This window comes from Esox lucius, chromosome 10 (genome assembly GCF_011004845.1).
Source record: "Esox lucius isolate fEsoLuc1 chromosome 10, fEsoLuc1.pri, whole genome shotgun sequence".
NCBI lineage: Eukaryota > Metazoa > Chordata > Actinopteri > Esociformes > Esocidae > Esox > Esox lucius.
In genome coordinates this window covers 5598116-5659063 of record NC_047578.1, presented here as the reverse complement: position 1 = coordinate 5659063, position 60948 = coordinate 5598116, and the positions used below count along the sequence as shown (strand labels likewise).

Sequence of the window (60948 nt, the reverse complement as noted above, 5' to 3'; positions counted from 1 at the left end):
AGACTCCCGAATATCAGCTCTGCAAGTACTGATAACCGATCCCGGCACAATGCGAGGGTCTGATGCTTATTAAGCAGCTTGCTGGCGTAGGTGTGATCCGCGGGGACTACCTTTCCCACCTGATTGGCTGTCACCTGGATATGTTCGGATACTGTACAGTACGTCGCGTACACACTCAGGCTGACACATCCCTGTTTAATGGAGATTCGTGGGATGGCCTGAGGACATCCCTCAACCGGCACTCTGACAACGCACCGCCAAACACACACTGAATGTTAAATGTCAGGTATCCCAACATGGATGAGGCGTGTTTTTTTTAAATATTTCAGATGGGCGCAGTTCACAATCAGCCGCCCGGCTCTCTCCACTGCGCCGGCTCTCTGTTTGAGGATCTGCTGATTACTGAACTGCCCTGACAGTTAATCATCTTCCCTTTCATTCTTTTCATTGAACGGTATTCTGCCACGCTAAATCACATCGTTTCTGACACAAAATGCACACAGTAGAGCTTGGATTTAGATAACAATACAGGGCCGAAAATAAGCAAAAGAATTTCAGGCGTTTATCGGTGAAGGCATTGAGACAAGGGTGTGTGGGAGATAAAGAGACAAGCAAGACAGAATATCTTATTTTACTCAAGTTAACGGTTACATTATTGCCTAGACAGGATGGCATGTTTTTGAATTGCCAAGCTTCAGAGTCACGGATCTTTTGAACTGCCCAGTACTTTCAGTCAAATGTGTTTTCAGCTGAGGTGTATTCTAGGCCTAATTGAACCTAGCTTGTTGCCCCTTGGGACAGTTAAAAAAGACACAGTATATCACGCCTCTGTTTCAAGAGATTGTATATTGTAAAAAGTCCCAAATTCTTGTTACTGCACAATAAAAAAAAATAGTTTTAATATTTGATTTTAATGTACAGTACCAGTCAAAAGTTTGGACACACTCAGTACCTTTGACTTGTACTGTATACCTAAATCATTTTGGGGGTTTTTCCTATACTTAAGCTTAAATAGAACATAAATTACTTGAAATGAAAACCACAACAAAATGTCTCCTCTAGTGGTTTGACTACATTCTGAACGAACTGCAAATAATTAGAAGGAAGCTAACTGATCTCATATTGGAAGTACATGAAAGTATACATAGCTCATTATTCCATAAACATCTGGAAAAACTGGGCAGTTGCTAAAACATAAAAGAAATAACATTCAAAATAAGAAATTAGTGGCACTGACCCAGAAAGATACCCAGGGAATAAATTCCATCCATTAGAAACTTATTTCGGTTGGGTATAAGTGAGTGGGCACAGAATGGAAAGATTTGGGCTGGCAGAGCAGAGAATATTTCCCATAATTCTCGCTGGTGGAGATGTTGCATTTTCATAGGTGGTGTGCTAAAAACTAATTTAGGTGTTAAATTAAATACTAAATGTAATTTATAAGCCCACATTTCATCAGAAATATTCATAAAAATAACTATTTTGCAGAGGGGTCAGACTGACCGGGCCAGCCAAACACTCACTTTTGTTTTCTCGTTACTGCTTTCTGCTTTCTCCCAAGAAATTCTGATCAAAGAGATATATTTTTTCATCATGCTACAATATCAAAAAAGGTAGAGTATTTGGAGATAATACAGTTTATATTACTTATTTCAGTCAAATATCTTACATATTACTGTAATACAATTATTAGAATACTACACCCTGCAGTAGAATGTTACTGTAATACTATTATTAGAATAACACACCCTGCAGTAGTATATTACTGCAATACTACTACTAGAATACAACACACTGCAGTTGTCTATTACTGTAATACTATTATTAGAATACCACTCACTGCAGTAGAATGTTACTGTAATACTATTATTAGAATACCATACACTGCAGTAGGATATTACTGTAATACAATTATTAGAATACCACACTCTGCAGTAGTATATTACTGTAATACTACTACTAGAATAACATACACTGCAGTAATATATTACTGTAAAACTTCTACCAGAATACCACACATTGCAGCTGTATATTACTGTAATACTACTAGTAAAATACCCCACACTGCAATAGTATATTACTGTAATGGTACTACCAGGATACCACACAGAACAGTAGTTGCGTGACTGTTTAACCGCTGTCATTTTATTATGAATCAATGAGTCTCCTATTCCTCTTGTTCCTGGACACGCCCAGGCTGCACGTCGGAGAAGATGTTTGAATAATTGTTTTCCGAGTCAGGAGTCACAGTCCCAGGAATCCCATGCATACCAAGAAGTCCTCAGAGTGATTCTGACTGCAGCGGCTTTGCAGGCGTCGCAGGGAAAATGCATGTTTTATGAGCTCTGGAACATGAAAACACTGCAGATTGCTCCCGTATCGTTCCAAAGACAGGAGAGGGAAGGACACATTTGGTTGCCCTCGGAGTAGCAGAGTAGCGCTAAAAAGAAAAACAGCGTCATGATGAAAATTTTGTTTTTGTTATCAACCACACTTTATTTCCTTTATTAAGAGATGTCAGTGGGCACCGTATTAAACCCCTAGAGATGAGTCGTCTCGTTATAGAGAGGGCTGGGAAATGGCAACAGATGCATTACACAGTATATACCAGCCAGACAAACAATAACAGGGCAATCTATACAATGGAAATGGAGATGAATGGATGCACTGGAATGAAGCAGAAATGCATCTAGTGAAACAGGCTGTGTACTTTACTGGAAATGGGTGTGTTTACTGCTGTTTCACATAAAGATCACCCATTTCAAGCTATGGGCGGAAAAGTCTTGAGAGACAGAATTATAGTCCCGTCGATTTGTTATAGTAACGTTGTAGTTGTCAAAGTTGTATCATATCTTCACTGGGGGTTTTCAGGGTTCAGGTATCAGATGGAGAGGACTGACAGAGGTTTAAACAGTGGGTAGGATTATGGCAATTCAGCATCCAGTATCTGGAATCAAAGTTAAAGTCCTGCAGTAATCACACAAGACGGTAGACCCAGTATGGCTCCAATCCATCAAGCTGACCTTATTTTTAAAACTTTTATTTTATAACATCTAAGACATTGTGCCCAGGCATTGTAGGCAGAAAAGAGATTACTGAACATGAATGTGTGATTCATATAATTCCAAATCCTGGGTAAAATGTAAAGCAAACCGCTATCAGGTAATACAGGAAACCCTCCCTACTATGGTAGTCTGTTTCAACACGGCGTGCCGGGCAATCCAGAGACACGTTCCCGTAACCCAATATAAATAGTCCCCGGCCAGGCTAATGTCACTTCTGCCTACCCACCTTATCTCTGGCCAAAGGTTAAGACCAGATCACTCAGGTAATAATGGTTAAAAATAAATGGCAAAAAATAGGTCACGGCCTCTGCTTTTGGCTGTACGCTGCTCATTAGAAGTGTCATCAAAACAGGGACACCTTTTGTGCCGTTCCAAATTGACGTTACACAGCGTCACGCGTCACCTCTGCTGTGCACACTGTCATCCTGGCAGATTGAAAAGAAGGAAGCTATTCTTCATTTATTGGTGATGAAGGAAACATTTACTGTGTAGCAGCTGTTGTTGGTCTTTGTCACACAGCTACGCCTGTCAACACAGACTGTTCCACAAGTTGTGTGTGTGTGTGTGTGTGGGTGTTTGTGTGTGTATGTATGCGCCTGCTTTGGTTTGTGGGTCTGGGTGTGTGTGTGTAAGTGTGCATGTGTGTGTGTGCTTGTGTGAACAGGAAATGATTTCCACTGCCAGGCAATGTTGATAAAAAGAGGAGTGAAGCTGTGGTTCCCTCCGACCCATTCCCATCTTGGAGGGGCCAAAGATCTCAGGTTTTCATCCTGTCCTTCCCAGAGAGTGTCAACAGGTCGAAACAAAACCAGAGGTCCATCAGTCTGTAGGAAGGCATTTGGGCGGTGCTGCTTTAGAGATGGTGGGGTTACAGGACAACAGGATGTCAATGGGTCAGCCCTGTTTTGCATGCAGCGCACTAGCTCTGGGCACTGGCTGAAAAGTAGTTAGGAAATTGGGTACCATTTAGGGTGCAAGACCGTACTAACAGTGCGGTTGACTGCTGTGGCGTGACCGCTTGTGAACAAGGCTGTTCATTAGAATATGATGTTGGGGGGGGGGTATGGCTGGCTCCCACACCAGATGAATGATTTACTGCTCCGTTCCACTAGCCACCAAGGGCTGTCCGGGTCTGACCCAGCCGCCACGCTCTCCCAGAACCATTCATATCGGTGTGGGGAAACAGTGGATACATGACACAACGTCCGAATTCGCTGGAGAATACGAATTAAATCCTTAGGTCGGGGCCAATACCACTCCGTGATGCTGCTTTGCCACTTTTGTACTCGTTATTAGGCCGGACAATGAAGCTGCTAGTCTGAGTGTCCTGCCTGTTCAGTTGCCATGACGTCACATGAGCACAGGTTCCTGGGTCAGTGTCCATACATGGCGTATCCAAGGTTACATTTCAGAAGGCAGCCTATGGACTACAGTGCACTCTTCTCTACTAGTCTGAGGAACTACACTGTAGAAGGCTGGACACTAACCTCATGCACTGACTCCCGGTCTTGCCAGTTTGACTATTCAGCGGGTTGCCTTGGGGAGCTTGGACAGTTCATTTTTGAGTGAGTTGTATTAAAAGTGTCAGGTCTAAGGGACTTTTGCCATTTGTTCCAGTCAATAGTGGTGAAGAGGTGCAATGAACAACGGCCAAAGGAAAAGGCCCACTGTGAGAGCTCTACCAGAAAGGACCACTGTGAGAGCTCTACCAGAAAGGACCACTGTGAGAGCTCTACCAGAAAGGACCACTGTGAGAGCTCTACTAGAAAGGACCACTGTGAGAGCTCTACCAGAAAGGACCACTGTGAGAGCTCTACCAGAAAGGACCACTGTGAGAGCTCTACCAGAAAGGACCACTGTGAGAGCTCTACCAGAAAGGACCACTGTGAGAGCTCTACCAGAAAGGACCACTGTGAGAGCTCTACCAGAAAGGACCACTGTGAGAGCTCTACTAGAAAGGACCACTGTGAGAGCTCTACCAGAAGGACCACTGTGAGAGCTCTACTAGAAAGGACCACTGTGAGAGCTCTACCAGAAAGGACCATTGTGAGAGCTCTACCAGAAAGGACCACTGTGAGAGCTTTACCAGAAAGGACCACTGTGAGAGCTCTAGCAGAAAGGAGCACTGTGAGAGCTTTACCAGAAAGGACCACTGTGAGAGCTCTACCAGAAAGGAGCACTGTGAGAGCTCTACAAGAAAGGACCACTGTGAGAGCTCTACAAGAAAGGACAACTGTGAGAGCTCTACAAGAAAGCAGGTTTCTACTGGAATAGAACGGCCACAGCTGCAAATCAAGTCTGCAGTAATTGCGCACACACACGTGCACACACACACACACACACACACACAGGTACATGCGTGCAAACTCTATCGGAATCTGTTTAATTCCCCATCACCTTTTCGACAGCATAGTTCATACCTCCAATCACGGTAAACAATCTGACCCTCCTTCCCATGTCCTTCTTGACAGGAGCAGAGGGAGCAGCCTCTACATAGCCACCCTACATTGACAAGACTTCAGCCCCAGCAGGGATTTTCCTCCTCCATCAGAACACCCGGTCATCCAAGTCCCAAACAGCACCTTGTTACCAAGTGCACTGCTTTTGACCATCAGCCATTCGATAGGTTATAGGATGTGGTTTGGGACACGCCCTCTGTCTCTCTCCACTAATGAGAGCCATCCATCCAGCCAGCCATCCATTCATCCAGCCATCCATTCATCCATCCAGCCATCCATTCATCCAGCCAGCCAGCCAGCTTAGCAGGGAGGGATGGAGGCCTTGCCGGACAGCACATGTGCCTCACTGATCTCCCTTTCAGAGGGGGGCTGGCACTCCAGGACTCCAGTCCAGCACCATTCATTATGGAGGAAACCCAATCCATCTGAGGCAAATAAGAGTTTGCGCCTGAAAGGTTAAGAGCCAGTCAATGATTTATGTGTGTGTGTGTGTTTGTGTATATGTGGTGTGGGTCTGTCGGGCCCATGGAAAGGATGAGAAGTGAGAAAGAGCGAGGGAGGGAGAAAGGATGAGAAAGGGAAGGAGGGGGGAGAGAGAGGGTGAGAGAGAGAGGAAGGCTAAGTGATAGCAGCAGAGAGCGAGAAGGCAAAGGAATGAGGGACAGAGAAGGTGAGCGAGAGGGAGACAGAGACTGATAGAGAAAGACAGAGGGGGAGACAGAGAGTGATAGAGAAAGACAGAGGGGGAGACAGAGAGTGATAGAGAAAGACAGTTGGGGAGACAGAGAGTGATAGAAAAAGACAGAGGGGTAGACAGAGAGTGATAGAGAAAGACAGAGGGGGAGACAGAGAGTGAGAGAGAAAGACAGAGGGGGAGACAGAGAGTGATAGAGAAAGACAGAGGGGAGACAGAGAGTGATAGAAAAAGACAGAGGGGGAGACAGAGAGTGATAGAGAAAGACAGAGGGGGAGACAGAGAGTGATAGAGAAAGACAGAGGGGGAGACAGAGAGTGATAGAGAAAGACAGAGGGGGAGACAGAGAGTGATACAGAAAGACAGAGGGGGAGACAGAGAGTGACACTGATAGAGAGGGAGAGGGTGAGACAGACTGTGATAGAGAGGGAGAGGGTGAGACAGGAACAGGGAGAAAAACAGTGATAGAGAGGGAGAGGGTGAGACAGACGGTGATAGAGAGGGACAGGGTGAGACAGGAACAAGGAGAGAGACACTGATAGAGAGGTAGAGAGTGAGACAGACTATGATAGAGAGGGAGAGGGTGAGACAGGAACAGGGAGACAGACACTGATAGAGAGGGAGAGGGTGAGACAGGAACAGGGAGACAGACACTGATAGAGAGGGAGAGGGTGAGACAGGAACAGGGAGAAAAACAGTGATAGAGAGGGAGAGGGTGAGATAGGAACAGGGAGACAGACACTGATAGAGAGGGAGAGGGTGAGACAGACCGTGATAGAGAGAGAGAGGGTGAGACAGATGGTGATAGAGAGGGAGATGGTGAGACAGGAACAGGGAGACAGACTGTGATAGAGAGGGAGAGGGTGAGACAGGAACAGGGAGACAGACACTGATAGAGAGGGAGAGGGTGAGACAGGAACAGGGAAATGCCGCGAGGCTCCCAGTGTCTCTCATTATGGGTTTTTTCCTGCCCATCCTGGACTAGACTAATGGTGGATTTAAATGTTCTCTTCCACTCAAGGCGATCAGCCGCATCGATCTCAAATGGGACGGCTTAGAGATGCTGTCTTCTAGCGGGGAGGCCTAACGAGCTTCCTCTCGCCCAGACGTCCGTCTGAGGGGTCGGGAGTCACGTCCGCATGCACTCACACAGTGTCCCAAATGGCATCCTTCTCTCCCATACATCTCTGGTGAAAAGCAGAGCACAATGCAGGGAATAGTGTACCATTTCTTATTCATCCATCAATGACACCAATGCGTTCATAATGTAACCCCCCCACCACCCCCCACGGCAAGATGACTAGCGTTGCCTGACACCCCAAGACTCACGTTAGCTTCCCTAAGCAATGCCTGGGCTTCAGGTGTGCGGGCTAACGACGTTTTCCATTGATCACCGCTAACCAAGGTTCAACGTGGTCAGCCTTACGTACACACCCAGGGCCTAGCTAACCCGTGGGGCCACCTGGACGTCGTGAAAGCCACACCGGGGGGGGCCGAGATATGCGGCCTAATGTACAGCACCGATCAAACGCTACGCTAATTTGGTATCCTTATGTGCCGACGGAATAGCGACCTACGCCGACTGCTGGCTAGGACCACCACAAAGCCTCACTGTGACACATACACACAAAGGCTCTTAGATACCCACATTCAGGCATGACGTGTGGGTCACATGACGAGAGCCCGGGATGAGCCTATCATGTTCCATTAAAAGAAACACCGTTTCTGCTCAAAGGCTTGGGAAGAGAGTGCCACAGCGGTGGGCAAAAAAAAAAAACAACTCTCACAAGTGAACTCAATTTTCGGCGGGCCAGAAAAGGCGTGCCGCGAGACAACGCTAATGTGAAAATGGGGGAAGTAACATTCAACACAGTATTTGTGGAGGCAAATGGCTTAACAGAACCAGTTGTCCGTACGTGTTTGATGGGCTGTCTTGGGATCCATTACCAAGCAAGAAACTATTGGGATGCGTTCTGCGGGGGCGCCTGTCATGTGCTACTAAAGCAGTGCTAACACAGTGGCCAATGAGGCCCCATCGAATCTCTGCACTCTAACAACAAGTCAAAACAGTCTCTTCTCCTACACGAGGTGATCCACTAATCTACAGATCCACTGTCATAACGTGACTCACACACACATTGTCCTCCACAGTACCCTCTGACCGGGTCAAATGATGAAACACACTCTTCATTAGGAGACCCACAGCTAAGACCCCTAGCCGCCATTTTGTGGCACTGGTATGGAGATTTTTCACCCATTCTCTTCTACCGCTCTCTCTCTCTCTCTCTCTGTTGCTCTGTTTCTCTTTCCTATCTCTCTCTCTCTTTGTTTCATGTCCCTCTTTCTCTATCTCTCTCAAATACACACACACACACTTAGGTACATACACAAACTCTCTGCAAGACTTATCAAGTTGGACAGACAGGTACAGAAAGAGCGGTGGAGCAAGTGAAATCGTAAGAAGAAAAACTAAGCAAGAGAAAAACTTGAGGAGTGAAGCCACAATAAGATTACTGTTGCTAAAAGAGAAATAGATGTGATCCAACAGAAAACAACACATTATATCACATCTGTCTGGTGGTGGTGAATAAGACCTGTCTGGCGAACATAAGTCAGTTCACTGACAATGGAGCAGTTCATAATTCAATCCATTAAAGATGTTAATTCAGTCGAGGGGTAAGGAAAACTGGTGCAAGGTGCATCCATTTCCAGATTTGTTAATTAATCTGTTCTCTTAAAAAAAAAAAAAAAACAAGTACAGGTCTTTGGAACACGATAATGGCTTTTCAGGCTGATGAAAGAAGAATATATAACAGCTGCCAGTTTCTCAAATATCCCAAGTAAAATGTTCTTCTAAGCTGGCTCTGCATGTATAATTTCCAAAGCAATACCCACTGAGTGCTTTGAGCTTTGAAGTTTCTTTCAACACGGCATTACATCATGTGACATGATAACAAGTGACAGTTTACTTTGCATCGTGGGTACAGGAGTATTTTTAGAAGATAGATAGTGTTATATGGCAGGCTATAAATAAACCTCTGTGTGTGACAACGTTGGACATTCAGCCGTTATCGCCTCATTTGGCGCCAAAATCGGTTTCACAGACGTTGGTTCATGTTGCTATGCTTTACTTTGGATGTTTCATTGAGCTATTACCTTGACATATTGTTATAGCCTAAACAGCTGGCAGAAGCACATCCGAATGATAAAACGGACAGACTTAGAGGACATTGGAAGGCACAGCCAGCAATATGCCACACTCTACCCAACCGCTGGTTCACCGGGCCGATGCTAAGCAAGGTCATTCCTGGTCAGTTTCCGGATGGTTGACCAGATGCTGATAAAATAGGTGTCGCGGTGCCAGCAGGGGGCACTCTATCTCTCTGGCATAAAATAACACAATTGTGATTGGGGCACTTATGCTTTTGGATTGGACGTTAAAACGGTTAGCACGATTAGCACAATCGGCAGGTAACCTAGGTGGGTCCAGTGATTTAAGTCCCTGCCTCCAGCACACAACCACTGTGGCAGCAAAGGGTTTGATTTCGGCACGCTGCTCTTTCCCTATAACCCCGTCACAATAAGCATGAGAATGCCTGAAGCACATTTTTTTTCCATCAGACCCGATCCAACTGTCTAGACAACCCTGAGAACCGTTAAGAAACGTATAGAGAAGATGAGCTCACCGTAATTGTGTTATGTTAGCATTTCACCGCGTAATACTCAAGGTAGGCCTTCGAGCCCTCATATCAACCAACCCCCCCCCCCCCCCCCCCCCCCCCCCCGATGCCCCGGGTCAAACCACCTTGACGAGGCCAGCGGGGAAACCTCCTCAGCACCCACAGGCAATTAACGCTCCCTCGTCTCTGACCGACTGTGTGAGCTTCCTGCATTCTTCCTGATACCACCCCCACCCCCCCCTACCCCCTCGCCATCACACCTTCGGCTGAGAATGTTCCAGCGGCCCCCCAGCGATGAGCCCTATCGATCACTACCCTTAGAAAAGGTCAATGCCATAGCTACTGGCTTGGTGCCGGTGGCCCCCTGCCCATGGCAGCCTCATCAAAATCCACCACCTACTGCACGAGGGAGGTGCTCTTTGTGTCCTTCTGTGTCCCTCGCTGTTTCCATTTGCCTAAATCTGTTTCCGTTTCCCTGAATCTATGTTAGTCTCTCTACCCTTCTTCCTCTCTCCTTCTCTCTCCCTCTGACAGGAAGCGACCCTCGGATATGGTCCGTGACCACAGGAACCCAGGGGATGTCTCCGCGGTGCCACATGCTCCATTTCCCAGGATGCTGTGCAGGCTCAGATGCAGGCTTGGTGCAGCAGATTTTTCTAGGTGACCAGAGCATGATGTGGGTAATCTGACCATGAAACATGATAGCAACATTGCCTTTCAACGCCCAGTAAAAAGTAAGATATCATCCCCAGTGTCTTGGCACTGTTTTGGAAATGAGCATTAGAGCTCATAATCGCGTATATGTGAGCATTAGAGCTCATAATCATGTATATGGATGTTTGTAAATGGATAAATCTTTAAAGGAACATTAGCTGTAACCACTCCACTCAGCGGCACGTGTTTGAGCTTGGTTGATTCCACAGTTCCTTTTCCTTGTTAATATTAATAGACTAGAATAATGAATTCTACAGTAGGCACATACATTTCTTAACAAATCCTATAAAACCTGAACAACTTAATGTCGCTCAATTAAGCAACTCATACTCTCAATCTATCAGAATGAGTAACAGATCGGGGGGGAAATTAACATACTGGTCTGGGTCTGAGACCCAGGCGGTTACATGCTCAGAACGTGTGGGAAGAAAAATACCTGCACAACTGAACTAATTTGAGCAGTTATGGAATTTTAAATCACACAAGCGCAAAAAGAGACCATTGCACTGCTCCTAAAAAATCTGTATCATCCAATCCTCCAAGGACAATTAGGCTTTACTTCTAGACTGAGAAATCCAAGGCCAAAAGTCTTTCTCATTCAGCGGGAAAAAAAATATTGATGTATTTATGCAGTCTCTGGTGACAGAGTGGGGTGATATTCAATCTCAGTCAGCCACTTGTAAACAGCTGTGTTCTTTCTTATTATCTCCACCGAGTCCAGAGTTAAAATCTGTCTAGGCATTCTCTTGTCCTTGCCTCTCCCAACTCCAAGAGTGGGCCTCTGCTCCAGACCCGTTGTTCCATTCCGGCCCCCTCTAGCCAGGCCCAATGTGGACCCATACCTGGGAGGGCTCAGCTGCACCTCCGCCACTCTGCTCGTTTTGTGTGAAAAATGTGTGTTAAGCTCAGTAAAATGGATCATTGGATTTATTAGGTATAGAGTGAAATCTAGTTAGTGGGCCACGACCTCTCGTGAAGGTCTCCCTGAATTATCTGAAGGCCTGTCCTTTTGGCAATTCCGGCTTGACATTTGCACATATTTCTTAGTTAAAAAAAACAGGGATGTTGTGTAAAAGTAGATGAGGAAGTTGAAATGAAGACCAGTATAGAAAATGTTATATCAAGTTCAAAATAATTCACAGTCAGGTCATCATTTACAGTTAGCCTAATAACGTGAGTCTTTCTTAGCTAAGAAGAATGGTTCAGTTCGACCTCATTGGGTGCACTGTTCAAAATGAAAAACAATTCCAGCTACAGTAGTTCATTGGCTCATAGCGTCCATGAGTTTGAAGATGTGAGAGATTTAAAAGTTTAATATTCTTGTTTTGAATACTCACATTTGTCAGAGGTGTGAATAAAATCATGCGGCACTGCTTGTAACGCTAACAGAGTAATCTTATTTGAGCGTCTCCTAGTTATCTTCCTGAAATGGAAATCTACTACATAGGCTCGTCACTGTGTCATCTACACTGACAAGCAAACATACTTCAATTGAAAGGCTCTGCCATGTCCATTCGTTTTGGGGTAAAAGAAGAGCTGCCGACTCCAAAGTTTGCCCAATAGGTGGGATATGTGCTCTAACTGTTCTTGTCTTTTTATCACCATGGAGATGCTTCTCAGAATAAATACCAATGGGAAATCGACATCACATAGTGCCTTCTACATGGAGAACAAGAATGCGAGGAGATCTGTACGGTATTGAATGAAAACCTATTTTCATCTCTAAATCTTCCGTGGGTGGTTTCGGCATGAACCAAATTACGTGAGATCTTAGCTACTTCATTGTTTCAGAGGGAAACTGTAAGTGACCGAATAAAGTTCCCGTAGCTTTCATTTCTTATATCCTGAGTACAACACATAGAAAAGAAGAAACATACATTATGGTTGCATATTCATTTATTCAAATCTTTGGGAGGAGTAAACAAATAAAATAGAGGCTTAGACAACCCTGGAACAACACCTGAACAAATTCTCCAACCACCTCTTATTCAGTAAAGCGACATGGTCATTTCCGTGTTCTGCAGCCACACATGGATCATGGCATCCTTCTTGTCTCGGGTGCCCTCCCTTCCATTACAGTCCACGGGCCGGGGTGCCGAGGCCTGTGAGGCGGACATTGAGCTGGAGAGCTTAGGGCAGTTCAACGAGACAACAGACCTGTGCTCTCGCATGCTCTTCAGCTTCCGGTAGAACAGCCTGCAGCTGAATCCCTCCCTCCGGCCGTGGTCGATGTGGGCCAGCAGAGCCCCCATGTTGTCGTAGAACCGCAGGCAGCCGGAGCACCTGTACCTCATCTGCCCACCGACGAGTTCCGTGGCCGTAACCGCGCCGATGAAGACAGGGTCCGCCTCGCTGCGCGGCGAACCCCGGAAGCCGGAGATCTGGGGTCTGAGCAGAGTCCGCGGCAACAGTGGGTCGGTGCCGGTCAAGTTGAACTCTGCGAGGGGCCCGGATTCCGGGTTCAGGGAGTAGCTGCCACCGACCGCGATGTAATGGCGCTCCGGTGCTCTGCAGCCGGGCCTGGCGGTGTCAGAACTGAACAGGAGGTCTGAGAAGTCGGGGTTTGGTTAAATGCTGGTTAAATGCTAAGTGAATTTCGTTGTACTGTTCAATTACAATAAAGTTTAATCGAATCAGCTGCCCGTCAGAAATGTCCTCATATCACGCCGTCCGCTCGCTCAACTCGCAAGGCGCTCAGTCTCTGGCAAGCTGTCGCTGAGCCGAACCTAGCATGCACACAGCCCGCATCTTCCTAATTCATGCCAGCGACAACCAGTCAACCAGTATAGGGAAAACATCTGTCTCTGCATATATTATTAAGTATTTAGTATTTGTGCGACTCCACTACTAAAAACGCATTACAACGATGCAAAGTAAATTTGTCAATGTTCAAATAGCAGTTACTTCGTTTTACGTTATGCATGTATCACTCACCCGTGATCCCAACGATCTCTGAAACATTCCACGCATAAACATTTTTGAATTATATCTCTATGAAGCCAAAGAAGCATCATAAATAATGCCATTGGAGTCCTCTTCCATTGGTCGCCGAACTCCGTCACTGCCCGCTCGCTGGAAATTAGCATGAAGTTTAGCATTTCTCCACTCAACTGAAAACACAGACTCCAACCCCGCACCGGTCTACGGTAATCACTTCCATGGGTCTCCAACCGTCTTCCTGGAGCGCTACTGTCCTGGTTCTCTTCCCTGTAACCCCACGTATATGCAACCTCGTTCAGTTATTATTTTTGTAATCAGGTGCGCTAAATTAGGATCGGAGTGAAAAAAATCTGGACAGTGTATCAAGGAGCAACGTTTTGACGAACTAGTTGAAATGGGATCAATTTCTAGTGTGTCGTTCTCTTCTGCAAGAGGCAACAGAAGTATTGGAACCTTGGCAACTTGTTTTATGGACTCTTTCACAACGGTATATCTTATAATAACTAACGTAGCTACTATTTATATGCTCCAGCTTTGGGGCTACAATGAAAGCAAGAAGTACATGTACCTTTGTCTGCCTCCCTAATGTTGTCATCAGGATCCATTTTTGGCGATCCAAGCTTCCTATAATGTCCATTTGTATTATAACTGGAGATATCGAATTCTGGTCAGAAAGACAAGAATGCAGACACGTTGCTGAAACATACTGCTAAATAATACAGTGGGGTTAAAATATTTTACAAACATATTGAGAGATGTGAGTTTTTCTGCATTTGAGAGCATGGTGCGTGTATATTTAGAAACAGGTGAAGCAAGATAACATTAGCTGAGATATTAATTTGATATTATCAGTATTTGTCAATTCTACCCACAAACGTTAACATAAAATACCTCTCAACTAGCAGATTTATTGCTTGGCTATAAGTACCTTTAATCTTCTTCATGACTAAATCAACTGGATTTTCCCTGTCTACAGGTCTGCGCTATGATCTCTTGAAATGCTAAAATGTTGCATGCTTCAAATACTTGTTTCCTCGTTCCCCCGGAAACCACAATTATGTGAGATCAGAGGGTTCTATTCAGAGAAGAGATCAAATGATGTAACAATGTCACAACGCTGGAGCCGTTTTTTCTCAAACGTTGAGTGCATCTGCGTGCAGTGATTACGTTTGATACATCAGTTGTTTGGTTCACTCTCCAAGTCCGCAACGTGCAGTATAACCGCACGCTACGTCAATCTTCTCCACTGCCTCTACATTCACCAAAACGGATTCGAAGGGAAGTTCAAGGCTCCTGTCCCGAGTACTGCGAAGTATAACACATCTTTATTGCGTCTCCTGACAAGCCTCCTGAAATGAAAATGTGTCCTCTAACGTATTCCGCTCGATTCAGCTGTAGCAGCCGCTCACACAGCTACGGAGCTCAGTGGGTATTGGGGATTACGCAAAGCAAGGTGACGAGCACTGAGAGGAGAAATAGGGTGTGTAGGTTATGTCTCACACTCAATCCTCCCATGATTTCTCCCCTCACTGACAACCAAAGAGCCTTAGCTTCTCGAAGGAATTGTGCTGTAGCGAGTAATTAAGAAATCTGATTTACATGATCAAAGGAGACATTGGATTTGGGTTACTATGAAAGGATTGCGGCCTCTATGCACATCGCTACTATAGGCCTACTAAAGGATAGGCTATACGTATTTTCCTGGAGAAGGTTATTCATGTTTTTTAAAGTTTACAGCAATGGTTTCCTGATATTTTGATTCCGCTGTCTCATTAATTCATATTTTTGTTTTTGTAAATACAGTGGGAAAATCGTTGAGAACTGAGTGAAGTGACATAATAGCAAATAACATTCTGGTTTGGAGTGATTTTTTTCTCTAATAAAATATCAAATGTAATTTGAAGGTTAATCACCTAAAACCAGAAAAGAAAAGAAGTAAAATATACCTAAACATTAGACATTTCAAAAAATGTAAAAAGCTATTAGGCCTATGCAAAAAAGAATTCCCAAAGTATACAGAGATTGCTTAACCACGCCTATCACTGACAACATTATTACCATTCCGCCTAGTATAATATTGTTCACAATGGTAAAAGATGTGTGAAGAAAGTGGTGTTCAGGCTACTATTCTATTATTCTACTGATCTGTAGCGTAGGCAGATTGACGTCTCGGTGGCATTAGCGCCTGTCAGAATGTGAAGGGTTCCAGCTAGTTCTTCTGAAAGCGTGTCATTCCGTGTGAGAGCCAACAGCTTGACTTCAGGGTTGCATTCAGCAGACTGAAACGTTCAGAAAAGTTGCAAATAGATATCTTGAATCTGACCTACTGATAGACCACAGGTCTTTTACTCCACAACTTGGAAAATCACAGGTTTGTCAGAAAGCATAAATGGTACATATCACAACAGCTTAAGACTATTTAACCTTCTTCAACAAGCGCAAGATGGTTTCATTCAGTGTTGCAGTTTTGAGGAGAGGCGGGAGCGCATCTCTAAACACAAGGTGGTAACCTCTTCTCGCCCCAGAGAGCCTGGCTAGGCAGATGACACCACACACAAAGGAGGCCCACGCAGGCACCCCATGAAATATCAAACAGAGGAGCATCATGAATGAGTAATTGAGGAAGACTGCAGGGCAGAGCTGGGGCACCGAGGGAACAGTGCGACGGCGTGAGCTCAACATTTCGCCATCTCACATAGCAGCTGGTGTTAAAACCAATCAGATATGGTTGGAACAGAAGGAACAGAACTCACTCTTCCTCTCTCTGTCTCTTTATCTCGGAAAGTGGATGACAGGAATGGATTCACCACCGTCTGTCAATAATTCTATCACCGGGGTGCATGAGTCATAGGCTATACAGAAAAAGGGAACGAACATGAACAATTTAAAAGCGCAGCTACCTAAAATAAAATGTTTTTGGAGAGCATGTTTGAAAGGTAAGTACTTAAAAATACCTACAGGTCAGACAGCCCACAGCACAGTATAGAGATACAGTACATATGCCTGTTAAATTACCGTGTAGTGTCCTGGGATTTATTTATGGTATGGAGAATGGAATAATGGGAAATGCCAGTGTTTGATGTATGTGCTTTGAAGATAAAACAAACAGGATAACATTACTTTAACGTTTTACTTAGGATTATTATTGACAAAAATAAGCAATGCTTGCAGTATCTAACAGAAGTTAGTACACCCCTCACATTTTTGTAAATATTTGAGTATATCTTTTCATGTGACAACACTGAAGAAATTACACTTTGCTACAATGTAACGTAGTGAGTGTACAGCTTGTATAACAGTGTAAATTTGCTGTCCCCTCAAAATAACTCAACACATAGCCATTAAATGTTTAAACCGCTGGCAACAAAAAAGTGAGTACACCCCTAAGTGAAAATGTCCAAATTGGGCCCAATTAGCCATTTTCCCTCCCCGGTGTCATGTGACTCGTTTGTGTTACTAGGTCTCAGGTGTGAATGGGGAGCAGGTGTGTTAAATTTGGTGTTATCGCTCTGACACTCCCTCATACTGGTCACTGGAAGTTCAACATGGCACCTATTGGCAAAGAACTGGCTGAGGATCTGAAAAAAAGAATTGTTGCTCAACATAAAGATGGACTAGGCTATAAGAAGAGCTGCAGCACAGTGCCCAAGACCATACAGCGGTTTACCAGGACAGGTTCCACTCAGAACAGGCCTTGCCATGGTCGACCAAAGAAGTTGAGTGCACATGCTCAGCGTCATATCCAGAGGTTGTCTTTGGGAAATAGACGTATGAGTGCTACCAGCATTGCTGCAGAGGTTGAAGGGGTGGGGGGTCAGCCTGTCAGTGTTCAGACCATACGCCGCACACTGCATCAAATTGGTCTGCATGACTGTCGTCCCAGAAGGAAGCCTCTTCTAATGATGATGCACAAAAAAGCCTGCAAACAGTTTGCTGAAGACAAGCAGACTAAGGACATGGATTACTGGAACCAAGATAAACGTATTTGGTTCAGATGGTGTCAAGCGTGTGTGGTGGCAACCAGGTGAGGAGTGCAAAGACAAGTGTGTCTTACCTACAGTCAAGCATGATGGTGGGAGTGTCATGGTCTGGGACTGCATGAGTGCTGCCGGCACTGGGGAGCTACAGTTCATTGAGAGAACCATGAATGCCAATATGTACTGTGACATACTGAAGCAGAGCATGATCCCCTCCCTTCGGAGACTGGGCCGCAGGGCAGTATTCCAACATGATAACGACCCCAAACACACCTCCAAGACGACCACTGCCTTGCTAAAGAAGCTGAGGGTAAAGGTGATGGACTGGCCAAGCAAGTCTCCAGACCTAAACCCTATTGAGCATCTGTGGGGCATCCTCAAATGGAAGGTGGAGGAGCGTCAAGTCTCTAACATCCACCAGCTCTGTGATGTCGTCAAGGAGGATTGGAAGAGGACTCCAGTGGCAACTTGTGAAGCTCTGGTGAACTCCATGCCCACGAGGGTTACGGCAGTGCTGGAAAATGATGGTGGCCACACAATACTTACACTTTGGGCCCAATTTGGACATTTTCACTTAGGGGTGTACTCACTTTTGTTGCCAGCAGTTTAGACATTAATGGCTGTATGTTGTGTTATTTTGAGGGGACAGCAAATGTACTGTTATACAAGCTGTACACTCACTAATTTACATTTTAGCAAAGTGTCATTTCTTCAGTTGTCACATGAACAATAATAATCAAATATTTACACAAAATGTGAGGGGTGTACTCACTTTTGTGAGATACTGCATTTACAGAATTTTCACCTTTAAGATTAGATAATTGTACATAAATAAATACCAGCTCAGAACAATCAAATCTAAAATATTTATTGTACAGTTATTAAAAAATACAAAAAATAATCATAAATTAATAGAACCTTGATATGTTAGCTGATAGCTAAGGCCTCTTGGAATAACAAACAGCACAAACAGGTCCACATGACATGTAGTTAGATTCAGCATATTGATTGAATAGTCAAGTATTTCATTATACTCCTATATTTTAGAATTAGACAAAATCCCAGAGAAACTGAAGGAACAAGTGATGTGTCCATTGTACGTGAAGAAAAAACAGAATGGCATATAGAGTCACAGCTAAAAAGAACCATAAGTCGGCATCTCAAATAGAACCCTAGTGCACATTTACTTTTAATTGTATTTTTTTTCTTAACAATTGTCATTGTCACCCATGTTTTGTCTCCCCACCTAAATTCATGAAGCAATTTGAAATTATGCCAAATTTGAAATTAAGCCAAATCCCAACTCTTGGCAAGCTCGGCAGGGTTAAAGATCGAAGTGTGTCCTCTGAAGAACATTTTGCCACGCCGCTCTGCATTGTATTACACTGCTCCATCAACTGGAAAGTACTTGCGGGCACCTGGGTCCTTGGAGAAGGACAATGCAGTCACCACCCCCTACCACTAGAGAGCGGCAACATAAGGCAGCCCATTGTCCGACAACCCCACCAAACATGGACAGTGCTGAGCATTGACGGTATGACACAATACACCACGACCAGAATAAGCACTTGCCGAGCACTGATGCAGTGTAGTGAACTACGTCTGACCAGCACCAAAAGGATGGTGGTGCTGTTTTGGTACAAATAATGTTCTATCCCCTACATAGAGAAAACATCCGGACAGCAAGTTGAAAATCACACTGAGATACGAGGATATAAAACAGCAGCCCTGATTCTGTAACATGTCGATATACCGAGCCAAAGCGAGGGAATTGCCAGATATTGATTTTACTTTAGTCATATATACACCCCCCCCCATTTGTTTTAAAAATATGATGTTTAAATTAGATTTTCAGGATGCATTTTATGGGAAATGAAGCAAATGCCAAATAATGTATGTTTAAATGCACAGTATTGACTTCCAAATGTATTCATAGTACATACATTTGTCAGTATGACAATAACAAAGGTATGTGTACCTACGTGTATATATACACACACACACACACACACCTTTTCAAGGCACACTTTAATTGAAATGCATTCCAGGTGACTACCACATGAAGCTGGTTGAGAGAATGCAAGAAGTCAAGGAGTGTGCAAAGCTGTCATCAAGGCAAATAGTGGCTACTTTGAAGAATCTAAAATCTAAATGTATTTTGATTTGTTTAACTCTTTTTGGGTTTCTACATGATTCCATGTGTTACTTCATAGTTTTAGACACACACACACACACCTCCAAAAAAAAAAAGCATGAGGTACTTGTGGGTTGTTCTTGTGGTTGTTACAGTCACCCTGCTAGTGGATGAGAATCAATACAGCTTTCCTTTAGCCCACAACTGGTAACAATCTCATGGCATAAAGTGAGCTAGGTTGCACCGCCACAGTTCTCCCGGGGACAGGTTTAGAACTCCAGGTTGCAGTGACGCAACTTTGCTGTCAGGGAGTGACTTTTCCAGAAGGCACTTTTCATGGGTCAAATTGCCCAAATGATGAACGTTTCTGTTTGTGGCAAATGCATTTTTCCAATGAACATTTATTTCAGTACTTAGATTATTCCTTCTGTTTACCTACTGTCCTATGAATGACGATAGCTATGTGTTCCATGGTCACTGTCTTTCCCTCCTCTGTATACAGGCACATGGTAATGAGGAGAATGTCAGCTGAGCAAGGCTCCTAGTCTCCATCTGTGTGTGGAAGACTGGGCCCTGGTCTTAATAGCAGTGGGGGGGACTCCTGCTTCTTGTATTGTACAGGTGAACAGGACTATATTCCTTATTGGGCTTTCACCAAGTTGTCTGGGTAACAAACATTCTGTGATTATCCAAGTTTCCTGGATCTATGTCAGTGAGCAACTTTGCGTTCCCTGGGCTACATCAGGGTGGCGACTATTCCTTTTATGTGCATTCAGCAAGAACTAGTGGTGTGATCTGTACAGATGAGAAGGGTTATATATTTGAACCGTGGCAATGTGAAATCTACTACTGACACTACTGTGTTGGTCTCTGTACTCTGTGCCTGTTATGATACTTGTTACCGTATATACAATTAAACCTGAAATAATTAACTGCTATGCTAACGACAAAAGAGTTTTTACTTGATAAACTGTGGACGCTTCCATCTTACGCACTTTTTAAGTCAAGTGGGTCTTTTCACTGAGCGCTGAATGAATAATTACACTACACCTCTCTGACATGAACAACGATTAAAAAGCAAAAGAAACACTTGAAATAAATACGAATGCAATTAAATGACTATACAGTTCCACACAGTACACCTAGGTTTAGTCTTAGTAGGTAAGACCGTTAGGACAACTGAATAATCTCACAAAGATTGGATTGCACTGAAGTATGTTATACATTATATATATTTTTTTTACTTCCCGAAAAAGAAACCAATCATGAACTAAAACTACTGACATCAATCTTTGTCATTCTGATTGACAAACAACTTCAAAAAGACCGGTATTCCTCCTAGCTACTGTCAGTAGTTGAGCGACTTAAGAAGTACTATTTGTTCTCCTAAGCCATGAGCTGAGCCACTGCAATGTTACAGTAGTTACACAAAAAAAACCTGAAAATGAACCACATGCCATGAGAACATGGCAGCTGGAGTGGATTAAAGATCAGCACACAAGACGGAGGCTTTGGCTCCCTCTAGAGATCAAGTCTGAGACCTCCAGCTTCACCGTAATCTAGGTGCGTGTGCAGCATCTGTCAAGACCACTGCAACGGCAGAGGTCCTGCATTCGAGAGAAACCGAGGCAACGTCTTCAAGAGAAAATTAGAAGCAGGACAACATTTCACTCAGGTGGTCTACCCCTGCACATTGAACCCCCATTACACCAACAGACCCCTCCCCGCGGGGTCTCAGACAAGCAGAAAATAATCTACGGTGTCTCTTCAACAGCGTTTCTTCAGATTATGTATCTAACGCTACATCAGGTTTAAAACCCTGGGGTGGACATAGCCCTTAACCAATGAAAAATAAACAATCCCGGCAACAATTCAAAAACGGGGTGCGTCGGGAAAATGTAAACGAGCAATTACAGTAGCTCAGTCAATACCCTCCCCATTCCAGCTGGTTTACTCCTGGTGAGTATAACAATAGTACAGTGTAGGGACACTGGACATGAGTAGGGTCTTGGTGGGGTCCGACCCACTCCCTCTTCAGCCCAGGGTTGAAGGGTTCAGTCGGCTCTGTCCACTACACCACCCTTCTCCTCAAAGAACCACTTCTGGTTGGCGTGGTCCGAACAGGGCCGCAGAGCAGGGGCAGGGGTCCCGTCGTCTGTCTTGTCCACAGCCTGGACACACTTCTGGGTCATCACGTGGTAGAGGGAGCCATCCTAGTGGAGGACAGTAATTTTAGAACCGGAAATCGTTTGTCCATCCACAGAAGTTACTGAAATGCAGCGCTTTTACCATTTTTTAAATGTTTTAAAATTCCCCAAAAAAAAAGCTTACGTTTCTGGACCGGACGCAACTTATAATTTGTGAGCATTTAATTGCCCGGCCACACCCAGAACAGACACAAAAAGCCCACCTCCAACCACAGGGGATAAACGAAGCACGAGGCCGTGAGAATCCACACCCATAGCACTAAATCTGTGTCGCATGGAGTTGGTCAGCTCATTGAACTCTAAGTCCCAACATCTCCTTTGGAGGAATCCAGTGTATTTTTAAACCCTGTACTTTTGTGTCTGAGGGGGGCCAAACACTGTTGAGAATATGATCGTGGATATCCACCAGTAGTCTGTCTGTGAGGTGGGCTCCACCAGTTATGTTGACCAGCCACAATTCGCTGAGCAGCAGCCACAGGCTGTTATTACTGTTCTGATGACCTCCGACAACGGTTTGGTATTTACTGTGTTCCATTCCGGGTGTTTCCATCTAGCATCGAATGAGATTCAGTGCTGGATAGAACTCCACAAATACGCTGTATGATTAGAACTTCCACATGACCAATATTAAACATTTATCACTGGAGAGCCGTGCAGATGAAACGCTTAAAAACGATACATCGTGAGGTCGGGGAAGAAAACGAGCCAGGGCGAGGATCCTTGGCTGATCTATGACTGTTTCCGATCAATTCTAGGTGTGCAGTGCCACAAGAAACAACTCAGCCATTGATCATATCCTTAAAGACCATTAAATAATACTGGTTGTAATCCTTGCTTGTTCCTGGATAACCACATTTGCATACATACTGTACATACACAGATACTGTAAGCGCACACACACAAAAACTTAAGAGGAAGTAAGGCTGTGTGTAAACCGCAATATCATCGCACGTTGAAATCGGCCTGTTTCATTAGGGACACTTTCTCTTTATTTACATTGAGATGCCATGCCTTCGGTTTCACTTCAGCTATTAGCATGTCTGGCTACACTTGCATGTATGTTAACAGCTGCGACACACTGGTGTCACTAGTTCTATGATCATTGTGTACGAACCTCCTGAAAACCCTCTTATGAGTTTATAGGTGTAGTATATAGGTCCTGGGTATATAGGTCTACTGAAGTGATACTAGAATTAATCTGGATCTGAGGGGAGTTATTGTCCATGTGGACAAATGCACTGGAGGGTGTCACACAGAGGGACCAGTGTGTGAGTGCACGTGTGCGCGCGCATAAGAGTGTGAAAGCGCTGAGAGGGTGTGAAAGAAAGAGCTGAGAGGGAGGCTGAGAGAGAGAGGGTGAGAGAGAGAGAGAGAGAGAGGGGGGGGAGAGAGAGGGTGAGGGAGAGAGAGAGAGAGAGAGAGAGGGGAGGGAGAGAGAGAAGGGGAAGGGAGATAGAGAGAGGGGGGGGGAGCTCTGAGAGGAGGGTTTATTGTGTTTGTCAAAGCTTTCCTTTGAGCATGCTCTGAAGGCCTTGAGGCTGCTCAGAGCGCTTAGTGAACACTACAATCTAAGCTCCACCCCCCCCCCTCCACAATTTCCATCCACAGGCAACAGGACCGGCTCCCCGGAGCTGCTAAATGGAACCGCATCAAACACACCAAACATATGGTTTTGTGTGTTAGACACGTTTACGTAGAGCCGGCCCGTTCATAGATGCGGTAAAAAGGTCATTGGGCGTCCACAGTTCCAAATGTCCACGCGATCTTCACCAAACAATGCCAGGGGTGAAAGAGGATTCAATATCTTACTGGTACATGACCTACCATGAGTGAGATTAATGGTATAATGACAGGCTTCTATAGATGGAATGTAATCCTAATTCATACAATAGCCCAGGATCACAGTGGCCAAAAGCCTTTTTGTCACATAACGTTTAGAATACATTGCCTCGTGTGGCAGAAACACCAGCATCGTTTCATGTTTGACACCTGACTGTCAAACAGACACTTCATTCCTGCTGACCGACCCAACACGACTCCTAAAATAACTCCTGTGTCCAAACAGTGTTCACACTGAGGAATGGAGAGACGTGTTAGTAAAACAACAAAAAGGGTAATGATATTTGACAACTGTCATTAGCACCACAACAGTTGTATACCGCTGCCTCTTTGGCAACACTGCACTGTAATCAAGACATGTTGGGAAACTTTCCTTTTCAAGCCAATTATGGCTCCTTCTAATGCAACTGTTACATGGTAATGTTCAGTAATAGTTCTCATAGTTCTCTTCCCATATATACCACTCATGAAGTATCATTATCACATCCATACATTATATTTTATTTGTACTACATCTATAGTGTACCCAGACCTCCTACTTATAACTCCGCCCCCTCTAACATCCCACCCCCCGCCAAAATGACTATCTATAACTGCCCCCGCCAACTCTCACCTCTCTTAGGACAAACTTCTGGTCCTCTGGTACAAGCTGTCGGGGTTTTCTGCACAGGTGCACGGTCAGGTAGGTGGACACGGCATCCCCAACCACACACCCCGCTGGTTCCCTGGTGTTGTAGCGGAGCTCGCTACTGTCGCTGGAATACTCAAAGAACTGCAACAAAAAAGATGCCAGGTTGGACCAAGCGTCCCTGCCATCTCCCAAAGAAAACCTTTTAGCACCCAGACGTTCTAACCAACAGAGTACCTGTTGGACTAAGTATGTTTTTTTTTTTTTTTTTGGTGAAACAGGGAGGGGCCAACTTTAAGTTTCCAGTTTTTACAGAGAAACGTTGTGAATAGACAGCTGAAATAACAATGCTATCTATTATCTCTGTACTATAGTTGTGAACTCCCTTAACCTGAACATTTGGTTCATAATGAAGAACTTCCTTAGTGGTGAACACAGCCAAGTACTTTTATTTAGTGGTTTTTACACCTGTCTTTTTGCACCAAAACATGTTGGTTTACTTGGTTTATGACCTGCTTAATTCTGTCGTATGGTGTTGAACTAGTCAAATTGGGGACAAAACAGGAGGGGGCCATTTGAGATGTGAAATAAGTACCTCCCTCGCACACAGACATGTAGTGGTGTGTTTGAGTGTTTGAGTGTGTGTGTGTGTGTGTGTGTGTGTGTGTGTGGGAGGCGGGAGTGAAATTCAGAGGACAGTTATTTTCCTATCAAAGTTACATCAAGCCTAAGGGCTTATTTATGACAGACTTCTACTAACATCGCAAAAGCTTTCCAAAGCGTTTAAGCTGGCATGTTCAAGTGGTAGAATGCACGATTCTTCATATAAATAACAATGAGTGCATTGCTACCTGGTTTTGTCCCATGCCGTGACAGGGATACAGGATGATCCTGTGGCCTTCCAGGTTATTGTCATCAGGTGGGTTGTAGTCAAAGCAGTAGTTGGCCATGCCTCTGTTCCCCAGCTATAAGGAAACACGTCGGCCATTATAGCAGAGCCACGTAATCATTCATTGACAACTGACATTTCAGAGTCCTCGTCTCTGTGTCGGGAACGACGTCAACAGCGCATTCGTTACGGCACAGCAGAGCCGTTTAATATTAAACAGGTTCAGGTAGTTTAATTCAATTTAGACATCTAGTTAAATTTTGGTAACAATGAATGTGTCAAGTAAAAATGGCAGCATTGTCCTCACCATGCCAAACATGCCAGGCCTGTCCTCGGGGACGTGGATGTCAGGATAGATGTTCTCCAGGAACCACTTAAAGTCTTTACATCCAAGGCGGGCCCGGAGCTTCCTCCGGTCAGTGACATCGCCAAAAGCCTCCTGAAAATGACAGAAGAAACTGTATGTACCTGCTCATCTGTGGACAAACTAGGGCGCTCTGAGCAGATACTGTGAGTACAGGAAATAACCAGCCCCCTTTCAAAATGTTCATCCTTTGTTGCCTTACAGTTGGAAATGAAAACATCTCAAAATCCATGAGGGAATTTATTTTTTGAGATGTTTTCATTTCCGACTGTTAATAAAAAATAAAAGATATATATATATAAAAACCCATTTCCAAAAGGAGTTGGGATGCTGCATAAAATGCAAATAAAAACAAAATGCAATGATGTGCAAATCATTTATCCTGACATTTAATTGAAAATAGTACAAAGAAAACATCTCAAATGTTGAAACTGAGAAATGTTGTTTTTGGAAAGACACATGGCCATTTTGAATTTCATGCCAGCAACACATTTCAACAAAGTATGGACAGGGGCGTGTTTACCAATGTGTTCCATAACCTTTTCCTTTTTTTCGTGTTCTGCCGCCTGAGGGCCCAAAAATCACGGCCATCAAATATTGGTTTTCGGGCTTGTCACTTGCATACAGAGATTTTCGGTGCCCCTGTCCCAGCTTTTTTGCTATGTGTTGCTGGCATCAAATTCAAAGTGGGCATATATTTTTCAATAATCAATAATGTCTCAGTTTCAACATTTGATATGTGGTTTTTGTAGCTTTTTCTATTGAATATGATCTGCGCATCATTCACAGCATTCTGTTTCTATTTACATTTTAAACAGTGTCCCAACATTTTTGGAAAACAAAAATGCAAACTGTAAAATAAAGTACTTGGATAAGTAAATCTTGAATTGTTTGGCCAGATAAGCTCCTAAAGTTCACCCAATGCCAATCTAATTATGTTGTGTCTGGATGACAATAAGCTAACTGTGCAAAATGTCCATGTAATTCTAAAACCCTACTTGGAACCGCAGTAACTTTTTGTACAATACCTACCCACTTTCCCATTCTATATAGCTATTGAATTCCCACAAGAGCCACACCAGCCACAGCCACCCTCTGGGATGTCCACAGAGTGTATTTTAATAACATTTGATGAAGGCAAAATGGTGTAGGTTCCACTTCTAATCTCAGGCTGTTATTGAGACAGCTGTAAATAGAAAGTTGTATGACATAACTCTGTGAAGTAAAAGAACGATAACAATCATAGCAGACTTCGGGGTTTACAAAATGAAAATGGCAGTACTGGATCGGTATTCCCCATCAGCAGATACTCGACATTCCGTACTCAGAATCAGTAGTGGCCACAATGAAAAAGTGGCATCTGTGTATCCATAGTAACCATAGCATCCTGGTGCCAGTTGCAAGAACAAGGCACCATCATCAGTCTTACCTCTGTCCTGCACTGTATCTTCTAAACAGCTCACCACACATGCTCTTTTTCGGGGGCTCCATTAAAATTCAAAACAGCGTGATGTATCCTTTTAACATCAACACTCTCCACAATCTGATATCCACTGTCTTGTTTACAGCATTATAATCTCATCAACCTGCATCTCTATTTCTGCGCGCTCTACAAGGACTGTAAGTCTGGGCTATAGCCCACAGAGTAGCGTTCGGAGACAGAAACATCTGTTTGGAGACCAGCCTCTGTTGGAGGGGAGGAGAGCAGCTGTGGGATGATGGATGGGAGCTTAATGCCTGAACGCCACTCCAAACGGTTGCTCATCAATTTATTTACTCCCCAGAGAAGGAAGTGATCAGTCACGGGGGGGCGGGGTTTGGAGTGGGTGATCCAGGACTCCTTGAAACGGGATTTCAGGGGAAAACACTGATATCCTGATGAACAATGATGGCCTGGCAAGAGGCACAAGGCCTTCTGTGAATAAAATAAATCTGACAGCATAGATGACACTGACAACAGCACAAATACAACAGCTGACAAACAGTGGATGTTTGTGTACTGTATCTAGAGGGCCAAATACCCTAGTGGCACCAGCATCTGACCAGCATCTGACCAGCAGCATGAAAATCTACAAACTGGGAAAAACGACGTTGCTCTATCCTGGAGCGTGGACGGAAGTCACATTTCGGTTGGATGTTGTGTTCAGTTGACGACAAAATAAACGTCCCATTTTGTGATAACACAATACACTTCCTTACGCAAGGCAACGCATCTTAGCGACACCTAGAAGCATCTCCACAGCCTGTTCATTACCTACGAGTTACTCAAGTAGTGACGGGTAGCTTTCAACAGGTGTCACTTAAACAAGGAACAGGGGAAAGCAAGCCTCTACTGAAGAGCGTTAAGCCCAAACAGAAGAAAACAACATTCCATTGCTTTATCAGCTTGAGGCGCGTGGGTTTTTGGAGAGATTGTATCTCACGTTGTGTTCCACTCGAACGGCCACAATGGCCGGCTCTTCCCAGAATGCCGGGCAAACACATCAGCCCTAAATAGAAGGCATGGTGATAGGTTTGACTAACGTCGGCCCACCAAGTGGAACAGAATGTTTACTTTCCAGACAGTACATCTGAATGCAGCCGATGCTAGAATATGGGGACGGCCGAGGGCCAGCGAGACAGAGAAAATTAAGAGTGTGTTTGTGGAACACGGACAGCTCCAGCTAGCTTGGCCGACTTGGTACATGGAACATCTACTGCCTTTCAGTGAGATTAGTGCAATCTGATCCGTGTTAAGTTTAGAGAGCATCTTCTTTCCACAGCACACTAATATCCTGGCACCCTTACATACCTGGGTTCAAGTAAGACTCAGAATCTTTCAGACACTTCCACTGTCCGCTTCGGTCCGCCTTACAGTGACAGATGGGCCTTGTTGGCACTTCTGCCGCTGATTCACGGGTTCCATTGGAACAAGCAAGCACAAGACATTCCAAAATGTAGAAATATATACTTTAAAGGGCATGACTTGAACCCGGGTCTGTTGGCAGCACGCCACACAGGCAGTGTCTCTGACTCACAAGTGGACGTGTGGTTGACGGCGGCTGGCGGTCCGGGCTGCGGTGTCTGTCCACGGTAATCTCACACGGGACGGTCACCTTGGGTGATCCCTCCTCATGAATCACAAGTATCACTCAATCAAAGGGAACAATTCCAGAGCAGCGTCAAGGGAGGAGAGTGTGTGTGTGTGTGTGTGCGATATGTCCTCAGAGGTGACAATGGGTTTTGATTCATTAGTCACCTTTCTTTCCTTTTTTAAAATGTAAAAAAAGCTGCCACAGATGCAGAAGAGCGTATCATAACCAAGCCTCACCGAGACATGCTTCTGTGAGAATGTCATTACTACTACACCGCGCGCACACACACGCGCGCACGCACACGCAGGCACACGCACGCACACTTCTCCCCCCGACCTCCAGGCGCCGGGCGAGACACATACCCGTCGTGCGTGGGGGTTGCGATGGTAGTACAGCTCCTTGTAGTCGTCCATCCAGACCTCGGCCGCGCGGACACTGTTGGCCAGGGCCTTGATCCGGGAGTAGGGGGCCTTCTTGGGGAAGACGTGGCCCACATGGGAGCAGGGGTGGACCTCCAGGCTGCCTCCGCACTGCCAGATCTAAATAACATTGACAGCAACAGGGGCACGATGACTTGGCTGGCTACACGCCACGATTCGATCAGGCAGAATGAAGGGCAGCTTTGTGGGTCTTTACTACAGAGGAAGGAGCTCTGTTGTTGTGTGGGGCATTTGTTTCCTATCCCCACATGATGTTAATCATGGAAAATAAGAGCTCAACTTTTCTTTTTTTACAGCACTGGCATGACCTATTTTTCCCTACATTTTTGGGTCTTGGGTCTTTTAGGTTTTACTATACTCGTGAGGAAAAAACCAAAAACGCTCCCACTTAAAAGCCTTTATTTCATTTAAACCGAGACCTTACCCCTAACCCCTATGTTAAGAATAACTGTCCTTTTAACATCTAAGCATGAACAAAAAGCCCTATTCCTCATGGGGATCGGGGGAAGTGTCCACAACAAGGTCAAGTTGTCCTTGTTCTACCAACCTTGCTGTAATCCTTACAGTCCCCAGAGGCACAGCTGAACGCAAACGCACATCAGATCGCTCTCAATCTCACCCTGAAGGAGAACTCCAGGTTCTCTCCTCCCCACACCTCCATCCCTGTGTCGTAAGTGCCAAGGTAATGGAAATAGTTTTTGCTGACAGCAAACAGCCCTCCGGCCATGGTGGGTGACCTGAGAACAGAACAGAAACCCATCACGGAGGTGAATACGTTCCCCGACGATCCAATAGTCTACGGTATGCGTAACAACTCTCAGGCAGTTTACACGGCACATTGTCACAACGGCAGGTTGACAGTGAATCGGGCGTGAGCCGGGGCGCCACGGACCTGATGACGTCGATAGCGGAGCGCCGGCGTCTCTGCTCGTACTCTGGCACCGGGTGCCAAGTGAACACCAGTCGCCAGTCAAACCCTCCGATCTGCGGTTCCCCGGGGTTGCCCAGATACTGGAAAGTGTTCCAGTCGATGACGTCGATGACGGGGCAGACCACGGCCGACGGCTCCTCCTTGATCCTGAGTCAGGGGAGAAAAACCAGAGGGGGCGGAGGTCAACCCGGGGGGGCTGCAAGGGAAGACAGGAAACGCTAAGAAGAACACAGGGTGACAGAAAACCAGCACTGAGACGACTTGAACAGCGCGGACCGATCTACCGGCTTACAAACCCCCCCCCCCCCCCCTCACCCCCCCAGGTCACCTGTGGAGTAGGGGCTCCAGCCAGCCCTCATGGCATTCACAGTGGCAGTCCAGGAAGGTCAGCACGTCCCCTGTGGTGATGGAGGCCCCGAGTAACCGAGCGCGGACCAGTCCCTCCCTTTTCCTGGCCCGAATCAGACGCACTTTCTTCAAGGTTGATATGTAGTTTTCCAGAGGCTCCTTCAAATGGGCTGTGTGGGGGGAACCAAAAGGAGCTTTGTTCATATTGCACAACGTTATGGAAAACTATGTGGATGTAATGTAGAGGCACGGAGTTACATTTTACCAGAGGCTTTAACCCTCTTAGGCATTTAGGGAATTGTTCTTTTAATTTCACTTTTTAACTTTCACAATCTACTTTGTTGTTGTTTTTTTTTTAAAACAGACAGTGCATTTGAATAGACACCCACACGAATAATGGTGGAAATGTTTGATGTTGCCCTGAATGATTAATTGTTATTAATAGGAGTGATTTAATATATACAACATTGATTAATTTATGTGTTAATGCTTTGGAGAGAATTGCTTGTTTAAGAACTGGTAATTATTACTTAACTGCTGACACTGACTTATAGTCTGGCTACAGGCTCTAAGGCAAGGATGTTAGATGGATAGATCTTGTTTAATGGAGGTACAATATGCTGAGGTAGATTGTTGTTTTTTTGTACTTGTTCACTTCCAGAAGGAAAGGCAACATATTGTGGTTTGTGAAAGATAAGGTGCTATACCTCATGTCTCACTCATGTCCGTGTCCTCTAAGCAGGGATGCCGGTATTCCACATCACCTCCCACCTTAACTGGTGCATTCTTAAACCTGCCTTAATCCTTTGCCACACGTGTAATGCCAACGAATGGTGGTGTTGCTATCAGGTGTGCCAGCGTTTCAGGTTTAAATGACAACGAACAAGCAACACAACCATCACTATTCGAAGGTAATGGGATCAAATGGCCAATTTTATGTCAGGTGTACAGCATCCATATTAGGAACATTATCATCCGTCCCCAGAAACTCCGTTCTTCCTCCTACTCAGTCATCACCCCTCCATCGGTCAAACGTCACCCCTCCCTTGGTCAAGTATCCGCTGTCGCCTTATCAAACATCACCCCGATTAAGCTTTAATCCTCCCCTCGTCAATCATCAGTCCTCCCCTCGTCCATCCTCCCCTCGTCCATCGTCAGTCCTCCCCTCGTCCATCGTCAGTCCTCCCCTCGTCCATCGTCAGTCCTCCCCTCGTCCATCGTCAGTCCTCCCCTAGTCAATCCCCTAGTCAATCATCAGTCCTCCCCTCGTCCATCGTCAGTCCTCCCCTCGTCCATCGTCCTAATATGGATGCTGTACAGGTGGTTCTCATTAGCTTGGGAGGACAGAACTGCGTGTCATTTCCTCTCTAGCCGCACGCTGTCTGTATAGCTGGAGGATTTCGCCGCTGATCTAGCCTCGTATCACCGTCCTGATCTCGCGAGCTCAGATTCTGGATGTGTGGAGTGAATCTGAATGAGTTCGCGAGATCAGGACGGTTGTACGAGGCTAGAGCTGACCCCGGCTCGGCCCACATCCGATCCTGTGCGTCTGAGCCGGTACCTCTGTCACTGTAGTCGTCCACCAGCACCACCTCTCGGAGCAGCACATCCGGCGAGGTCTCCAGGACACTGTGGACGGTGCGCAGCAGGGTGGACCACGCCTCGTTGTAGAAGGCGATGACCACGGAGGTGCTCGGCAACGACCTGTAGTCATACTTCAGGTCCCTACAGCTGGAGAATCAGAAAGGAACAGTTGCCTTATTACCCGCCAGCCCGGACCCATATCGGGGTCCAAACCATTAGCATTGCAACGGAGTGGAAGGGAATGAGACGACAGCAGAAATTAGCTTGATACTCGGGTTAATGAATCGGGGCCGGTTTCACAATGGCGTTGGAACGTGTCTAATTCATATTGCGGGGGAAAAAACTACCAGAAATGGCACATTTAATGTGTTTGGTTTTAGAATGTTATGAAAGGAAAATAGATGTAAAGTATGTTTTCAAACAGAGTCCACTTACATGACCTGCGTTTTTTATGCCCAAAACGTAGGTGCCCCAAATACAATATTCATGGTACATATATTGGGGAGTTGTTAACAATATGGTTTATACTTTAAAATCAAGTTCAGCAGCACAGAAAAGATCAAACATTAACAATTCAATAAAACAAGCAATAATAATAGTCCGGCATTATCAGTGCCTCACAAAATTTTAGTTACGGAAAGTCTAGCAGGCCCCGAGCACCACCTAGCTATTGATTATAGTCATGATGTTAGCTCTTGGTAACTACTGAAAGTTTCTCAACCTGCTAAAAAAATTAAGCTGCCTAAGAACAAGTAACTTCTGCAAAAAGATGCGTTTTCCCCCGTTAGCTAGCTACTTTCTGTAGGTAACATATCTAGCTATGTAGGCCTTATACCAACTGTAGCAGAAGCCTGGTGATCAAACTTAATAATGCAGCTACCTAACTTAACAGTTACCTATCTGCATATCACAGCTCAAGTATTTTCTACATATTTGTATTATTATTATTTTCATGGTTAACTGTTTTAAATTTATTATTCAGGTAGTGGTTGACAATATTTCGGCATGTATTAAAATACTTATTGAGCTTAGTGCACTCCCCTATAATGTACTAACTGAAAAGTGATCTATGCTAACCGTATGAACATTGAATGTAAGAAATAGGGCAAGCTCCGAAATGACTTTGGATGTAATTGAAAACGTACGTTGTTTTTGTAAAAATATGAGTGAACACATCACATTTTAAGAATGTTTGTATTGTAATAAAAATGTTATAGTATTCCCAGTTTTATTTACTTGGAGAATAGCTTGGTGTCTAGCTTAGAGAGACATTCTCTAGCATTTACAGTTTGAACATGAACTAACATTGAAAAACCATCAAACATTTGAAGAAAAGTGTATATAGCCAAGAAACAAACACAGTATACAAAGGCTTGTAAAAAATAAATCTCACATCGTACACTTTCCAGGCTGCTTATATCGCCTCTGGCTACCACTTCTGTCCATCCTTGCATAGCCTACAGTTAAGAGATTAGTCCAGGTATTAAATAAACTACAAACTACTTATGAGGCCGCTAAGACAGACTTTCTGAAGTGGCCACTATGTATATTGCATATGTCAATATCACATTTTTGGTCATATGGTCGCTGTACAATTTTTTATTTTATTTATAGTGATGGAAAATACATAAATAGCCCACAATTAAATTGAGAATGCTGGTTATTTTGACTTTCTGTTTTAAAAAAAGGGAATGTTGGTGTATTCTTCTAAACTAAATATTTGGTATAGATGTCTATAGATTCCTGTTAATTCAAAGCAGTGCTGAATGCTAGCAGGCCCTTCTAAATAAACATGTGCTGTATGTCTAAACGAAAACCTACCCATACTCCCTGTAATCATACACTTGCGTAGGACCAAGAGTTGGTGAGAATGGACAATGTAAAATGTATTAACTTTCCCTGAAATAATTCAATAGTTGGGAAAAGGGTAGTGTTTGTTGATTGAATAACACAAAACAACAAACGTTGAAAAAATAACTATCCGACTTTATTATGGTAACAATTGAAACCAAACACAATTAAGGAGCCATTTCCTGTTTCTCAACATTCTAATTTGCATGATTTAACGAACCATACACCCATCCTAGAGAGGCAGAGAACTCAGTAAATGGTTGTATTTCACAAAAGCACGAATATCTGCAACAACAAAAAAGAAGAGGAAAAAAAATCAATTTGCCTATTGACTGAAAACGACTTGTAGTTGGACCTAGCACGGCATTGCTCATCAACTCAAACGCAATGCTTAAACGTAGTCTAAGTCGAGAAAACATCCGCGACAAGTGACAGAAACCACACTCACACTGACTGCCAACTTACAGAGGGTTCCATCGTTCGGGTAGCCTGCGATGTAGAGATACCATATCACTCACATAGGTATTGATTTGGTGTTTCTTAATACTTTCCTCTTCTTTCCTCTTCTCCTCTCCAACGAGATTCAATTTTACTGCTCTCCCCATTTCTCCCAATGCATTTAAATCCAAAGGCGGTCTGTCATAAACAGGTTTTTTAAGCATTTCATTGTCAATAGTATAATCAGTGGGAACTTCTCTTAGACTGGTTCCACCTATGTCACCTGGATTATTCCTGTTAAAAATATAGTATCCCACAACAGAAGCGCCGAAAATACAAACTATAAACTTTTTCGTCCGAATCCTTCGAACGGAAATAAGTGCCATCGTGTGTCGCTCACTTCAATGTACAGGACCTTTTCAGCTGGATGTTTTCATGCCCGGTGTGCTACAGTATCGTAAAAGTAAATGAGCAACCCTGATCCGCCAAAACTACCGCGAAAGACTCACTTTATAAATCTGCGCACTATAGCCTTCTTATTTTTTGATTGAACACGTTTATTTTGACTTGCTATTGCTTATTCACTTTGATAAATTAGGTTGAATTTATCATATCCAAACGCACATTTCTCAACGGTCTTTTCCGTAATCTTGGGACCAGCGATTGGCTTCCAGTTCCTTGGTCAAAGTTTATTGAAACGCCTCTTCTCCAGGAACGTGATGTTAAATGATTTGCCCGATAAGATTGGCTATCTTGATGGATTTAGGCTACCGGTACCATCCAAAGAAAAGAATCCAGGTCAAATCAAAGCAAAGAGCCGTGTCCAGCAGTTCATTCTGTGCCAGGCTGGAACCACTAATCCAAATCCATTTACTTGCGCTCACCTTAGTGAAGCTAGCCCCATTAGTGAGACATGCGTTTCACCTTCAAAACAAAAGTACCCCATTTGGAATAGATCAAGGGTGAAATAATGTTAGGTTATTCAATTGAAATAACTTTTTCTGAATAAACATTATTAAAAATAAATTTGATTCTGGTTTCTGTTACTGATGTCTCAATTACTTACTTTTAAAATCCAACAAAACAGGATTAGTTCTTGTTCATAACATGTTTCCCACTTTTTTGCTTAAGCCCAACTGAACAGTATCAACATTCACACTGGACAACCCGTCTCTCATTGGCCAGTCACTTTTACGGAGAAGTAAGACCATTTCAGTTTCTTAATTCAAACAATAAATCATCTCTATGATAGACCTTATTGGTATTTGAGATTGTTTTGAATCTAAACCTATAGAACAGAATATCAGGGTGTTGTACAGCCATCTGAACAAGATTGCTAAATTTCCCTTCAGTCTGCAAAAGAACAGTTATAGGACCACGAACCAGTGGCGTCGTTAGGCCTGGGTGTCTGGGGAGATTTCCACAGTAATCTCTGACAAGCACACCTCTTTCTGCCAGTGAATTGTCAGCTCTGGTGCAGACAGTCCTGATGATTTATCTGTCTGTAGCACCTCTGTTGGAGTCCGTACGAATCTCTCCGCTGCTCCGTATGAAGCTACACACCACGATGGAGCTGCCTTCATTTGTTTCACACCAATGAACTGTAAGAATTTCTCACTCTCTCTCTGGGCACCAGCTGCGGCCCGTTGTCTGAAACACACTGCTCTACTAGCCCATAGGCTATCGACCATAGTGTACTTTACATCTGGCCACTGTGACAAACGTATTTCCCACTAGGAAGTACTTCTAGACAAACACAACGGGCAATTCTTTACCATATCTTCCACATGTCTAGCCTGTGTCACTGTGAGAGTAACTGAGCATATCGGTACCCCAATTAGATGGACCCCCAATAGTTTATGGGTAAGGCTGTACTGAGCAATGTACAGACTTAAGCACCCCATTCCTAAGTCTATAACGTCGACAGTGCTATTTCAATTCAGCTATTATTATTATTATTGCATTTAGTTGAATTGATAACAACGGTCTAACCTCGTTTAGAATTATATAGTTCTAATATGGCATTATTTTACTATTTGTAAGTTTTTGAATCGATTCCAATTGGTGACCTTTATTTTGAAAGCGAAAGAGAATTTAACTATTGTGGATTGCTTCACATAGGTATCGTGATTGCGATCCTTCCCGTTCGCACGACTCGAAGACGACACAGGTAGTCCGGACTAAAGTTGTCACGTAACCACATGCAGCCACACAAACTCAAATATATTTTAGATACTTTTCGTTCATCACACAAATGAATCTACTCAGTCTCTATCATTTTTCACCTTCATGAGTTTTGTACCAAAGGATGCTCGTTTTAACTCAGTTGTTTTAATTCACTGTACTTCTTGGTTATCAACCAATAGCCTACTAAAAGTTTTATCTTGTAGTCATTGATCATGTAAGTGCTTTCCCCAGTTTTAATTTCTTTATTTTGAACAAAAAATTGAAATGTTTTTTCTTCGTGTTGTAAAAGTATTAGTATTGTTGCCGTGGCACGTGTTCTATAAAAATATGTGAAAAGAAAATGATTAATAATTGAATAACTGTTCAGATAGAGGTAATTCGAGTGCCACATAGGCCTACTGTTTGATTGAATACTCGTATTGTCAAAGCAACAAAGAATCTACCAAACAGGACTGTTGTAATATGGTGGCACATTGAGCTGTCAGTCTTACTATAGCAGGAGGGAAAATATGAATCTAGAATTCATAAAGATGTTTTCCTAATCACCATTTCTTTTGAACATGTAAATTGTATTAAAAAGAAAACAATAAATGCGAATTATATACTGTAAAATGCTAATTAAATAGTACACTAATGTTTTTTCTCAGTAGCTGAAAGCGGCGTTTTTCTCAGGTGCCTTTGAAATATGCCACGGCATTAATCACCAGCTACTGGCTTCATTTCCGAAATGCTTTCAATACCAACATTTCTAGCAAGCAAAATATTATTCTAAGCAATAATTCATGCTATAATTTCACATAAAAAAACTTCAGTAATTTGATTTGAGTAGTGGTACACCTTAATAAATAATTCTGGAAGAAAAAAAACCCTCCCTATTTTTTACATTTAGTGGTTCCTTGCTTTGCCACCAGATGGTGCCAAACCTACACATTTTGAAACAGTAAACTGAAATGTTAAGTATGGAATCATAGTCCTGAATTACACTGAAGAAAAACAAAAACAACCTTTCGACACTTGATTTTAATGGTCATTGATTACAATGCATTGATTTATCTACAACAATCCCCCAAAAGACCAACTTTAACACTTTGATTCTTCACAATGGTACAAGTCACCAAAATCTAATGTGCTTAATAATCAGAAGAGCAGTTACTATTCACATCCACCATTTGAGATCCCTTTATTCCAGGAAGTATCACTTAGAAAGAAACTACATAAGAACAAAAGAGAAGTAATCGATTCATATGAAGGTGGAGTCATTCTGATCACAAATATTTAATCGCTATGCGAAAGGACCATTAAAAAGACTGCATCGATATTCGGTGCTACAGCAGATTTTAATAAAAAATAATTCAATGTGTAAAGTGTTTAAAATAAATCGGTGCGTGAACCTCAAATGGAGTGAACTGTAAAATGTACTTTGGGTTTAGCACAGAAATAATGGAATGCTGGTGTGATTTTGGAATAATTAAAAATGACGACGCAAATCTGTCATACAAAGATAGCAATGCAGAAGGAATAGGCAAAAGCTAGTTATGGAAATGCTGTGGAGCAAAAGTTTGACAATCAGCCCCCTTTAGAAGTTGACAGTAACGAGATCTCTCAACGGTGAAAGTAGAATATTGCGATGAAAGTTCAATTATCGTGTTTATGCTTTAAGATCTGGCAAGGTAACAAATCTATTTCGAGAACAAAACAAAACAAAAATCAGGAAAACATTTCTAAACTTGACATGTGGCAATATTTTTGTACTCTTTCTGTGCCTGTAGTTGATCCCACAAGCAGTTTTTATATAAATATATATTCTGTTCCATCAGAGTACAAATTCATTCAGCTGCCTTCTGATAGTAAGAAATTGCCAGTTAATGAGTGCAAAGACAACTCAGAATAGGATGTTATGCTTTGGAGCATTTTAGTCAACAGCAAGGAATGATTCAGCATAATCTGAACCAGATTTCTCTGTAAAACAAAATCTGGAAAAAAAAAATAAATAAACTTTGGGGGATCAACTACAATGTCCCTTTTGAGGAAAAGAGCAGATGCTGTAAATAGGCCTGTCCAGAAAATATTTCAAGTTCATACTACAGTGGAGACTCCAGGACAGCCATGTCGGACTACACAGCGGCCTCAGGCAATGGCAAATTACACTTAGTAAACGCTTAATTTTTTTTAAGCTTTGTTCAAACAGCCCAATTTTCATCAGGTTTTCAACACTGTCTCCAAAATGAGACAAATAGAGAAGAGTATGACACATTAGCCTACAAGCATGACAGGACTCACTTAACTCAAGATCACTTACTCAACAAGACAGGGCATGCACACGTTTTCACATGGCTTACAGTACAAACCCACAGCATTTGGAATGATCTCGGAGTAACAAACCTCTAATTGACCCTAAACTAGTCATTTTGTAAACTTTTATTTCTGCATTTCAGACACATGACAAAATCATTAGATGAGAGTCTACCTTTCGAAAACAACGAGGAAAACCAGTGCCAAAATTTGATTCACAGAAATATTCTCTAGTGGCCTCAAACTTAACTCTGGACCTCAAAGCCAAATTCCATCCCATTATTTCATTGCAACCCTCTAACCAGGTATTTATTTCGACCTTGGACACCAGGTGGGTGCAATTAATGATGAGGTAGAACAGAAAACCATCCGGCTGCAGACCTCGTAGGGTAAGAGTTGAACACTGCTTGCTGTAGTGCATCCGTGTGTTAGCATTCGCGCATTGCCCCACCCTTCCAGAAAGGCACACTGTATAAATACCGTTGTGGAAAGTGGAAGCTGGGGGCTGAAACGACAGGTGCCTGTAGAGTAGTTGTTGCAGAGGATTAAGTGCCTTGCTCAAGGGCAGAATAGCAGGCGACATCATCTACGATATTATTTCACATCGGCAAAACCTCCATTTGCTGGCCAGCCTCTCCAATCGCTACGCTGCCTGCCTCACTTTGACAGGAGAGCTAGACAACACTAACAAAAAACCCCGGAAATATTGGCATTGTTGTGGTTCGAAAAGGCACTTGGAATGAAGAAGTCTTGTCAGGTGTTCCCACAGGGCAGGTAGTGTGCAGAGAGGCCACACCGGGCCCCTTAAAAACAAACACCCTCAAATGTCCATATCAAAATGTCATTGCACTTAGGTCAAAGGTCACTCGGGGTCAGGCTAGTTCCTTCCACTCTCGAACTTCCAGCGCTGGTGCTTGTCCCCGGGAGCGCATCTCCTCATCTCGACGTCCGAGCGTCCCTCCGCGTTTCGGTAGGAGGTCACACACATGCCGGAGTGGGGGTGGTAAATGGTCCCGTCCTGAGGGGACAGAGGCATCCAGGTGAGGCAGTACTGTGGAACCCTAGACCATACGAGGCCGTGAGCAACAGCCCTCTGCAACGCCTCAACACAGTAGGAAGACCACCTGTTGTGTGTCCCGATTAATCAGGCCAGTGGTGTGTGCGCATCACTCACGTCTCTGAACTCCCAGACAACGGTGCGGGGCGGTGGGGTTCTGTTGTTGGAGCACTGCTTCATCCCGACGTACACCTGTCCCTCTGGGACCTCTGCACACAGCTCCGTCACGGAGTTGTAGCGAATCTCCTTCCTGGATGTGTACTCAAAGTACTGGGAAAGAGGGAGGCATTCACACAAGGTGTTAAACTATATCTGAATTATAGTCATCACTGTCCTCCAGGAGAATAGAGGACTGTTTGCTGGCTGTGCTTCCTCTGCTTATCAATGTCTCCCTCTCCAACTCAACCAGTCTCCCTCTCGAACCTTTCCTTCCCATCATCCTCGCTGCCTGCATCTCTTACTGAGGACGTGCTTTTGGGATGGATCTGTCAGTATTAAGTCACACTTTGGTGTGAACAGTGGGGTTCGTCATTCTAAAAAGGACCAGACTATAAACCTTTTCCATCTTCCAGACAAACACTGGGCATGTCTCAAAAGCCACTATATTCCCTACAAGTAGTCCACTGCAGTTCACAGAGCTGTGGTTGACAGTAGTGCACCATATGGGGAATAGGATGCCATTTAGGACACATCCTAAACCCCAGGTTTGAAGAGACATTCAGACAGCACATGTTGCAGTTGCCCTTTAAACTGGCCACAGGTTAATCAACCTTCAGTGCTCCAATCTTTCTCCTCACATTCGACGTTATGATCGTTTAGAGTCAAAAATAGAGAGTTCTCCGTCACCCCTCAACACAAACGTATCCCCCCCGTCTCCGTCACCCCTCAACACAAACGTATCCCCCCGTCTCGGTCCCCCTCAACACAAACGTATCCCCCCCCCCATCTCGGTCACCCCCTCAACACACACGTATCCCCCCCGTCTCGGTCCCCCATAAACAGGCACGTATCCCCCCGTCTCGGTCCCCCTCAACACGCACGTATCCCCCCCGTCTCGGTCACCCCTCAACACGCACGTATCCCCCCCGTCTCGGTCACCCCTCAACACGCACGTATCCCCCCCGTCTCGGTCACCCCTCAACACAAACGTATCCCCCCCGTCTCGGTCACCCCTCAACACAAACGTATCCCCCCCGTCTCCGTCACCCCTCAACACAAACGTATCCCCCCCGTCTCCGTCACCCCTCAACACAAACGTATCCCCCCCGTCTCCGTCACCCCTCAACACAAACGTACCCCCCCCGTCTCCGTCACCCCTCAACACAAACGTATCCCCCCCGTCTCGGTCACCCCTCAACACAAACGTATCCCCCCCCGTCTCGGTCACCCCTCAACACAAACGTATCCCCCCCGTCTCGGTCCCCCTCAACAGGCACGTATCCCCCCCGTCTCGGTCACCCCTCAACACAAACGTATCCCCCCCGTCTCGGTCCCCCTCAACAGGCACGTATCCCCCCCGTCTCGGTCCCCCTCAACAGGCACGTATCCCCCCGTCTCGGTCCCCCTCAACACAAACGTATCCCCCCGTCTCGGTCACCCCTCAACACAAACGTATCCCCCCCGTCTCGGTCCCCCTCAACACAAACGTATCCCCCCGTCTCGGTCCCCCTCAACACAAACGTATCCCCCCGTCTCCGTTTTCGCCTGGCCGCCTCATGTATCTTTTAAAAAGGAACCAGAGGAATCTCTGAAGAGACGGCGGAGGTTCCCGTTTCAACGCGGGCCGTGGAAACATGGATTTTGGGTCACACACACGGTGTCGTCGGCAGCGCCGTGAGGACACCCAATGCAAGGCATTAATGAATAATCAGAGATACAGACACGGATCACCCAGGACATCCACACAGCCCGTTGAGTCCTACTGAATTGGGTTGTCTGGCAACAAATGTGTCTTTAGCGTTTGATATTTTTACCCTTTGATATTTTGATACTTTGATATTTTTATGAACAAAATGCACCAAGATGGCTGGCAACACTTTTTTTTAGGTTTTTACTTGCAGGCAAGAAGCAGGAGAATGGGGTTCTGATTTGATTTGCCAAAGGGAGGGAGGGCAAAGGCCTTGTATGTGCTGACAGAGGGACAGACAGACAGAATGGGACGTCTTCATCACCTGGTTGCCGCCCTGCCCGTGGCAACCGAAGAGAGAGATGTGCGCTCCCGTGGGATTGTGCTCCGGGGCGTTGTAGTCCAGGCAGTCCGAGAGGATCCCAGAACTACGCACCTGGGAGGAGGAGAAGGACCTGGATTAGCATAGCATGGTCTGCACCAGACACACGGAGGGTCAGACGCAGACATCCGTTTAGGGTGTGAGCAACACACCGAGCCCACAGACAGGTACGGAGGACGGACAGCCAGGACAGACGGGACACTCACCGCTCCGTGCCAGCCCTCCCGGTCCTCTGGTACATGAAGGTCAGGGTAGACGTTCTTCAGGTACCAGTCAAAGCTTTTACACTTCAGTCTGTCTCTCAGCAGCACCCGGTCTGAGATGTCCCCATATGATTGCTGTGTGAAAGAGACAGTGTTATAACGCTTTTATTCCTTTAAAACGCAGACACACTAGAGGGAACGACATTTCACATTTTAACTTTCTCCAGTTTCCGGTACTTCCCAAATCAAATCTGATGTTCATTAACAATGCTCACAGTTCCCAAAATGATTGACTGAACTTAAACAAATGAATGAAACATAAAAATGTGACGTGACTCAAAGCTACACCCGGGTAATTACAGGTCGCTACCGGTCAAAGGTCCCAGTCCTAGGCGTGGCCTGATGACACACCAATGAACAATCCCGTGTGACAACATCCATAGACCTGGTGTACAAATCCGGGTTGAGGTGTTAACACAGTTTTTTTGTGAGGGGGACATCCTGGACGACAGGACTCCGAGGTCCTCGCCCCGCTACAACCGCTTGGGAGTGACAGCTGTGTAACAATGTGAGCACCCAACCTTGAACAAACCATTTGCACTTGAGCTGGAATCCAGAGCGCATGCTACTCGGCGCACTCGTCTCCAGACAGCTAGAAGCGACCACACGACACCATAAGAGGACGTACATTTTACTGAAGGAAGGGGCTTTCATCAAAGTCCTAAAAGAAAGTGAACGTAGAAAGCAATCGCAGTATTTCTTGTGGGGTGGGGGTGGCAGGACAATGGGGCTTTGACTAACATCTCCCCTGAAGGTGCAGGACAGCTCAGAGACGAATATGGCCGGGTAGAGGTGAAGAGTTTGAGCACACCCTGAAGGCGGGAAGAGGCAGCTCCCCCTTATCGCCCTGTTGGACAAGCACCACGGTCTTGTAGTGGACGTAAACCACTTAAATATATGGAGATATTTATATTCAAATAAGCCAGTGGAAGTTCCAGAGCAGCAAGGGACACGGGAGAAGTCAGGAAGTCTGAAAACCAGGCAGACTGCGGCATTCTGGGTAAATTGCAGGGTGTCACACACAGCGAGCCCAAAATACAGACAGTCCCAATAGTCCAGACGTGAGATGACAAGTGTCTGGGTTAGGGATTGCGCGGGTCCGTGAGCGGGGTAAGGTCATACTCCACGGATGTCGTAGAGCATGGAGCCGGCAGGAGCCAGTCACCGCCTTGATGTTTGCCGAGAAAAACAGGGTGTTGTCCAGTGTCACGCCAACGTTCTTTGTACCAACCCAAGACACAATTAACGCTGTTTGCAGACGAAAGAGGCGTGCACTGTATTCATTAGCCCAAACAGTGGGACAAACATTTTGCAATAAAGCAATTCAAACAAGCCCTGGGAGAATTTTCACCTTGTTTGCCTGCAGTAGGTTCCCACTGAATACACCTACCAATTTGTTTTCGGTTTGTTTGGAGAGAAACTACGTTCAATTACAGGGCCCACGTTTCTTTTTAAACAAGACAAGCCACGTCGACATGAGTGAACGGCTTGGGGCATACAGGTCTGTTGCCCAGCGGATCCAGAGGTGCCAGTTCCCTCTCGCAACCGGCGTCCATCGCCCATGCAGGACGGTCGTTTATTGTTTGATCAAAGATCCCTGGCGTGAATAATCTCATTAATTTCAGAGTGATGAAACCGAGATGTCAGGGATGTAAACAGGATCTCTCGCCCCCAGACACCAGCTCACCAAGCACCTCTGAGACCTGGACAAGAGAAGCCACGTCTCCAGCTGGGTTAATCCATTACGATTCAATATTAACCGAGCCCGGGGGGGGGGGGGTTGTTCCGTCCGGGGTTTAACTATCACTTTACCGTACCTCACCTACAATAAGTAACATTAAAATAAGTAACATTACCTCACCTACAGTAACTAACTGACCGAACATATGACACGACTGGCTGGAGCGTTTCATTAAGTGTCCCCACAGTACTGTTGTACCTTCCTGGCCGGAGGGTTCCTGTTGTAGAAGTGATCTTTGTAATTGTCCATCCAGACCTCCGCAGCCCGGACCGTGTTCTGGAGGAACTTTGGCCTGGCGTAGGGGGCCTTCTTGGGGAAGACGTGGCCCACGTGGGAGCAGGGGTGGATCTCCAGGGAACCGCCGCACTGCCACACCTGAGGAGCAGATCCAACATCAAAAGGCTGTTGATTAATATCATGGAAAATTGATTTTCCCCTCCTTGGGCAGGGGTCTTTAACCGACATGAGTTAACTCCTCAGCACAATATGCCAAATGTCGATATTGTACAAAGCGATTTTGCGTGCATGTTACTTTATAGGCAGAGCAGCGCTGCATCTTGCTGTTGGTCAGCTCGTTTCCCAGCACACAATCCGTGGACATGATGTGAGGGAATGTAAAAGTATATCCAAACATCACAATCCTGTAGATTCCTATTACAGTTAGCCATGACGCAGCAGTTAAAACAGACAAACAAAGATTAAACAATCTCCAGAAAAAGCACCAATGGTTGCCTTTTTATATGGATGTGGTTTCGTTTTAACAGATCCATAGTTCTTTTATGAGAAAGAAAATCATTAATCGTCAAAAAATACTTCCAATTTAAAATATTTCTAAAATAAACAGCAAAAGTCTAAGGTTTGGACACCCATTCCAAAGAAGTAATAGTTCAAACACATTCTTCAGACTATGAACTTTGATCCAGAACAGGATCAAAGTGCTGTAATAATGCAGGAAAAACCAAGACAGCAATCCTCTACGAATAATTAACTGCACAACTCCTCTTCATCGCTGCTCCTCTTACAACTATTATGCAAATGACATGGAGTCATAAAAACGGTTTGTTGAGGAACACTGTCACATTCCATATTTGAATGTATTTACGGCAGGACATTTGATTTATGGTATTCATTTGCATCTTCTAATTGCTTGGGAGAATGACAGGTAGCTACCTGGCCAACGATTGTTAGCGACTTCCCTGAGTTATGCCCTAATTACAAGACAGATGCTTTCATTGTAATGGATACGTAGCTACACTCCGCGGAATCGTATTCATCCTCCCCTAAACATACTAAAATATTTCCTACCCGTAACCTGTTTTCTTCTTTGTATTCCCAAAGCGCAGTTGGAAACCAATTCACAGGACATAAATAATGGATGAAAAGGGGGATTCATAGTGAATTCCAGAGAGGCATTATATTTCCACATACATAAAATATCACACAAGGGTACCCCATCCATCTTCAATTTAACACACACACACACACACACACCCCCAGAAACACACGCCCAAATACCTTCGCGAACCCGAGCTGTGCATGTATTGCCAACAGAACAGGGGAAATCTGTGTCAGCGATGACTGACGGAACCAGCTGGAAGGCAACACCAGGGCAGCCTTCATTATCTAAATGGGGATGGAGTGTCCGAAGCACTCACTCACAGACGGCAGATCAGACCCAGAGGGACGTCACCCAACCAGCGCCTGACGAGAACTGGGCCCTGTCCCAAAACACTGCTCTACTCCCCAGTGGACCGAACCTCCATCCACCAGCACCACCGCAGGATCTTCAAGCGAAGTGGTCGTCACATTCATTATGTGGATCCCCTTTTTGATGCACTTTTGTACAGATTTTACCTTCAATAAAGGTTATTCAAACCCACTAGGTTGCCAGCATTCAAGAAACTGAAAGTTATGACGGTGAAAAGAGTGGGAATGTTTTTCCAATTTGTAGGTTGCGGCAAAACCATTGAAAAACCAGAGTTCTGACCAACATCAGCTTGATTTAACCAGCCAATTACAGTCGGCCTGTACCAAGCACCCTTTGGTGTGTTTTAGATCCTTCATGGCACATGCCTTTTTAAAGAACCACATTAGGAGCAGAGCTCCACTCAGTCCCTCTACTCAAGTCCCTGAGAGTCTGGCACTCACCCTGAAGGACAGCTCCAGGTTCTCCCCTCCCCACACCTCCATGCCCATATCATAGGTGCCCAGGTACTCAAAGTAGGCTTTGCTCACGGCAAACAGCCCCCCGGCCATGGTAGGAGACCTGAGAGGTTGGAGAAGGGGAGCAGAACAGAAACATTTAGATCAGCACCATCAACAGCCACAATATTACTAGACCAAGAATATTGCTTTATTTTTATTTTTTTAGGTAATACATTTTCAATTTGAACAGATTATATATTTAACTGTGATACCCTATTAAGGTCAGAATGTCCATTGTATATATCTTTTTTTTACATTTCATTTTTAATAAAGACCTATCACCTGGCCAAGAGGAAAGCTAAACTGACCGCAATGTTTTCTCTAGTTGTCAAATACAGGCAGATAACTGGTCTCAAAGACCAGAAGGAAAGAGGATATTTAAAGATAATACATTATTTTTTAAGTTACCCAAGCCTGCAGTGTACTGCAGTTCCAGTAACTTCCTTCCAGATCTGGAAACCTTGAACACTCCTCTTTGGAGCGTCAAAGTGTAACCTATTTGGAACCCAAGGGGCCTAGCCAATAGTGGTGCTCTGCTCTCTTAGCCAATAGTGGTGCTCTGCTCTCGTAGCCAATAGTGGTGCTCTGCTCTCCTAGCCAATAGTGGTGCTCTGCTCTCCTAGCCAATAGTGGTGCTCTGCTCTCCTAGCCAATAGTGGTGCTCTGCTCTCCTAGCCAATAGTGGTGCTCTGCTCTCCTAGCCAATAGTGGTGCTCTGCTCTCCTAGCCAATAGTGGTGCTCTGCTCTCCTAGCCAATAGTGGTGCTCTGCTCTCCTAGCCAATAGTGGTGCTCTGCTCTCCTAGCCAATAGTGGTGCTCTGCTCTCCTAGCCAATAGTGGTGCTCTGCTCTCCTAGCCAATAGTGGTGCTCTGCTCTCCTAGCCAATAGTGGTGCTCTGCTCTCCTAGCCAATAGTGGTGCTCTGCTCTCCTAGCCAATAGTGGTGCTCTGCTCTCCTAGCCAATAGTGGTGCTCTGCTCTCCTAGCCAATAGTGGTGCTCTGCTCTCCTAGCCAATAGTGGTGCTCTGCTCTCCTAGCCAATAGTGGTGCTCTGCTCTCCTAGCCAATAGTGGTGCTCTGCTCTCCTAGCCAATAGTGGTGCTCTGCTCTCCTAGCCAATAGTGGTGCTCTGCTCTCCTAGCCAATAGTGGTGCTCTGTGCTCTGATCTACACAGAAACAGGTTGGGAGGGTCAAAATGACAAACAGACAGTACGGACTTGATGGGTTCGATGCGGGACTTGCGTCTCTGGCGTTCGACGTCGGGGATGGCATGCCACTGGAAGGTCAGCCTCCAGTCGAAGCCTCCGATCATGGGCTCGTCCGTTTGCATGTAGTACTCGAACGAGTTCCAGTCGATGGTGTCAATCACCGGACACACGATGGTGCTCTCGTTCTCCCCAATCCTGGAGGTGGGATGAAAGAACAAAAACACTGACCTGAAAGTGTCCAGGGGTGTGAAAGAACAAAAACACTGACCTGAAAGTGTCCAGGGGTGTATTCACAATCGTGTCTCGCCATTCAGAGGACGTTTGGGGTTTCAAACAAACAAAGGTAGCCAACTTTCAAGAATATGAAAGACATCACGGATAAAACAGTGGGAATGCTCATTGTCCAATAAAATTGCAACATTGATCCAGCCCTTTTCACTTTTTCTGCAGATAACAGGTCACCATGCTTGGGGGGGGGGGGGGGGGGCTGTTTTCACCGTCATCTGGGGGACATCTTGTTGCTACATATGCAACTAATGTTGCTCAGACCAAGCATGGTGACCGGTCCCCACCTCCTTCACAGAGCACTGAAACCGACTGTAACCGACCTGTCGGCCGGGGCGACCCAAGTGACTAACCTCTCCAGGAGCGGCTCGATCCAGCCCGGGACACACTCGCAGTGACAGTCCAGGAAGGTCAGTACATCCCCCGTGGCGTAGGTGGCACCGATGAGACGCGCCCTGACCAGACCCTCCCTCTTGTTGGTGCGGATGAGGCGAACGCGCTCCCAGTTACTGATGTACTGCTCTAGCTGAGCCTTCAGGTAGACTGGGCGTGACAGAGAGAAACACCTGGTCATGTGGACTGGGCTTGAAACAGAGAAACACCTGGTCATGTGGACTGGGCGTGACAGAGAGAAACACCTGGTCATGTGGACTGGGCGTGACAGAGAGAAACACCTGGTCATGTGGACTGGGCGTGACAGAGAGAAACACCTGGTCATGTGGACTGGGCTTGAAACAGAGAAACACCTGGTCATGTGGACTGGGCGTGACAGAGAGAAACACCTGGTCATGTGGACTGGGCTTGAAACAGAGAAACACCTGGTCATGTGGACTGGGCGTGACAGAGAGAAACACCTGGTCATGTGGACTGGGCTTGAAAGAGAGAAACACCTGGTCATGTGGACTGGGCTTGACAGAGAGAAACACCTGGTCATGTGGACTGGGCTTGAAACAGAGAAACACCTGGTCATGTGGACTGGGCTTGAAAGAGAGAAACACCTGGTCATGTGGACTGGGCTTGACAGAGAGAAACACCTGGTCATGTGGACTGGGCTTGACAGAGAGAAACACCTGGTCATGTGGACTGGGCTTGAAACAGAGAAACACCTGGTCATGTGGACTGGGCTTGACAGAGAGAAACACCTGGTCATGTGGACTGGGCTTGACAGAGAGAAACACCTGGTCATGTGGACTGGGCTTGACAGAGAGAAACACCTGGTCATGTGGACTGGGCGTGACAGAGAGAAACACCTGGTCATGAAAACCTCTCCCCTCACTTCCTCTCCTCTTCAATTCCTCTCTCCCTTTTCTTTCTCTTACTTTAACTCCATATCTCTCTCTCCCTCTCTATAAGTGTGCTACGCCTATCCATTGGAACAACACCAGTGACTTTATCAGTGCTTTGTCTTACATAGACAGACCACAAAGCCCAGTAGAGAGGATACGCCATCTTTAAACAAACAAAGTCATCCGGTCTGTACATACTATCTTGTTTATAGAACGGACATAGCCATTCAGTACTTTCTGGCCAAGGTCAGTGGACTGGATGACTCTCATTCTATTTGTCTGGAACAACTACATTTCCTATTTATTCCTACAGGGTTAAATATAGCAATTGTGGGAGAAGGAACAGGAATTCTTCCCGACCAGCCCAATGTGTGCACACTTGAAATGTAATTTCCAATGACACTGAGAAGCTGTTGCCACGACAGAATGTACTCTGTCTGGCTCACCTCGATGCCCCACCGTTCTGCACACAGCATTTTCGTTTGGAAGTCTGAATCAATTCGTTCAATAGTACCCAGCGGTCACCCCTCTGCGACCATCTAAGGACCAGTGCTGGCCGGACATGAGGAATTCATAGTATACGTGAACATTATTTCGCGAACCGGAAACCTTGTTGACGCAGACGGCAAAAACCCAAAATGTCCGGGCCTCTAATTAAGGACCCATGCACACCGGAGACAGACATGAGGCGACATAACGGACGCACGTGCACTCACCTCGGTCGCTGAAGTCGTCAATCAGGATGACCTCCTTGAGCAGGACGGCGGGCGTGGTCTCCAGGACACTGTGGATTGTGCGCAGCAGGGTGGACCACGCCTCGTTGTAGAAGGCGATGACCACGGAGGTGGTCGGCAGACGGCGGTAGTCGAACTTCTTAGCTCGGCATCTGTGCACAAAAAAAAAAAAAAAAAAAGAGAGAGAGAGAGTGTGTCATTCGTTGTCAGGACCTCTTTGAGCCGATCAAAGCCTTATATTCCAAATAAAATAAATCGTTAAAAGATTGAGGTCACGTTTAGCCAACAAACTCAGGTCAACGCAGAGAATATATCCTCTGCTATGAGCATTTTCAAGATTAGAATTATGAACTACCAGAAACAGCAAACCAGGGTGGATAACATTGTATAAGATAGCAACTAGGTTGTTATGAGCAGAGCGCTGGACGGAGCACACAATCAATCACTCTTATTTTAGAGTTTGCTTGAGAGTAGCTTTGGGTCTGTGCAGGAGGGGAGCATTTACCCTCATTCCTACGAGGAGCTATGTCCCACATGCCTGAGGAGTTACCACGGACAGACACGAGGACAAGTCAAGAGGGGGGAGAGATTCGGAGAGGAAAAAGGAGCGAGTGAGAGGGGAAAAGAGGAAAGGGAGAGAGAGGAGAGCCAGAGAGAGGAAAAAGGGGGAGAGAGGAGAGTCAGAGAGAGGAGAAATGGGGAGAGGGTGGAAGGGAGCAGGGAAGAGAGAGCAAACAGGAAGAGCACTAAGTCCTCGGCTCATGCTTCACGGGTCTCTTGACCATCGGGCCCGTGGGATCATGATCAAGGACACTTTTCACCTGAAGCCAACAACAGACGCAGTTCTTCCCGGGCCCAGAAAAAACACCAACCATTAACTAATACAGACCATCAACTGGCATTGCAGAGGCAGAACAATATACACAACACTTTCATGCGCACCTCTATTTGACTGTAACGCCCTACTTAAGACTCGACAAAATGCGTTGCTCCATAAACATTCTACCTCATTGTTTTATTGGGGCAGTTGTTCATCCAAAACACACCGGGAGATCCTGGGCCCCTACAACGTGCTCAGCAAACACACTGGCAACATGAGAATAATACGCAACAATGACCCAGAAATTTAAATCAATATTTACAGACGCCACTCCTAACACCTGACTCTCCCTGTACCCAGACTCGTGCACTCTGTCGCATCACGTGAGCACTCGTAAATTGGCGACACGTTTACACATAGCGGTGGGAGTGTCACATTTTCATCTCCCGGATTCTTTTGGCAGCTCATGACTTGTACATCATTATAACCAAGCCTGTTTAAATGTCACGTCACACCCGGAGGACATCGTTCTCCCTGCGGACAACATTCTACATACAATGAGATTCCAGAATTACACAACATTTATGCATTTATACAACACGCATGCATGCATACATACATACATTATCTCCTTAACCAAACAATAATGAGATTCCAGAATTACACTAATATCCTTTATGCATGTTTTTGATACAGTGAAATGGGGGAAAAGTCATGACAGGTCATCTACCCATATATTCCTTTCGTATTTCCCCAGGGCTCAATGTAGAAATAGTACTTCTGGCAGGTATACATGGGCCTCAATCCATGCAAGCTTTTTACTTGCTTATTTTACAGCAAGACATCGGCCTACTCTGAGGTCAAGTGCGAGCAGATGCATAAAATCTGCCATGGCGACGAGTATTTCTGCTGTTTAGTTTCACAGCTGGACTACTGATCTTTTATAATTTTATCTGATCACACACCAGCAGCAAGACAGTGTGCACGGCAGATTTTCCAATGAACGATGAATAGTTCACATTGGGCCTGTGAGTCACTGAGCCATCTGCCCTCCAAAAGAGACAGTGCTGTGTTTTCCATCCGATCCTGTAATCTCCTCTGCATGTATATGGAAGCAGGCTACCGTGTTACATACTCCGAAACTGACTACGAGCCCAGACACATTCAGTGTTCATTGCAATTCACTCAAGTGCAGACGAGACACAGGTGCAAAGTAAGAAAAACAAGCTTGAATTCAACCACAGGAATATTGGCCAGCGTGCAATAGCTCGATTATAAACAAATACTAACCATTTCATGGGGCTTATCTCTAAGCAAGCAATGCCAGGCTTCGCAATGGAGGACAACAACACGCTGTCAGGTCACGCTTCTGCTACATCTCAAGAAATGTATGTGCCTCACAGAATCATCAGATACCTGGGTTACAGTTGTGAGACTGTACTTGAAGCTAAGACTCAGCTTTTGGAGCTTATTTAAAACTTACACATCTGATTAAAAGGAGTTCATTCATGCCATCCCCATACAGGGAACCGGGGATTCATGTAGATCATACCATGTAGAAATCAGACCAAATGATTCCAGATTCCATGCTAGTGCAAGGGTGAGACGCTGACACACAGCAGCGACATTAAGGCCACGGAGTAGGCTACACGGACAGTCAAACACATTTTGTGTGTTTGGATACTGATCCGCAAATTCTACGCCCCGTGAACATCAGAGATCTATGGGACATTTTCTACATCCTACAGTGCGGCCATACGCACTGAGAAACTACACGCCTCAAATAGAGGCGTCGACAAACAGCGGTGGTCGTGTTTAACGATCAGAGCTGACGAACTAGAGGCTGCCGGTTTAAGTCGAACGGTAAGTGGAATGTGCTCGTCTGCTGTACGTTTTTAATGCAATCGCTGTCAATGACCTCGTCCGATCAGGTGATCTCTGACCCTACTACTGCACGGCCAGAAGGTTCTCCGTTCGCTATGCAAAGATGGAGATAATTCGAACACTCACTCGCTCATCCGGTTGTCCTCAATGTGCCGGTGCAGGGAGATCTTATCGCTGACGTAGATATTAATGGCGTATCTCTCCACACTGTCCTCCTCCTGTTTCTTCTCCTCCGGGCTGAGGTTCAGCCGGGTCGCCTTACCCCACTCCCCGGGCGCGTTGGCGTCCGCCCGTGCCTTCACATACACAGGCCTGGCCAGTCCCTCGCCTAGCTGCTCCTCCACCGGGAGGAGCTGCCTGACCTGCAGGGCGCGGCTCCCCCCGTCCTCCCCTCCATCAACCCCTGGGGAGGGGAACGAGGAGGAGCGGGCCACCAGCAGGTAACCCAGCCACAACACCCACAGCAAGAACAGGGTCTTTGCTAGGAGGCCCAGCTTCCTGGAGAAACGCACCCTCATCGCCCCTGGTTACCACTGGCTGGAGTCTCCCCAGCTGGAGCTCAAGACCGTCCAGGCAACAGCTCTGAGGAAAACAAACACCAAGGGTTGGAGAAAAAATATTTAGGTCTGGTTTGAAGTTTGGCTTATGATGAAAGTATTAGAACACCTAATAAACGCTAATTGTTAATAGTCAATGCATGGTAAGACATTAAAGCAGAGAACGATTACAACCAACATAATTTATTTAAAAAGCAAGAAATTGGAATCTCCAATTAAACAAAACCCATCCATAAATCTATCCAGCTTATTCAAACTTCAAATAGGGAGACACTTTTAGCTTAGAAGCTGAGAAAATGTCTACTGGTCTTTTGAAGAAAAGCTTTTGATATGCTAATAAGACGGCAGCAAATTTTCCATAAATCTTCCAAATACAGACTAACCTTGACCCCTGGCATTCACTTAAACCCTTGTTACGCCTGAATGGTAGTGTTTACAACAGAATCTCAGTCAAAATAGCTATTTAAAATTATTTTGTTAATTTAATTCCACTCAGTAGTAGCACTAGTGCTTGATGGAGATGTGTTGTTTCAAGCTAAATGGAAATGGCTAAAGATTTCACTCAAATTGACAAAGATGACTGTGTTACAGTGGTGGCGTGAAGGCAGAGGAATATAAAATGTAAATGTAATACAGGGGAGGCAGCAAACAGAGCACATCCTATTCACTTACAAAAGGAGGTTCACCTTAGAACCTGTTGTTCTAGTCACACCTATTATGTGATTGACAGAAGGCTAAGGCCTTATTTTTGACAGTGCAACTTTCTTGACTTTTACTTTAAACTGCATGGCGTTTTCGGATTTAATATTACTGGCAATTGCTTAACACTCAGTAATAAAGATATTTCCTTTTTACGTTTATGTTAAATGTTATGTTAAAAAGCAGCTTTGTGTGAATGGAGTGGGCGCAAGCCCCAAACAGGAATTTGTAGATAATATTATTTAAGATAATACATGGCTGATTGACAAGCTCATCCTTCTCTAGAATGCTGATTGGCCATTTTAAGTACCATAGGAAGATGACGTTATCTTTCCATTCTGTGTCAAGCAGTAAAGAATAGTTAGGAGTTATTCATTTATCTTTCAAAATGTGATCAAAAATACAAATATAGGACAACCACACTGCGGGTATGAGTTAAGACAACTATGATTTATAGCCCAGAGCTCCAGAATCTCAGTCTGACCTTCATAACATAACATTACAGGGCGGTCCAGCTTCCCATTTGTTTTGTTTTTACATTTGAATAAAAAAATAAGTAGTTTAATTACATTTGTTTTGAATCCCTCAGAGACTCCACAGTCCAGGCTAGCCTTGGGGCGGTGGCTGAGAATCTCCTAGAGCTACAGAACTATTACATTATTGAAATTGTCATTTTTTTCTCCTTTAACAGCAAAACAATACTGGATGTTCTATGTCAACACATTTGTTTAAACCACAGTAGGGGGCAGATAAAATCTGATTAATGGGTATTTTGTAGCTATCCTTTAATGTAAGTGTGCAGAAGAAGAGTATTTTATATTAGCATCAATGCTAGAATGCATCCACAGGTAGCGATACTCACACCAGCACACGCTTTCTGTTCATATGTTATGGACACATTTTATAATACATTTGAGTACCTACTAAGTTTAATAACAAAATGTAAAAATCTTAAGAAGTCAAGTGCATTTTCAGATCCTGTTTAAAATGTCTGGATCCTGAGATTCTCTCAACATATTTTACTGAGCCTTTAAGCCTTCAGTCAGGCTGCGCAAGGCCAAATCCTTTCTTCCCCAGCCCCCACCGAGGGCTATCTGTGTCAGATCCAGTGGGAGGAAGGTGTGATGGACAGCTAATATAAAGGAGGTTTTGTTTAGTGGCATTCTCCATTTTGTAACCCCAGGCCTCCGAGTGCCTTGGCCAGTGACCAGAGCCCTGAGTGTGAAAGAGGCCACGTCTGGTACTGCCTTGAAGGACTGAAATAGAGAGTCACGCTCAGTGATTTAACAATGCACAGTAGAACACACCGGACAAAGTCTCCTCAGCTTGTCAAAGACCCAAAGTTTTGGGGCACACTGGCCAAGGGCAACATAACTGCAAAACTCTCAGAACGTCCTTGTCACGGTCATCAAAGATGACCATGTGCAGTGCTAGAGCAGAACGGTGTCGTCTTGACAATGGAAAAAATCTAAATGGTTTAGTAGGAAGCGTGAGTGCTTGCTTGTGCGGACAGGACACATCAACAAGTGCATCTGCAGAGTGAAAAGGAGAAGAGTGGATCAAAGAGGGTATCAAAGTAACTTTCTAAAGCCTCAGTCTGTCACTCACTGGAGCTGTAGTGAGTATCAGTCTCTGCTGAAATATTAACGCTGTGATTACACTCAACGTCAGGAGCAGTGACAGAGAAAGGTTTAGCAGTGTTTGCTTCTGAGTCGAGCTATATAGTATAAGCCAAAGCATACTAGCAGAACCACAGAAGAACAAGTAACTCCGTAGTCTAACCATATCGGTGTACTTTGGCTGAACATTCTTTAGAACAAAACAAACAGGTTCTAAAACAACTCCATGGAATGCCCCTTTAAGGAAACAGGGGGAAAACCAAACCATCCAGCTTTCAGGTTTGCATTTAGTCCTTTTAAAAGTGCTTTAACTGTCTTTCTTTTAACTAGCCTACAAAAAGCAATCAATACTTGTATCTGTACATAGGGGGGATTTCACCAAGAATGTTACTGGCACACCAGAGGAGAGGAAGAGCTTTGGGTGCAAACAGGCCTTGGTGACGTGTTTATCTACTATAAACATCAGCACTGAAAAGGCCGCTCGACGATACAAACAGCTCCTCGCTGATTACACTAGGCTTAAACACTGCAGAAAGGCTGACAGGCTGGCCCAATCAAACTGTAACATGAAGTATATTTTTATTAGTACTGTCTTCCACAGACCTCCGTAATACAGATGCTAATCGGCTAGCCTTTACAGTGAAAGGTCATAGTTATGATTCATCCTGTGCGTTCTATTACCAAAACCTCCAGAACTAGGCTACTTACTCAACAAATATGTAATATTTTAATATAAAACGTTGATTATTTTTTTCAGTTTAGCACCTTCTGGTTATTTTGGTAGGTCTAAAGCAGTCTCTTGTAACGTACATGGAGATATTTACATTTCAGGTACATTATCCTAACTTGTTGGAAGGACTATGTAAATTGACCAGGCATATCAAGTGTGCTGTTAATTTCGTTTGATTGTCTAGGCCATCGCGCTACTTTCAGACAGTTTGGATTAAGAGTGTTAACAATCTGACTGGTAAAGTAGATTCAAATGTATTGTCATTGAACCGTACAAGTACAGTGCAAAAAAAATGCAGTGATTTTCTCTGTATCCATGATTAAGAGTATATCCTTTAACCTCAATAAACGACCGGTTTGATTTTAAAATCCTTCTGAGAATACAGCCAGAGGGATCACAAAAATGCTGAGTGCACTGTAATTTCCAAAATGAAGGATCTGAAACAGACCTTGAAATTATGTGGTCATGAAGATTTTAAGTTAACTCGATGAGGTCTCAATCTGCAGATAATTGTGAACAGGTACGAATGACACAGGATTCACCACGTCACAAAAGCCCACGCGTGCCTTCCACGATGGTAATGTATTTAGATCTCACACTCGCACAGCTTTTTGTAAATTTCCGTTTTACAATGGGAAGGGTGGGCAAACAGTGGTGTCTGACAATAGGAACCTGTATTCTAAAGGCATTTAAACAAATACATTTACTGTAAAAGCATTACGTACTGAGAAACAAGAGTCCACGCCCACCCACTGGTCACTGCAAGGCATTCTAGTACCGGGGTTCCCAAACTAAGGGGAGCACCCCCTGATGGGACGGCAATGTTTTATGGGGGGGGGGGGGTTTAATGTTTGCGCCTTGATTGTGCAGCTAGCTGATGAGTGTATCGTGGGGAGGCAAAGGCAGTTAGGATTTCCTGGTCTCGTGTTGTAGCCACTTCCTCATGTGGCCTAGAGCACCTGCAAAGCTAATTGAGGTTAGAAGAGCAGTCTGGGGGGGAAAAAAGTGTGAATTCCATAGAGGAGGGTTTGCTATTATTTTCAAGACTCCCGAATCAACTGGATGTTGCTGCAATGACATAGATAAGCTGAGTTTCATAGGATGAAATAGGGGAAGACAGAAAAAAGCAGGCAAAAAGCTATAAACCATTTGCAATGTATGCAATCTGTAAATAAGCCTGCAACTATTTAGGCTTGAAAGAAACAGTAAAATGCCAGGAAACAACTTGGATGTACCCTAGAATGTAATTGGTTTGTCTGAGATTTTAAAACTGAGCTACAAGTCAATGAGTCAAAACAATTTGACTTTGCTTGTGAAGTATATTTTATTTAACCTGTTACTGAAATGTATATACATTTTTCTGTAAAGAGAATATGTATTATTCCATTTAAGTTTCATACATATGCTAACAAAACAGACTAGGGTCTATATTATATCATTATTAAATAGCCTGACTAAATAATGACCAGAGTTTTAATTAACTAATGAAGATACCTGGAAATATGCTTCAAAACAACTGAATGTTCCTGAATTTCTTTAAACGTAATCAAGACGGTAGTGAAATTTTTCAGTATTGGGACCTGAAAGGGGCCCTGTAGGGAACAGTCTGGAACCCCTTCTCTAATACGTTGACAGGTTTAGTTACAAAGACTTTTAGGAGAGAGAGAGACTTTAGGAAAGAGATTATTTTCCCTGATATTTAGGTTGCAGTTATGGTTCTTTAGGTTGTAGTTAAGACCAACTCATGTTCGCTTCTCAGGACTACAAGCTGTGGCTCTAAAAAGGTGATAGCTATTGAATACTGCCGACCTGTGCGTGGCAGTAATGAGGGATTTGATGATTTGGGTTCCGGACTACACACGTTTCGGTTGCTTTTAATTTTTTATTTATATCGTATTTGTAAGTACATTCCGGGATGTGTCATTAAAAAGTTATGGTTGCGCGTGAGTATGTTTTGGTTGTTGACATTATAACGCTAGGAGAACTGTCAGTAAATGGACAAAAAACGGTTGCTAACGGTTGATAAGATATTCGTCACACCGTTTCCTCCTAAGCCTGCTTCGCTATTACTGAAGACATTTGCTGCCCACAGCTGGGTTTGGGAAGGAATTATAAGCGTGAGGCTTAACTCACACTTAGAATGTATATCATTCACAAACAATCGGAGAATAGTAACAACTCTTCCTAAATCTATGCACGTTGTTGATAGTTTGCTTACAAAATCAGTTCATCTATAAGATATTTGCTGTAGCTTTGCCATGAGCTATCAAGACATACTACTGCAGTAAACTTAAGAGATTGAGAATACACTTCACTTATAAAATGATTTTTTTTCTTCTCTCCATTTGATTAGATTGTAAATAAGTTAGCTAGCCACTGTAGCTTGCTAACCTGTTACAGACTTAGTTGACTGCCCATGCATGTTGGGAGAAAGATTTCCATGATACAACGTAAACTCTCCAACATATTTAGGCAAGTTTGGCCAGAACAAAGTTCCTGCAAGCTAGCTTAGTAGTAGCTAACTAGCTCGAAACAGTTTGCTTGATCCAGTCTAGGGCTAAATTGTTAATTTAACGTCAACATTCACTTGATTCTTACCTTAGCTAGCAGCCACTACATTCCGCGTCCTTGGAAGCCGCTTGGTTCTCAACTTCTCATTCTGACCCGCATCTGTCCGTTCCAGCACGAGCTCCGCTGTCAGCACGACCACATCCTCTCCGCGCTGATGAAGGTCTCGTGCGCTGTCTGTCTGGGGCTCACTTTGCTGTTCGAGTTGGCGGTGTTTCTTTGTGTTTACTTGAGTCCCTTATGGTTGTTGAAATTGTGTAATGAACTGAAATGAAACCAGACTAAACGTATGCCTGCTGTTGAACATATCTGACATAGAATCTCCGTATTATTGTGTAAATGTACATTTGCTGACTGCGGGCAAGTGCCGTTGGTCACCAGGAACTTGGAAATTAGCCAATGTGGCTGGCTGGCTTTCTATTTGATATAAATAAATCACGTGATCAAATTATTGCGGAAAGTGAAATCGAACGTCACAAAATAACTTATACTGGTAATATATTATTTTGTAATCCATACAGACACCTAAACTTCTTATTTCAAGTCGTTTTGTGAAGCGATGTTCCCCATCCAACCTGACAGAGCTTGGGAGGATCTGTCAAGAAGAACGACATGTGCGCCAAGCTTGTAGCGTCACACCCAAGAAGCCTGGAGGCTTTAAAACCACTTGACATTTCTGTCTTTGTTTTTTTATACATTCGTTTATTTGGAAACCTATTTTATTTTTGTCATTATTGGACGTGTGTGGATTGTTGAGGAAATAAACAATTAAATTCATTTTAGAATAAAGCCACAATGCAGCAAAATGTGCAAAGGGTTAAGGGGTCTGAATACTTTTTAAATGCACTGTATGTAGGTGTGAATGTGTATAGATGTTGGTGGTGAGCAGAATAGGGAGAACCATAGAATAATTGGTCACTTGCCGGAATCAGGTTAAGATTAGGTCAAATTGTTATTTTTAATAGTACTAATTTGCAGGTCCTCACTTTCATTTTAAACCCCACATGGTATATGTGTGTGTGTTTGTCCTTAGTTGAACCCTACTCTTTAACTGCATAGACAGATTCTATCCATAGATGAGACTTGTATTCAATTAGATTTTTAGCATTCCCACTCTGCATTCCTAATGTGTCTGTGCAAGCACACATTTCAAAATTTAATATGTCTAAGTGTTCATGCCACTAACTTCAAGTAACAGCACGGCATTTCCAGACTTAATTGGTTTTCCTTCCAAATTGGTGTTATGAATTGATTTAAAATGCAGCTTTTCTATATTACAGTGTGTCAGTACCTAAAACATTCACGTAGGTAGACCACTAATTGGCCAACTCATCCTTCTCGGGAGCGTTAAATTGAACTCCTTGGCATATGCTAAACAAAGAAGAAGAAGTGATAAAGTGGGCAAAGGAAGGGTTTGTTGCTGCTGGGAGTTGGAATGACATTAAGGTATAAAAAAAAATATACTTAATTATGTTACAGATACAGACTGTGTTATGTAGAATTGAATTATGTTCATGAAGTGATTTCTCCAGGCTGACGGGGGACATGATCACAGCCCCAAAGGAGAATCGATGGCAATCCTACACTCCTTTCTAAGAGAGCTGAATGACACAGGACCTTCAGGGTAGCCTAGCGGTTGGAGCATCTGACCAGTACCCGATGGATTTCAGGCAGTATGGATTTATTTTCACAAATGATATTTGTCCATCAGAAGGGAGACATCTGCTTTAACTCTATAATATATTTTTCCTTATTTTTAATTTGTACTCAACTAAAATATTTATGTAATGTTTTACTGTGATGATAAGTAATTTGAGTCAAAAGGACTCCTATTAAAAAAATACATATATAATCCTAACCTTATCCCTTACCCTAAACCTTCTTCTAAACGTAACCCTGACCTTTGCAAGCAGTTGCTTATCAACATAAATGTTTTGATAGTACTGCTATCTATAGAACAACTACAGATGGAAATTGGGACTCCCAAAACTAGTGCTCGTGGGACAAAACATGTCACTGCTTTTTTGTTCGCTACATAATTGTGGGTTGTGAAACTATATGTTATTATAGCATTGTTATACAATTATGACTGGGCCTGCTCAAGTCTATCCTTCTTCCTGTACGGCAGCACAGCCAAAATGACACTTTGGCGCTCAAGGGGATTTGTGGGCCAATACAATGTTACAACACCACCCAGTTGAGGATAGCTCATGGTCTACAATCAAGTGATTCCATACGCCTGAAGTAGCCAAGATGTACTGGGCTTCAAACCCACAAGGTTTGTTGCAAAGGGCAGCCAGGATGTGGTTTAAATGTGTGCAGTCAC

General features: G+C 44.5%; 3 protein-coding genes across 4 annotated transcripts; all 3 read right to left on the bottom strand.

The window, feature by feature from the left end:
- Positions 1-12501: 12501 nt before the first annotated feature.
- On the bottom strand, positions 12502-15010 carry spata46 (spermatogenesis associated 46). 2 transcript variants are annotated; one of them, XM_010891532.4, is made up of 3 exons: positions 14481-15010; positions 14121-14216; positions 12502-13160 (listed from the first exon to the last, which is right to left on the bottom strand). In XM_010891532.4, the coding sequence occupies exons 1-3, from the start codon at positions 14494-14496 to the stop codon at positions 12601-12603; spliced, it is 672 nt and encodes a 223-aa protein (XP_010889834.2). In that variant the 5' UTR covers positions 14497-15010; the 3' UTR covers positions 12502-12600. The 2 variants fall into 2 exon arrangements, 1 of the variants encoding a protein (XP_010889834.2); XR_828924.4 differs by lacking the exons at positions 14121-14216; positions 14481-15010 and adding an exon at positions 13547-14102.
- Positions 15011-19740: 4730 nt separating this feature from the next.
- Positions 19741-35144, bottom strand: galnt12 (UDP-N-acetyl-alpha-D-galactosamine:polypeptide N-acetylgalactosaminyltransferase 12). The gene is made up of 10 exons (XM_010891533.4): positions 34284-35144; positions 31945-32114; positions 30364-30553; positions 29997-30182; positions 29724-29841; positions 29027-29203; positions 25534-25665; positions 25189-25302; positions 24323-24481; positions 19741-21876 (listed from the first exon to the last, which is right to left on the bottom strand). The coding sequence occupies exons 1-10, from the start codon at positions 34640-34642 to the stop codon at positions 21718-21720; spliced, it is 1764 nt and encodes a 587-aa protein (XP_010889835.1). The 5' UTR covers positions 34643-35144; the 3' UTR covers positions 19741-21717.
- Positions 35145-37444: 2300 nt separating this feature from the next.
- poc1bl (POC1 centriolar protein homolog B (Chlamydomonas), like) lies at positions 37445-59278 on the bottom strand. Its single transcript, XM_010891531.5, has 11 exons — positions 58653-59278; positions 52576-53031; positions 49728-49897; positions 48079-48268; positions 47450-47635; positions 46173-46290; positions 44223-44399; positions 42227-42358; positions 41964-42074; positions 39910-40062; positions 37445-39753 (listed from the first exon to the last, which is right to left on the bottom strand). The coding sequence occupies exons 2-11, from the start codon at positions 52965-52967 to the stop codon at positions 39613-39615; spliced, it is 1770 nt and encodes a 589-aa protein (XP_010889833.1). The 5' UTR covers positions 52968-53031; positions 58653-59278; the 3' UTR covers positions 37445-39612.
- Positions 59279-60948: the final 1670 nt, after the last annotated feature.

Bases quoted from the DNA above. Each gene is read 5' to 3' on its own strand.
- spata46 (XM_010891532.4), bottom strand. The intron at 13,161-14,120 runs GTACATGTACTT...CCGACTTCTCAG, and splicing joins CATTAGGGAGGCAGACAAAG to ACCTCCTGTTCAGTTCTGAC.
- galnt12 (XM_010891533.4), bottom strand. From the start codon at position 34,642: ATGGCACTTATTTCCGTTCGAAGGATTCGGACGAAAAAGTTTATAGTT. The intron at 30,554-31,944 runs GTACCGGCTCAG...CCCCCCACACAG, and splicing joins GGACGACTACAGTGACAGAG to CCCATTTGAAGGAGCCTCTG. The intron at 29,842-29,996 runs GTCCGTGGCGCC...TTCTGTTCTCAG, and splicing joins TCCGCTATCGACGTCATCAG to GTCACCCACCATGGCCGGAG.
- poc1bl (XM_010891531.5), bottom strand. From the start codon at position 52,967: ATGAGGGTGCGTTTCTCCAGGAAGCTGGGCCTCCTAGCAAAGACCCTG. The intron at 49,898-52,575 runs GTGAGTGTTCGA...TTTTGTGCACAG, and splicing joins GAGGACAACCGGATGAGCGA to ATGCCGAGCTAAGAAGTTCG. The intron at 39,754-39,909 runs GTGAGTGATGCG...CTGTCCCCTCAG, and splicing joins TTGTCTGGGAGTTCAGAGAC to GACGGGACCATTTACCACCC.